The sequence below is a fragment of the Puma concolor genome, chromosome D2 (assembly GCF_028749965.1).
Source record: "Puma concolor isolate L17-30 chromosome D2, mPumCon1.1.hap2, whole genome shotgun sequence".
Taxonomy (NCBI): domain Eukaryota; kingdom Metazoa; phylum Chordata; class Mammalia; order Carnivora; family Felidae; genus Puma; species Puma concolor.
This window is the reverse complement of record NC_141677.1, coordinates 49,293,087-49,351,290: the sequence shown is the minus strand read 5'-3', so window position 1 is coordinate 49,351,290 and position 58,204 is coordinate 49,293,087. Positions and strand designations below refer to the sequence as shown.

The window sequence follows — 58,204 nt, the reverse complement described above, 5'->3', positions numbered from 1 at the left end:
TGAGGTACAATTGACAAAATTATGTATATTTAAGTGTACAAAGTAATGATTTAATATACATATACATTGTCAAATGACTTCCACAGTCAATTAACACATCTATCATCTTTTTAGGAATGTGTCCATTTCACCCAAGTTATCTACTTTGTTGGTGTAATATTGTTCATAATATTACATTATAGTCCCTTTCATTTCTGTAATTTGAGTCTTCTCCTTGTTTTTCTTGGTCCTTCTAACTACAAGACTGTCAATTTTGTTGATTTTTCATTACGGTTTTTATATTCTCTATTTCATGTATTTGTGCTCTAATCTTTCATTTTCTTTCCTCATGCCTACTTTGCATTTGGTTTGCTCTTCTGGTTTCTTCAGGTAGAAGTTAGGTTGTGGATAGGAGATATTTCTTATTTTTCAATGTATGCATTCACAGCTATACATCTGTCTCTGGGCACTGCTCTAGCTGCATCCATCCCATATGATTTAATATGTGGAGTTTTGTTTTGATTCATCTGAAGGTATTTTCTAGCTTCCTTTGACTTCTTTGGCCTGCTTGCCATTTAACAATATGTTATTTAATTTACACATATTCTTTTTTTTTTAATTTTTTTTTATGTTCATTTATTTCTGAGACAGAGCATGAACAGGGGAGGGGCAGAGAGAGAGGGAGACACAGAATCTGAAACAGGCTGCAGGCTCTGAGCTGTCAGCACAGAGACCGATGAGGGGCTCAAACCCACGGACCGCGAGATCATGACCTGAGCCGAAGTCGGTCGCTCAACCGACTGAGCCACCCAGGCGCCCCAGATTTACACATATTCTAATTCAACTCCACCGTGTTTGGAAAACACACTGGGCATGATTTCAATTTTTTTAGTTTTCCTTTGAACGTATTTATAATATCTGCCTTGAAGTCTTTGTTACCAAGTCCTACTTCCAGACCCCCTCAAACACTATGTCTATTGCCTGTGTATCACACGTTCTTTCATTGTATATCTCAAAGATTTGGGTCACAACTGGACATTTTCAATAATATATGATTACCTTGGATACTTGTTCTCCCCCTCCCCAGCCTGTCATCATTTGTCTACTAACTTGGCTGGACCAATTCTGTGAAGCTGATCCGTTTCTCCCACTTGGCCTCTTATGTCCTGCTCAGATGTTTTTCCCGTGTTTAACCTTTTTTTTAAAATTTTTTAACATTTATTTATTATTGAGAGACAGAGAGAGACAGAGCATGAGCAGGGGAGGGGCAGAGAGAGGGAGAGACACAGAATCTGAAGCAGGTTCCAGGCTCTGAGCCAGCAGCCCAGAGCCCAACGCGGGGCTCGAACTCACAAACTGCAAGATCATGATCTGAGCCGAAGTCAGACATTTGACTGAGCCACCCAGGCGCCCCTCCTTGTGTTTTGTATTTTAGCCTGTTTCTCTAGAAGCCTCCCCTGGGTGAGCATAAGCCCTTTATCAGTTGAAAGTTATGATTAAGTGCCTTTGACCAGTTAGATACTTACCCTTCACTGGTGTGTGTGTGTGTGTGTGTGTGTGTGTCTGTGTGTGTGTGTCTGTGTGTGTGTGTGAAACTTGGAGACTTCAATCACAGTTCTAGAAATTTACATTTTTCCCCACATTTAGCCAGGGACCAGTAGCTTGGATGTTGCCTCCTGTGTCACTCCTGAGAGAGTCCAAGTTTGGACACAGAAAGCTGTGTGCCGGGCTGTGTGCCTGATAGGCATATGGGTGACTTTATTTTTGAGCCTGGCTTTCTAGGAATTGCCCCTAGCCTAGTGTTTGGTCATAAACTGTGCTTAATGAAGCCTCTTGTGCCAGTGAGGCATCTACCATTTGCTGATGGAGCTGTGTGTGAATTGGGGAATGATTTCAAGTCTGCCCTGCCTCCAGTTGATGGTGCCTGAGTAGCTACAGCCTAACAGCAGCACACAGCCCTTCTGAGCCCTTCATCCGCACTGTCTGCTTTCTCCCCAGGGTAGAACATCTGTAGCATTGTGCAGGAGCCAGAGATGGGGACAGAAATCTGCTTCCCCTGAGTGACACCCCTGTTCTACAAGCAGGTACTGAGACGGAGACGCCCTCTGTGTTCTCAGCTTGCCTCTCCCAGTGTGGAGCCTCCATCCTGGGAGCGAGTGGGGTGCGGCAGTTGAGGCCCCAGATTCTCTCCCCGCTGCTCCTGGAGCAGAGCGTTTCCTGCAGCAGTGAGGGCTTCCTGGAAGAAGGGGAGCTTCGGTCATCTTGGCATGGGCCTCTTCAGAATAGAACAGAACTTCTGCAACACAGGGCTGTGAGGATGAGAAATATCAGCATTTTGCACCTTTGGAGACAAAACTGTAACCTAGACGGGGAGCTGGAGGGAGAGGGAGCCCCTGTGTCACTGGCCACACCTGCCCAGAGTGGAGCACCAGCTCCACGAGATAGAGGGGATGAGGGAGTGAGTCATGGTTCCAATGCCATAGACCCTCCCCATTCTCACCAAGATTTAGTGGATACTCTTAAATGAATGTTTCTCCAGTTGCCATATGCCTTTAAGACAATCTCCAGAGATTTTAAATAATTGATATTTACAATTTTCTCCAGTTAAATAGCTGTCTTGCTGGAGAGAGTTCCCCTGAGCTCCTTAAACTGCCAGTCCAGAAGTCTATATCTTAATTTTTTTTTTTTTTTTTTGCCATGACCTTGTTGAAATTGATTGCATGGATGAAAACATTGACCATCAAGTGCGTCGGACCTGAGCTTGAGCCTTAGATCTGCTTTTCACCAGCTACGTGGCCAGAGTTCATAAAACCCCCTTGAGCCCCCACTTCCCCATTTGTGAAGAGGGGATAATAATAGAACCTACTTCCAAGACTTGATTGGTAGTTGGCAGAGATTCAGTAAACATCAGCCCCCTGGCCCCCTTTGAATAGTCCTTTCCTGGAACATGGGAGCCTAAAGCTGCTCTGGTATCCTCTGCTCCCTCTGTGGGGCTGTCAGTCCCACCTAATCCTTTTTTTTTTTTTTTTTAAGTTTATTTATTTTTAAGAGAGAGAGAGAGAGAGAGACAGAGCATGAGTGGGAAAGGGGCAGAGAGAGAAGGAGACACAGAATCCAAAGCAGGCTCCAGGCTCTGAGCTGTCAGCACAGAGTCTGACGCAGGGCTCCAACCCGGGAGCCACAAGATCATGACCTGAGCTGAAGTCAGAAGCTTTTACCGACTGAGCCACCCAGGTGCCCTCTTTTTTTTTTTTTTCCCCACCTACTCCTTTCAGCTCAGTCTGGAGCCATCCCTTGCAGTGGTATGTTTATCCTAGGAACAAACTTGAGCCTCTTTTCCTTGGATTCTACGCAGTCCCACTCTTCACTGATCTCTCAGAGGAAACATACTCATTAGTAAGTCCAAATGGGAAAATCCCCTGCCTGCACAAAATGTCAAGCCTTCTCCGTAAACTGCTCAGTCATCGAGCCTGCATCTTCCCCTTCGAAGCTCTGGGCTCAGCCAGGGTCTAGACAGCTGCTGGCCTGCTGGTGAAGAGTCAGTTGTTTGACGACCTGGAGACTGAAGGAAATATAAGGCTCTTGGAAGACACAGAGGGACTGTCCCCTTTGGCTGGAAAGGGGCTGCTTCCACGGGATCTGCCGGGCTGGCTATCTTATCATTGTTCTGAGAAGAAGGAAGGACAGATAAGTCAAGACCTTTGTGCAGAAGAGAAGGAATTTAAAGAAGCCAAGTGTCATTTAAGTGAAACATGATACTTCCGGTTTCACATTATGACCAGGGTGAAAACAGCTTCATAAAAAGAAGCTTCCAGGAGACCAAGAGTATATTCCCATGGGGCTCTGCTGAGATTTGGGGCCTGAGGGAATTAGGTCATCTCCAAAAAGTCCTGCCATCTGCATAAGGGAGAGGTGCACAGCTGTATGCATTAACCGGGAGCATTTGCCCAGACTTCAGAGCAGGCCCAAGGGAAATCCAATTCTGAGTCTAAAGATAGGCTGTGCGATGTTTTGTGCAGCGTGAGTTTCTGGGAAATTTGCATAATCTCTTAGGACAATGATCTGGGACAGAGGGGAGCATTAGAACCGGAGAAGTATACTGGGAATACACTGGGGCAGCTGCAAGAGCCCCTCCAATGGACTGGTTACCACCTAATTGATACTGAAAGCCTTTGTGAGTCTCGAATCAAATTTCCCTTTATTATTTTTTTTTTAATTTTTTTTTCAACGTTTATTTATTTTTGGGACAGAGAGAGACAGAGCATGAACGGGGGAGGGGCAGAGAGAGAGGGAGACACAGAATCGGAAACAGGCTCCAGGCTCTGAGCCATCAGCCCAGAGCCTGACGCGGGGCTCGAACTCCCAGACCGCGAGATCGTGACCTGGCTGAAGTTGGACGCTCAACCGACTGCGCCACCCAGGCGCCCCTCAAATTTCCCTTTAAAGAGACGGTCACAAGTAAAGTGGATGGGCAATGATTGTGGTGATTCATTTGTCCCTAAACAGCCGCTTCTGTCTGAGGCCGTGCAGGGCTCTGATCGGGATGAGGGCGTGATAGCTCACTGTCATTTCATTTTCCAGTTCCCAGGAAACTCGCTGAGATATTCCTAGGCCTCAGGTCTTGGGTTCCTCTTTCCAGAGTGTAACAGGTTCCTTTCTTGGAAACCAACAGCACCAATATAAACTTAGGACATAGGTTACTGGTGATCAAAGTCAATTTAACCCAACAAACATTCATTAAGCACCTACTGGTGAACCATGCAAAGTGCCGGGCTGAAGGGGTGAGTCAGGCATGCTGTCTGATCTCATAGGATGGACCGTGAGCATGGCTGACAAGAGGCAGATATAAACGCTACAATGAAATTGCAAACAATATGCCGTGAGACATGAATTCAAAAGGAAATCTATGAAGGTAGATTTGTGTTGAGCTTCAGAAGTAGGACTAGAATATTATCAGGCACATAATTGTCCATCCTGGGACAAGGGAAGTGTGGCCAAGGCCATCAGAGTCCGAAGACTGCAGATGCATTTTCCATCCGTGACAAAGGAGACTTCTGTGCAGCAGAAAGAGCGTAAGGCAAAGAGCAGTATCACCAACAATGACAGTAACAACTGACAGAATTGAGACCTGTGTGCCAGGCTTCAGTGCTTTGCAGAAGGTGAGGAGGCAAGGGACAGGGAGGGATCAAGAGAGTCAGAGACTGGAGAGAACCGGCTGAGGTGCAACACGGCAGAAGGCCAGCTCCCCACTTTGGTGGTGACTGGGTTTACCTCATTTTTCACCCTTGTGCTCACATGCCCGGGCATGGTTTCTATCCCGAGCACAAAGTGCCCTCACCTCAACAGAGTGAGTCTATTCTGCAGCTGCCTTGATGAACTATTCCCACAGTTAGATTCCCTGCAGGTGGTACCAGCTTCCATTCAGAATCGATTTGCCACCTGCTTGGGTGGAAACCTTGGTGACAGTTACTGTGTCACCCAAGCAAAGTCATGGAGTTTATTTGGTTATTAATGTGATTGTTGGCACATCCTATGCAATATGTCTAAATTGAATTATGGTGTCAGGTACAACTATAGACAGGAACGAAGCGTGTGTATTATCCATGATCATATGCCATTAAAAAATAATATTCTTGAAAAAAAGAAAAGGAAAGAGGGAGGGAAAGGGAAAAGGAAAGGAAAGGGTCAGATGGGCTCTCTACCCTGTCCCCATACCTGATCAGCATTGGCCTACTCACACTGGAGGGGTGGGGGCACCTTTTGGACTTCCCTCATTGGCTGATGGGCCAGAGCAGAGCCTGGGTGCTATGTCCAGCTCTCCTGCATGGCCTGCCTCCAAGCCCATGACAAAAATCCCAGCCTCAGCAGAGTGTCCCCCACCCCATGCAAGAAGGAATAATTAAGTCAATGTCACCTTAACACCCAGGGACACGGTTTAAACACCTGGTCTACCCCTCCAGTTTCTTTCTTGGGGCCCAGATCTCTCGCTGCTCCTCCTTGGTGCACTCCAGTCCCTGGAGGCTCTAAAGGAGGTTAGCAGACAGAGACCAGCCAGTACAGCTGGCTTCCCAAGGCTTCTCACTTCTCGCTCCCTTGAGCCCGGAGTTGGCTGGCAACTGGGTGAGGGAGTGGGGACCTTTCTGGCCTCAGGTCCCCTTGGAACTCTTCATGTCTCCACAGGCATTTTCAGTTCCCATTTTTCTGGCTTGGGTGGCTCCATTTCTCTAGCTAGGGTTCCTTCACAGTTAACCAGAGCCTCCCACCCACCCACCCCTTACATGGTGCTTCACAGAGGAAACTGCTCTCCTGAGCTTCTCTCCAGACTGTTTCCCTTCTTCTCTCCCTTCAAACCCTGCTCACTTGTCACAAGGCAGCAACTTCCCCCACCTCCTCTTCAGCCCCCCTCTTGTGATAGACCTGGGATTAGAGCAGGCATCGCTGGGCTTCTTCCCAGGGGCACTGTTGATCGCTTGCTTGCTGGTAAAGCCTGAATGTTCACGGTCAATCTATCTTCTTCCTCTTGGCCAGCCATGTTTTTTTACCCAGCCAGGCACAGAAGGTCCATCCTGTGTAGCACGCTCACACCCTAATTCTGGCCAATGAGAACTGAGAGAGATGGTCCAGTACCTTCTGGGAAAGGTTTCCTTGCTACGAAAATGAGCTGCACTGGACCATATCTGTTTTCTTCTTCCATCGAATGTAGTCATGTCTGCCAAGAAATGTAAGAACTATTTGCAAATACCAGGTGAAATTAAACCAACCAATATGCTGAAGGTGACAGAGTACAGAGGTAGAAACAACTTTGGTCCTTGAAGATGTCTTTCAGACCTTGACTTAACCTTGGAACCACCCATTCTTGGGCTATTTTACTATATGAGATAATAAAATCCACTTTGTTTGGGTTTTTTATGCCTCACAGCTGAAATCATCTCAACCCAGAGTGTGGTTTTTCTCTCCCCTTTGCCAGGTTTGCTGGGGAGAAAAGGTCTGATATCACCCCAAACTCTATCTTTACCCGTAGACCAAAACCACGCCCTCTGCCTGCTGTTGTAAATAAAGTTTTATTGGGACTCAGCCATACCATTCATTTCAGATTGCCTACGGCTTGATTTGTGGCAGGAGGAATGGTATGGTCAACAAATATGAAAATAGTTACTATCTGGCCCTTTACCGAAAATGCCAACTTCTAATTTAGATCCATTACATAGAGAAGCAAAAGTTCCTCAAAACTTGCCACGGATTATATAGGTACATTAAAACATGAAATCCTTGGGAAAGAAGGCACTGTTAATCCTGAAGAGTCTTGGAATGCCTAGCTTCTGCCACAGATACAAGGCCACAGAGTCTGTCCTGAGAAGGACAAGATGGGGTACAAGGTGTTGGTCAATCTCACAGCGTGTGTTGGTTGATTTTATGCGTCCACTTAGCTAAGCCACGGCACCCTGTTACATGGTCAAATACCAGTCTAAAAGTTGCCGTGAAGTTTTTTGTTTGTTTGTTTTGTTTTGAGTAAAGCAGATTACCTTCCTGGAAAACATGATGGGCCTCACGCAGTCAGTTGGCCTTTCAGAAAAGACTGAGGTTTCCCAAGGAAGAAGAAATTTTGCCTCAAGACTGTAACAGAGAACCCCTGGGTGAGGTTTCGGTGTGCTGGCCTGCAGATATTAGACTCAAGACTGCAATATCAACTCTCATCTGAGTCTCCAGCTTGCTGGCCTTCCCCAAAGATTTTGCACTGATCATTCTAATTCTGTCCCAGCTGTAAGGTCGACATCTTATTTATTTTGTTGAGAGGAAGTTTCCAAAGCGAAAAGTCAGAGATGATTCCCAAATGGACACAAGAGTCAAGATGTTTATTATTATATGGCACAATCCTGCCTCCAACACACAGATCCTGAGTTCACAGTTACAAAGACTGGGAAGAAACCTTGGGTAAGCCGACCCCTGTCATACCAAGAACTAAATAGAGGTGTCTCTGAGGGCAGGTTCAGAGGTGAGGTCAACCCAGCTGAAACATCTTTTTAAACACAACGTTCACAGGTCAAGTCCGGCCAGCTTGCCACTTCTCCGTTGAGGATGTCTTACATTCCTTGGGAAACTGCACGCTTGCAAGAAGAGGTAGAGGGGCTGTACTTCCCTCCAGGACACAGCAGGAGCCACAGTCTCCAGCCGGGGAGTCTCCCCAGAGTGCCCTGAGGATGATCTGCTTTGAAATACAAAGCCCAGGAACTGGACAAATGGCCCTTGTCTGGGCAAATGCTCTGTGCTCTCTCAAGGTTCCTTTCTTTTCCATGTCGAAAGTCTCCACTTCCGTTGGCTGTTTAACATCCTGGCTTGAGGGAAGGTTCTAATCGTTGATTAGCTTGCCCCCTTGAATCTCAGTATCTGTCTATTCATAGGAATTCTGGCTCTCAGGCAACACCAGACTCTTTGTAGAGGGAAATCCTTAAGAAATTATACTTTGAGAAACCGTCCTTCTGTAAATCCTCCTGCCCTTGTAGTGTTTCATGCCATGTCCAGCAAACAGTCTTGCCATTTGTTAAATGAGTCAAAATATTGCACAGCATAAAGTCATTTATTAAAATTCTAGTTCCATTGAAAATGCAACTTATTCAGGCATCTTGCATTGCCATAGTTATTTTCATCTTATTTCTGAGATATTAGCAACTCATGGCCATTACGGAGTCCACTCATAGTAATTGAGTTTCTGGCAGCCCCACATTGTCAGCATCCCCCAGATCCCCCAGGAGCATAGCCCAAGTAGAAGGTGGCAAAGTGTATGAAGTGTGGGTGCATGGGGGGTCACATAGATCTACAGGAGGCTCAAGAAGACAAGGAAAGCCTAAGGAAATGGAAAGCTGTGCCTTCTAAATTTTTTTTTTTTACATTTATTTATTTTTTAGAGACAGAGTACTGGTCAGGGAGGGATAGAGACAGAGGGAGACAGAATCTGAGCCAGGCTCCAGGCTCTGAGCTGTCAGCACAGAGCCCAGCGCAGGGCTCGAACCCACAAACCGTGAGATCATGATCTGAGCTGAAGTCAGATGCTTAACTGACTGAGCCACCCAGGCGCCCCGAAAGATGTGCCTTCTAAAGAAGTACATCTTCTGATCTGTACTGTTGGATGAGCCAAAATCATATATATGTATATATATCCAATGTCAGGAACCTAGGGAGGAGAAGGTGAAGGGAAAGACCTTTGACTCATTACAAACCAGACTTCTTTATGCTCTCTGACTATGGATGTTCATGCCACCCTTGTCTTCACATATGTCTTTTTTTTTTAAGATTTTTTAAAAATTTATTTATTCATTTTGAGAGAGAGAGCGTGTGTGTGTGCAACCAAGGGAGGGGCAGAGAGAGAGAATCCCAAGCATTCTCCACACTGTCAGCACAGAGCCCGATGCAGGGTTGGATCTCACAATTGTGAGATCATGCCCTGAGCCGAGATCAAGAGTTGGACATCTAACGGACAGAGCCACCCAGGTGCCCCCTCTTTGGAGCAGACCTAGGGACGGTGACATCTTTTTCTCAAGACCCAGTAGAGAAAGGTCTTGAGCTAAGCAGATATTTTTCCCCAAAAGGAAGTTTCAGCAGCAATTTTTAGCTATCCCCTTTTTAAATTTTTTTTTAATCTTTATTTATTTTTGAGAGAGAGATAGAGTGCGAGCGGGGGAGGAACAGAGAGAGAGGGAGACACAGAATCTGAAACACGCTCCAGGCTCCGAGGCGTCAGCACAGAGCCCAACGCGAGGCTCAAACTCACAAACCATGAGATCATGACCTGAGCAGAAGTTGGCCGCCCAACCAACTGAGCAACCCAGGCACCCCTAGCTATCACCTTTTAAAGCAAGCTCTCTTCGGGGTTCCTTGGTGGCACAGTCAGTTGAGCGGCTGACTTTGGCCCAAGTCGTGATCTCGCAGTTCACAAGTTGGAGCCTCAAGTCAGGCTCTTTGTTGACGGCTCAGAGCCTGAGGCCTGCTTCGGACTCTATGTCTGTCTCTCTCTGCCCCTCCATGGCTTGTGCTGTGTCTCTCTCTCAAAAATAAAAACACTTTTTAAAAATTTAAAGTAAGCTCTCTCCATCCCAGGAAACCCTGTGCCTAAGCACTTACTAGTTCTGCAACATCGGATACAAAGTTTCTTCAAAGCATAACCGTAACAGACAAACAATAAGTAGTATATAAATTGAACGCATGTGTGTGTACATGTATATGTATGTATGTGTCTGTGTAAGAAGGCAATTATGTGGCACCCATTATGCAAAGTTATGTCCATTTGGAGAATAAATTCTCATTTTCAGTCTGCCTCTAGCATGGGTTAAAGAGTTCCATATATTAACCTGAAGTTGTTATCGGTATGCTAACAAATGGAGTTAATGAAAACCATTTCACATAGGAAGGAAGGGTAGATGGTATGCAGATTGAGAAATCATCTGAAAACTGATGGCAAATCCTTCTGTGTGTTAAGATCATGCAACGGATGACCTCCCTGCTCAAGGGTTCCATCACACCAAGTGGTTCAAGGAGCATTCTGTAAGTGGCCTCTTCCTGCTGGTGGGTTTAATAAAATGGAGCCCGTTAAAGGCAAAGAAAAGTTGCTTGGTTTAAACTGGATCTTACAGATCTCAAACAAGTGCAATCATCCAATTGTTTCCTAAAGAATATACATTCGAAATCGTGAAGACTTTGAAAAAGTGCCTTTAAAAATCACTTGTTCTGAATCTTAGGGAGAGAAAGGGGGGAAAAAGTCCTACGAAGTCATCCCTAAAAGGCCTTAGTTAGTTAACTAGCAATTTTAATGCAAACTCACCTTTACTGTTTTAAGGGAATGGCCTTGAAAGTGATCCTCATTATTAATAGCATTTATGTCCAATTACATAAACCTATATTTCAAGACTCAGAGAAATCTAAATTGCATCTCGACAACATGTGATTATGCCCAGGCATTTTCACAACTTGCCTCTCAAAGCACCAGAGGGAAGAAGGCAATTCCTCACTCTTCCTTGCCTTAGCTGATGCAATAAGTCACATGTGTTTTATCAGACTCGGGCTCCTGTACACTTACCCCCTCGAAAATCAAACACAAATTCGTTCTTTGTGGCTCTTTCTTGACTAAAAATGTTGGATCCATTTGTGTTTGTTTCCGTGTGGCTTTTTACGGATCTTACAAGTTAGTTTGTACTGTTCACAAAATAATGACTTCTCCAAAGACTTTCTGATGCAGGAACACTATAAAACGTGAAACTAAAAAAAAATAAAATAAAATAAAAGAAAAGAAATAAAAAAACGTGAAACTGCCCCAGGTGAACAGGATAATGCCCTGGTCCTTAATGGACTTTCAAAGGCCCCCTTTCCTGGGGCCATGTGCTAGGGTAAGAAGACTTGCAGAAACTTCTGTGTGGCCTCAGCATCCCTGAGGCCCAATCTTCCAACAGAGTAGATGTGGCTTTACCCCCACTCCTTGGTGGCACAAACACAGTGTCCCAGACCCAGATTCTTTATTCACTTTACTCACCATGTCCCCTTGGATGGGCAATTGAGCTTCCTTGAATCTGTTTTCTAATCTGAATCTGGCAGAAAAGGGGAAAAAAATCATATGCCAGATATTGATTAAACACTACCACATTCTAGAGTCAGTATCTTAGAAAACAGAATCAGTCTTCCTCCCTCAAGGAGCTCATGGTAAAGAAATGAAACATACAGCTTGCCAGAGAGTAGTACATGTGAGCCAGTGAGGAGCATTGTGGTTAGGGGACCAGGAAAGACCTCAAAGGGAAGGTGATTTGTGAGTAAAGACCTGAAGGAGGCGAAGGAACAAACCCTGTGGACCTGTGGAGGCAGAGCCTTCCAGGCTGAGGAAACAGCAAGTGCAAAGGCCCTGTGGTGGGAGTACACCTATGCAGGAAAAAGAGTATGACCAGAGCAGAGAGAAGGAGGGGAAGTAGGAGATGAGGTCAGAGAGGCAATAAAGGGGGCAAGATCATCTAAGAAAAGAGGTAGAAAACAACAGCCTAGAGTCACATGACCTGCCACCTGTTTTTGTAAATAGTCTTATTTGAACCACAACCAAGCAGAGTTAAGTAGTTGCAACACAGGCTATTTAGCCCACAAAGCCCAAAATATTTAATATCTGTCCTTTTACAGAAAACACTTGGGAGTCTCCAGTTTAAACAAATAGGTGTATTGTTCTCCATGACAGGTCTAGAGTGGGCAGTGCAGGCAAGGTGCAGAAGCCCCATGATGTTAATAAGGCCCAGACTCTTTTTATCTTTATGGTCCACTAGTCTTAGCCTATGGATGTGTTTCATCATGTTCTCAAAATAGCTGTCAGTGCTCCAGAAATAGCACATTCTATCCACATCTGAGATAGAAAGGCAGGTGAAAGAGGTATCGGTTCCTTCTACTAGGAAGGCAAAAGTTGACTTCACCCCCACCCCCGGAATGCTTTTCCCTGTCTCTTTGCCCAGAAGTAGGTCATATGGCCCTTCTAGCTTCAAAGGAAGTTGGGAAAGCCACGGAAAGGACCGTCAAGATTGACTTAGTCACTTTCAAACTTTTTTGACCATAACCCACAGTGAGAAACATGTCATATCATAGCCTAATGCACGTAACTGAAATACTGCAAACAAAAGTTTCCTAAGAGGCAACTTACATTTACGTTGTGTGCTGTAAACTGATATTTTCTCTTCCAGTGTTTTAAATATGAGTCACATCATCTACTCACTTAATTTCATCACCCACCGTGGGGATGGTGCCAAGTGCCTTATGAAAAATGCAGTGGTCACAATCCGTCGCTAGGGACTGGCACAGCTCTGCTCCAAAAAGTTCCTGGCTCTCCCTCTCTCTCTCAACTTTCTTCCTTTTCCATTCCTTTACTTCCTTCCTCTCTTTTCTCCAAAGAAGAGAATGGATAATGGATTGGCAACTAACAATAGCCACAACACCCACCATAAGTGAGCTGGAGACCAAATACAGTTTCATTGAATACTGAGTGAAAGGAGAAGGTGATCATCCTTCTGAAGGAACTGAGGACCCTGATGACGGACACTTGTCTTCCATGTAAAATCCAGGTGGAAACACCTATTCCTCAGGGGGTGTCGAGGGGATTGTGTGGGGTCCCCGATGTATAGCACTAGCACAGTGCCTGACACACAGTGGGAATGCAAGACACATCAGGTTGCTTCCTCAAATGCAATCATCTCTCCAGACCGGTCCTGGCCCTGGACACAGAATCAACCAGATAAGAGAGAATGATTCATTCTCAAGGGCTGGAAAGTCCCAGGGAAATTGCATGTTACCCTGGTGCTGTGCTTACTTATCCTATTGGGCACAGGATGAATACTCACAGGTTAAGGGCTATGTTGAATTTTGCCCACTGTTTTTGTCTGTTTTGTTACATAATTGTTTTCCAAGTTAGCTATCATACTGTGTGGTCTCGGTTTCAGTAGTAGAACCCAATGATTCATCTGTTACGTATGACACCCAGTGCTCATCCCAAGTGCCCTCCTTAATGCTCATCACCCATTCAGCTCATCCCCCTACGTCCCCACCCCACCCCCATCAGCCCTCAGTTTGTTCTCTGTATGTAAGAGTCTCTTATGGTTTGCTTCCCTCTCTATTTTTATTATATTTTTCCTTCCCTTACCCTATGTGCATCTGTTAAATCTCTCAAATCCCCCATATCAGTGAAATCCTATGGTATCTGTCTTTCTCTGACGGACCTATTTCACTTAGCATAATACCCTCCAGTTCCATCCACGATATTGCAAATAGCAAGATTTTATTCTTTTTCATCGTCAAGTAGTATTCCATTGCGTGGTGGTGTGTGTGTGTGTGTGTGTGTGTGTGTGTGTGTGCCACATCTTCTTAATCCATTCCTCAGTTGATGGACACTTGTTGCTCACTGTTTTTGAAAATTTTGCAGAAGCACCAGTTACTGGCCTTAGCTCTGATGACCAGGACTTTTGGCTATGCAGGAGTGGAAGTCCCTGACCACAGGCCCTAAGCTGGCAGAGGATGGGCCATTCTCCATGAACTCATGCAAGGGCAAAGTGAAGTATTTCTGGTCATCTTTAGCCCCCTCATTTTTGCAAGTGGGGAAATTGAGGCCCTGAGCAGTTGCAACACGGCAAGCTCGTGCAGGAAATAGACAGCAGAGCCAATCTCTTGACCCCAAATCCAGCAGCAATAATTAACACAGCCCCTCTCAAGAGGGGTCCAAAGGGCCCATAAATTCAAATCCCAGGCTGAATATACCCGCATTTTTCTAGAAGGTACGTATCAGGTTCTAAAATGGACATCTGTTTCTACAAAGTTAGGAACCACAGATTGAATGACACTAAAATGATTCGTGTTGAGAGTTCAAGAGAAGAGGTCTGGAGGTCAGGACTAGGGATGGTGATATAAAACAGAAACTGCAAATGTTTCCATCAGCCTCTTCCCCACCCCACCCCCACCCCCACCCCCTCCATACCCCAGAAACAATGAGCTTCTGAGTTCTCTAAAAGGCCTGTGTGCTTTTGTCCCCTCTGCCTCTGTGCAAGCAAATCTCCATCCGGTAGGCAGTGATTGGGAGAGAAGTTTATCTCCTTTTTTTTTTTTTTTTTTAAGTTTATTTTTATTTTGAGAGAGACAGAGAGAGAGACAGAGCACACAGGCACACACCAGCAGGGGAGTGGCAAAAAAAAAAAAGACAGAGAATCCCAAGCACGCTCCCCACCGTCAGCACAGAGCCCAACGCAGGCCTCCATCACAGGAGCCATGAGAACAGGACCTGAGCGGAAATCAAGAGTGGACGATTAATTGGCTGAGCCACCCAGGGGCCCCGAGAAGTTTACCTCCTCTTTACCATCGGATCGCATTTCTTAAACTCAGAATGAGTTCTAAGAGGCCACACCAAACAGTAGGACCACACACAGGTGCCCCTTGAGCAAAAAAGATGACAACGGCCTGGCTTTAACTGATAACATCCTCCCCAGTGCACACTAGAAATTTTGGTACCCACGAAGTGGCCTTTGTTGGAAACCCAAGGGTCCTGATCACCCAAGGGTCCCAGACTCCGCCCACGCACCGGACCCTCCCAGCAGAGTCGGGACTGCTTCCTCCAAGCGTCTCAGGGCGCCCTCGTCGTGACGCGGGGCCACCTCTCCGGCCTGAGTCCCCGAACCTTCTTCGCTGCGTCTCGGGCACCGCCCGAAGCCCACCCTCCCCTGTGTGCCCGGGGCGGGGCGGGACGGACGCGGCGGCGCCATTGGCCTGCGCGAGGCGAGAGGCGGGGAGAGGCGGGGAGAGGCGGGGAGGGGCGGGGCGCAGAGGGACACATGGAGCGGGCCATTGGCCGGCGCCGGGCGAGGGGCGGGCCCTACGCGCTAAGCCCCAGGGAACTGGGGCAGTAAGCGCTGCCTACACAGCTCGAGTGCCGGCGAGGGCACAGCACCGGCAGCGGCTTCTGGACGGCGCGATGAGCGGACGGTGAGTGATGCAGAGGCAGGAGAGTTTGGGGGCATCCACGGAGCACCGTCACCTCCGTCCCCGAGCCCAAGACCGCCCCCAGCCATGGGCTCTGGAGCCTGGGCACCGGTGCCCCTTGGCTGCCGCGTGCAGAGTTCCCTCCCCCTGCCAGCCTGGCGCAGCCCCGGCCATTGCTGAGAGTGGGCACTGCGCCAGGCACCTTCTCCAGAGGGAAGGCACCTCAGGGGCTCAAACCTGAGCACGATGGGTGAGAGCGGCCGCAGGCTACACCTTTGCCCAGTTTGCCTCTCATCTTAGGCACTATCCTAGAAGCATTGATCTTAGTTGTGGGGAGAGGCTCCAAGAGGCTCTGGCACAACTCGGATTTCACAGATGGAAAACCGGCGCCGAGATAATAGCAGAAGGAGGGGCTTGCCTCACCACGCCATTTACCGAGGATTTGCCTTGTTCCCAGACCTGTGCAAAGGTCATTAGCACAATACGGCACCTACTTCTCACAGCCCTGATACTTTCATTTTCCCCATTTTCAGATGAGAAAACTGAGGCATGGAGAGTTATGGAACTGTCCAGTTTCACCCAGATGAGTCAGTGGTTGAGACAGGATTTGAACTCAGACTTTGTTGGGCCAGGTCTCATTCATTTCAGCAGCTGACTTCAGAGCTCACCCTGCCCACCATCCTATTCCAACCCCCACCCCCCACCCCTCGCCGCCCCAGCTCCTGACACTCAATCAGGCACTTCTAATCCCCAAGAGATGCTTCAGTGTTTTTACAATGGGGCACAGCCCTGTGGGAGGGAGAGCCTCCTCCCACACCAGGATCAGTGCAGGGTTAGTGCTGGTCAGTGCTTTCTTAAAACACTGTAAGGAAAGCTTTAGTAAACTCACTTCATAAGCAAATTAAATAAAGTCCCAGCAAGTGGGACTAGGATTCTGGAATTTGAACCCAGGCAGGTTAGACTCCAAAGCCTCACACTTGCACTGGCAGAAGAAACCCTTCCTAGCTTCTCTATAGTTTAACTGCTCAGGGTACAGTCAAGATTTGTTGCCAGTAGCCATGATTTAAAAAAAAGATACCCGCAGTGAATTGGTAGAACTGACAGGTTAATGCAGGTCTGCTTGCCTCCTGCTCTCCAGTATAATCCCTGAGCTGCTACCACCAGGGTGAGAGGTGTGAAAGGGAGGAAGGGAGGAAGGAGAGACTGAGAGAGAGGAGAGAAGGGGGGGGGGGGGAGAAGGGGAAGGGTGAGCAGAAAAGATGAACCGCATTAAACTTAAGTCGAAACATTTCTGGCTGGAAGTTGTAATGGGGTGTGGTTCAGCTCTCTGTCGGTGGTGAAGTGTATTTTCAGCAGTTCTTGTCATCATTCTCTGTGTGGGTAGTGCTGGTGGTTCGACTTGACAGCGAAAATGAGGTTGACGCTACTGATTAAACAGCCCCTGTGAAAGTGGGAAGGGAGGCCATATTTCCACCCTGAGACTCCGGTGGGTGGCCTGGAGGTCGAGAACAGAGTGAAGGTCCAGGGTCCCCCTGGGTCAAGGTCACCTGGACAATGACAGAGAACAAAGGACATGAACAGAACTCAGCATGTCTCAGTTCAGATCCTGTAAGTGCGAAGCCTCACAGGGAGACCCTGACCAGGAGGTCTACCGGAAGGCACTCTGGACTGGGCCTCTGGGGACCTGGGCCCTGGTTTTGAGAGCAAACTCAGCCATATGTCCTTGCTCACAGCCACTCCAGGGAAGGACTGACACCCTCTTTGAGTCCCTTGTCCCCATCTCCAGAGCACACCCCGTTATGCCCTATCATGAGAGCTTCAGTTTATTATGGGTGAGCCTGCTGTGAGGCCCATCTTATAGCGGTCAGTGATTCAACTAATGAGGGACCTGAGGCTGAGAGAGGGAACGGGACTTGGCCTCAGGTCACACAGCTGAAGAATCACAGAGCAGAGCTTGAAACCCGGATCCTTATAAAGGTTGGGTTGTTATCTGGTCACAGAGTACAGTGAAGGAAGTGTTTTGGAATTGTTTTCAAGTAAATTAAAACCAAATAGAAAGCAGCTACACTTCCCAGAGCTTCTGCTCTAGTGAAAGGGGAACTTATAGTTTGCTCAGTTTTCTTTTCTGGCTGTCTGACCTCCTTCCCCAGGAGGCACTGCTGAGGGAGAGATTTGGAACCCCTTCCCCTTGCCCTGCCTGACTTTGGGGGATGGGAGCAGGGAGGCCATGCAGCCCCATAGCTGCAGAGCTGGGAAGAGCCCTGAAGATGCTCTAGATCAGCTGCCGGTACAATCCTGGTTAAACTGAGGCCCAAGGGCTGGCACAACGTGGTGACGTCACATGCCACATGGACGCTGCAGCGAAACCCACACCCAGACTTCTCTCTGGGATGCCCCTTTGCCTCCTCCCTCTTGCTGTGACACGTTTCAGCAGAGTTCTTAACCTGGGCTCTGGGAATCCAGGGGCACATGAATAGGGACTTCCCAAGGCCCCTGCGGTAGTATGCAAATTTGGTGCACACACTTGCACACTCATGCACACATGTGCATTTTTCTGGGGAGTGTGTGTTATTTCAAGAGATTCCAAAGGGCTCAATGGCCCAGAAGATTCTGAGCCCCACTATGTGTCACAAGAAACCACCTCCAGCAACTGCCCTTGGCGCACAGGCCTGGTGCAGTAGATAGCAGGGGTGGGGGAAGCCACAGAGGGCACCCGGTGTGGCCCAACAGCAGCTGGCACTGAACCCTTGGAGGGCTTGCCCCCACCCCCCCCCCCCCCGCACCTCTGGCCCCAGACACTCAGGCTGTTGGTCATTCTGAGCACCTGTCTGGCCCAAAAAGCATGGCTGAGGGGATTCCTGCTTCCATAGACACCCTCTTCCATAGGCAAGGAAGGGTCCCACATGGCCAAGTGTGTGTGAGAGAGCAAGCAGGAGGGTCGGAAATGGCTTTCTTGCCTCGAGCTGCCGTGCCTCGAGAGCAAGAGCAGAAGCCCAAAATCCTGCCACAGGGGGCTGGGTGAGCACTGCCTGTGCGCTTGGGTGAGAAGCCATAAGGAAGGCCAGCCTACGTGTGGACAGAGGGCCAGGCTCTTCAGAGGAAGGGCGATGGTGTCAGGGAGACCCGGGTGCCAGAATGGGCTCAGGGAGACCTGTTGGTGGGAGCCCAGGAGGCGGGAGGATGCAGTAAAGGCGAGTTGGGGTCCGTGAGTCAGCCCAGAAGAAGGCAGTGAGTGGAGTGGCTGCTGTCTCTGCGGCCACCTCTCCTGCCCTCCCTCAGCCACCATCACCACCATCTGGAGTTCACACAGTGTCCTCCTGGGACCTCCTTCCCAGCTACCGTGCTGAGGCAAGGAGGGCTGTGGCTGAGCCAGCGGGCAGATGGCGGCAGAGGGAGGGGGGTGGACAGCCATGGATATGGAGGGGAGGGTAAGGACAGCAGTGTGGAGGGGCGGGGGGCAGCAGCTGCTGAGTCGCTGTCTGCTGTCTGCATCCCAACAACTGGCTTTCTCAGCAAAAATGTGTCGCTGAGGGGCAGCCCGTGTGCGACCAGACGTCCTCTCGGAGGCAGCTGGTACCAGCAAGCACTGCAGCTTCCTCCGTGGCCAAGCTCCACCATTTGCTGGCTGACAGGTGCTGGGGGGTTGGGAGGGGGGCCCTTTAAGGCCCCTTCTTTCCAGTGCCCCCTGCTGCCCCTGGCTGGTCATGGGCTACTGAGCGGAGTACATCGGCTTCCCGGGAATGCGAGGCAGTGTCCCTGCACCTGCCCTCTCTCTCGGAGCCTGCCTCCTTCTGGCAGGAGCATCCTGGGCCCCACACCTCTGTCCTCCTTTCTTTTGCTTCCCGCGTCGCTTTATTTACACATTGGATTGTAGTCATGCCTAAATAAGAGAATAATCATAACTTGAGGAAGCGTTAGAACAGAGGTTACCAAGCCCCCAGATCTCACAGACATCCCCGGAGCATTTTAATTTGGATAGTGACGCATTGACCGTTTTGCCAAGTGAGGACAATGACCATCTATTTTTGCCATCATTTCAGGAAAAGAGAGGGCATTGTAAGAGGGAAAAGTAGGCAGCGCGGAGTCGTGAAAGAAAAGGCTTTCAAATGTACTCAGTTGGCTTCTTGGAAACCCCACTCGCTTAGCCTTTCTTTCCCCTTTGGCCCTGGCCAGTAGGAATCGGGCTGTCATGGTGACCCAAAGGGCCACAAAGCTGCCTTCTTCTGTGATAACCGGCTCCATGACCACAAACAAGGGAGAGATGGGCCAAGCCTAGCAGTTGTAAAGGCTTCAGTGTCCTTTGTCCCAAACCAAAGGCCAGAGACAATAGCAAGGGCAGGCTGTGGTGCCTGCTGTCCTCAGCAGCCCCTCTGCATGGCTGATGGAGCAGCCACTGAAGTGGAAAGCAAAAACAGTTCACTGCTTGTTCACTGGGGACAGGTAGGTAACCATGGCTGGCAGGTCGCCCCGGGGGCCCTTCTCTGGGGGACAAGGAGCCCTGGCTGCTGTATGAGTCTCTGGTTGGGAACAGAGCCTAGACTGGCCTGGGGAAGAAAACCTGGAGACCAGAGCTGTGTGCCCTGGGGCCCTGGGGGAGGGGTGGAGGCCAGGACAAAGAGGGCTGGATCCCAGGGCCAGAGGGTTGGCCTGCCCAGCTGCATCTGTCACTCTGGTTTTTGGACTGCGCCAGGGTGGCAGGCCAGCCCCAGCCCGTCCTCTCCCCCGCTCCAGCTTCAACCAAAGTAACCTTGCTTTTTTTTTTTTTTTTTAAGATTTTTATTTTTAAAATTTTTAAATGTGTATTTATTTTTGAGAGTGAGAACAGGAGAGGGGCAGAGAGAGAAAGGGGGACAGAGGATCCAAAGCAGGCTCTGTGCTCACAGCAGAGAGCCTGATGCAGGGCGTGTACTCATGAACCACGAGATCATGAGCTGAGCCCAAGTTGGATGCTTAACCGACTGAGCCACCTAGGCACCCCACAAAGTAGCTTTGCTATAATCCATTTGTGCGTTGGACTTCTGCCTGTAAATATGAGATTGTGCTTTTCATTAAAGGTTGAAAAGCACTCCACTAAGAGATTCGCTAAGGCCATGTCCAGTGCACGAAGAGAGTGAATATTTAAAAAGGGGCAGTTTCAGGAACATGTTCCAAACAGAGAGGGATCTCTGTTTGCTTTCTTCCTGTTGCTCTCTTCTCTCTCTCCCTCCCTTGCAACTCTCTCATTCGGCACTTATCTCTAGGACACCTCTAAGGTGCATGTACACCTCACTTTAGAGCTCCACAAGACACTGGGCTTATCAAAATGAATGAAAATCATCTCAACATTCAGTCTGGTAAAGAACGCACAAAGGCACAGTGTTCAGATTTGGAGTGGAGATCTTATGAGTGACCGCAAGCTCAGGTCTGGAACTCAGGGAGGTGGAGACATTGTCTCCTCCGGGTGGAAGGGTGGACATGTGAGAATCAGACAGACAGATGATGCATATCAGAAGTCCGTCATTCTCTCAAAGAAGACACTGTTTTTCTAGGGGGCAAGGTTCCCGCCACATAAGGTTCAGACCCAGCCCAGCAAGTTGGAAGAGACCCCCTTTGTTGAAGTGGGCCTTTTATTGCCTACCTGCAGCCTTGCTCACTCATTTCCTGCCCTCCCCTGGGACAGTGTGCAACCCCATTCTCCATTCCTGCCGAGCTAAGGTATTTACTTTATGGGCTGCCTTCCCCCTTCCTTCTTCACTTGACCACCTATAATCCAGGACCCTTCTCCACTTTCCTCCTGACCCCATCCCCCCCGCTGATGCCACCTGACTCCGGCTAGAGCCGCTCAGCCTGTTGGTCATGTCCTTTTAAAAAGCAGATTCTGGAGGGCAAAGTTCTCCTGAAAGCCAGTGCTTGGAAGGTTTCATGTGTTACTTTGTACCGTGCTTTGCAAATAATATTATACAGAGCCCTAGGCAAAGCCCTGGATGGGGGGTCCCGGCCACCCACCTCACTGTCAACCCAAGCAGCCCCTTTTAATCTGATTTGCATAAATATTCCATGTGAACAAAGTTCAGTGGAACCAGGCTTCCATTTCATCTTGGCCTAGAAAGCGTTTGGCGGAGGGGCGCCTGGGTGGCTCAGTTAGTTAAGCGTCCGACTTCATCTCAGGTCATGATCTCGCGGTTTGTGGATTCGAGCCCCGCGTGGGGCTCTGTGCTGACAGCTCGGAGCCTGGAGCCTGCTTCGGATTCTGTATTTCCGTCTCTCTTTGCCCCTCCCCCACTTGTGCTCTCTATCAAAAATAAATAAAATGTAAAAAAAAAAAATCACGGGGGGGGGGCATGGTGGGGTGCAGGACAGCATTTCCTACGTAACCATTTGAATGTTTTTGCCATTTTAAGAATTCAGAACTCTTGTTGGGGAAGCCTGGGAGGTAGGGTACGAAGAGCTTCCGTTTGTCCCGTAGATTACACAGTAGGGGCTGGTTGTGCGGAGGGGTGGCTGCTGACGAGTTTGCAACAACCAGCCCTGGTCTGTGTTGCCTGGGTGCTCACTCAGAGGGGCTGTTGTCCAGGAGCCTGTGGCCCTGGGTCCCTGAGGGTCACGGCTCCTCCCCAGCCAGTCCTCTCTGCCCTTCCCGACCCCATTCCCACCCTTCTGGCCAGAGCCAGGGCCCATTCTTAACCTTGCCCGTTGATCATTTCAAGACACCTCTGTTTCCTGTGCAGCACCCAGGGAGAACATGCTCCACAAGCCCCACTTGTATATTTGGCAGATTAAACTTGACATTATCATAAAAAAAATTAAAATTAAAAAAAAAGTCTTCTATAGTTAAGAAAATGTCTAACCTGCTGGAGATCAATATCCCCATTGTACAGATGGGAAAATGAAGGCTCAGAGAGGAAAAGGCAGGAAGCTAGAGCCATGAGGGTCTTTAGCAGCCCCTGGCCCAGAGCTGTAACTGATCACTGCTTGACTTACAGAGATTTCACTTATAAGTATTCCTCCTAAATAGAGCAAAATCAGCATAGTCCCCACATGCTGTAGGAGAATCAAAGTATTGTAAACTGGGTCCTGTCATGAATCAGAAGTCACACGCCAGAGCCCCGCTAAAGGCATCTGTATTGCAAGTATGTTTTGTCTAGCTACATTTTATTTTTAACTATATAGTTTTAATTGAATAATTTACAGCCTTAGGATAGTGTAGATTATGCTGCAGTAACAGATCCCTGAGACACCAGCAGCTTAGATTTATTTAAATCCCTTTCCCAGTCCATATCCGCCATGGGTTGGCAGAGAGCTCTAGTCCGCAGAGGCGCTCTGGGACCCAGGCTGACCATCTGGAAGCTGCACCAATCGGGACATGTGGCTTTCTGGATCACCACGGCAAAGAATGGGGTCACAGGCTGGCTTGGAGGCACTAGGCTGAGAGTGACACACACAACACCTCTTATGTGTAGCGTGTGACATGTTAGTCACATGGCCACCCGGGGGAGGGGGGGGGGTGGAGGAATGTGAGTGATCACAGGTCATCCCAGGGGCGATGTCTCTGCCACAGTGTCCAACTCCAAACAGTGAAATATAGCCCTTACAGATGCAGATTTCTGGCTTCTCATGAAACGCCAGAAGAGCTGCCCCTCCAGAGAAGGAATGTGTCTCCCTGTTCCCCATGGACTCCACTGACCAGTGTCTCAGCTGAGTCACTTTCCTAGCCCCTGGAGACTTTTACGTGTTTTATTCCAGTTGGGGATGCACAACTCTGGGAAAGTTGACTTTGGAGGACCCCATGAGGCTTCTCAAATCCATCCAATAATTTAGTAGACATCTATGGGCCTCTTGCTGTGTGTCAGGCTCGGGCTCGGGGCTGGAAACAAGAGGTGAGCCAGAAAAGTATCATCCGTGGTGCGGAGGTCTGCGGCTTCAGCCTCCCCTCCCACCTCCCCTACATGTACTCCCCCATCGTCCTGTCAGCCACCCACTCAATGGGTCAGGCCCTGCGGGCCCAGAACATCCAGGAGCCCAGAGCAGGTGCTGGACTAGAGAGGAGCCTTTCCTGATACTAGAGGAGGGGACCACTCTGGCAAGGGTTTCCTGGCAGAGCTAGCTTGCAGAATACAGGGCAAGCAGTGGGCTGTTTTCTGGACAAGAATAGCTCCATCAAGACCCAAAAGGAGAACAAAGCAGAGAGCACAGTAGGCGAGATGAGAGCAGCTCAGGGAAGCTAGAGCTGAGAGCAGGAAGTGAGAAGGGGTGGGAGAGAAGCTGGTTACAGAGGAGGCCAGAGGGAAAACCGCCTGCTGTTGCTTCTGGGTAAATCCAGCTCTTCCCTTCCGGTAATGAGCCTGTGTAAAGCAAGACACAGTTGTGCCAGGGACCCACAGAAACAGCGTTGAGTGAGAAACTCAGATACTTTTTTCTTGGGCTGAAGCCAGCTCTGCATGGAAACGTTTGAAGAACTCCTCAGAGAGGGAGCCTTGCAGAGCAGTTTTTTCCACTGGAGACTGAGCTGCTGAGGACCCGAAACCCGATTTTGAAATCCTATTGCCCAGCAGTGAGGCCCCCCGCTCCAGAACCCCATAGCGCCCTGCCCTGTGCCCTATGGAGGTAGGGTCTGACCTCTGTCTAGACCCTGTTTTGCTTCTCTCTAGACCCAGGGAGAAGGGAGGTATTTTTAGGATGATTCTGAGGTCACTGAGAAGCCCACCTCCCTCAATCCATTCCCCTTCTCCCTGTTTCCCCTGCTTCCAGAATCGAATGCTCATTCGGGCCTGACCCACCAACACAGAAAGCAAGCCTGTGTTGTTTGTGGGTGATATCAAACAAGTGGGAGGAGCGTGTGTTCAGCTAGGGAGTCAGGGCCCAAGGGGATGGAGCACCCTGTCCACTTTGAGGGCATTGACACAGCAGCAGTTGAACCTGACCCCGAACCCCCAGGAACATTTGCACACACACAGGTGGGGAAGACCCGACTGAGCCAGGTTTGTGTGAACAGATGTTGGGGTTTGGGGAAGGAGCCACTCTGTGATATGAAGGACAGGCTGTGCGCCCTGTCTGTGCCACTTCCCAGTGTGACTTAACCCCTCAGAGTCCTAGCTGCATCTTGAGACGAGAGGTACAGACAGGGCCATGACTGGGATAGGGAGAGAGGGAGGTACTGTGGCTCACTGCCTGACACACGGGGGGGCCTCAATAAGAAAGCTCTCAGCCAGGGTAAGTTGGAGAGGGAAAGAAGTAGAAATCTGCGCAGAAGATGCCAACAAGATAGAAAAAAACACTAGTGGATTTCCCCAGGAGGGTTTAAGAAACTCCGTGAAGCCTTCTGGGTTGTGAATACACGGTTTCATGTGTGAATCAACTAGCAATCTTATAATCTTTATAGAGATTACCCCATTGCATCGATAAGAAAAGGAAGTCTGGAGGGTCTAAGTCACTGTGCGAGATGGTTTTAGTGACCAGGATCTAGGATCTAAATGCTTATGTTCAAACAATGACTTTGCCACCGATTCACTGGGAATCTTGGGCAAAGTTCTTAACTTCTGTTCCTGTTTTCTCGCCCATAAAATGGTACGAGGATAGTACTTACCTTATACCGTTGTTGTAAGGAGTAAAAACGATAATTCATAGAAAATGCTCAACACCGTCTCCAGCATGTAGTGACCCCAGTACTGACTAACCCATCACCAGGAGAGCTGGCCCAGGTGTGCTGGTTCCAAAGGGCCACCAGCCTGGGCTCAGTGGGAATGAAGGAGAAAGGCCCAGGGTGCTTTGGGGGGCTGGAGGAGTGATGGAGGCAGTAGCCATCATTTAGGGTGTCCCAGCTGAGGCAAGAGAGCCTGTGGTCTGAAACATTTAGGAGACGGATCCAGATCCCTAGGGATTATGGAGAGGTTCGGGGAGGGCGGCTGTTGGGCTGGTACTGGGTGCCAGCTAGCTCAGCAGTTCTGACCTTGTCTCCCGCCGAGGGAAACGTGGCTGCCCCGTGTGGGGTGTGGGACCCCATTAAGTCCTCTGAGCCTGATCCTTCAGAGCTATGACCACCCTGTGCCCCGGGGTGGGAGGGGGGAGGTGAGGCTGGAGCCACAAGGCCTGCACAACAGGACTCTGGGCACTGCACTGGCCAGCACTTCCTTCTCCGGCTCACCTGTCTGTATGCTCTTCCTCCTCTTCCCTGCAGGTAGCCTCCCTGATGCTACAGACAAGAGGAGAACATGAAGGAAGATTGTCCACCCAGTTCTCATGTTCCCATCAGTGACAGCAAGTCCATCCTGAAGTAAGCCTTTGTGTACAGGGAGGGGGTCTGGTGGTCACTCCCTGCCATGGGCAGCCTTTGGGTAGAGGGATTCTGGGCACTTTTCATAGATAGGACGATGTGCCTGCCCCAGGGACAGTGATGGGGGCACTTCTTTTTGAAGCCTGGCGCCCTGGAGATCAAGGATCTCTTTGGGTTGAGGGTTTGACCCCTGCCCCCTCAGGCCCGCAAAAGCAGGAAAGCATGGCCATGTCCGCTGTGACTCTGCACAGATGGCATTTAATTTATTCAAAAGCTAGAGCAATACGAATACTCTTATTGTGTCAAACAGTTTGGGGAAAAAAAAAAAACCTCAAAATAGGTTTAGAGTTGTTCTTGAAGAAAGCATATTTTATTGACATGATGATTTTTTAGCTTGGCTTATTTTCAATTTTATTTACTCCGTCTTACCATAAAAAAAATGCTTGGAGTATTTATTCAAATGTATTTCTGAACTAACGTTAAGTTTTCATTTTCTCTTGCTTTTTGCGTGCTGGGTCGAAATATTTTCTAGATTTGGGCAGCTCCTATTTGCCTCCTTGAAGAAAAGCCAGCCTCCTAGCTTTCGCTGAGCTGCTTCCTGGGTCCTCCAGTTAGACACCTGAGAAAACAGACAGCATCCCATTCACGGTGCTGCCCATACTCTCACATTCCCGGTTTAAATTTTATAATGAGAATAACATTAGGTACGCCTGGGTGGCTCGGTCGGTTGAGCAGCTCACTCTTGATTTCAACTCAGCTCATGATCCCAGGGTCTCGGAATGGTGGAGCCTGCTTAGGATTCTCTCATTCTCTCTCTCTCTCTGCCTCTCTCCCCTGCTTGCTCGTTCTCTATCTCTGTTTCTCTTTCTCTCTCTCTCAAAACAATATAGTTTTGGGGAAAGTCATAACAATAGCCATAACATGATTAATTTCATGTGTATAATCCTAATAAGTTTATGTTCAGTATTGATACACCTACAAGCACAGCGAACATGCAGCATTGACTCTTGCAATGTTAACGCCATGACATTAACTGAACCACAAGTGAATCACCTCCGTCATCAGTTACCGTCATCCCCACATCAGGCAGCACACCAGAGCACCAACGGCGGGTTTTGCTTATCCACTCCCTGGAGTGCTCCAGTGTCAGTGAAGGCACTGCCCAGAGAGGTTCTAAAGCGGCCCCGGCCAGCAGGGGAGTGACTTCCACGTGTGGCCGCCAAGCACGTGACTTATGGGCGGAGAAGTACAGTTAATATAAAAGACAGGTGGCGAGGACATATTACGAAATACAATAATGAACAAGATCTCGTTAATAACGTTTATGTAAAACGTTCATATATTAATACCAAATACAGGTGGCAAACACTTATTACAAAATAAAATAATGAACAAGGTCTCATTCATCATGTTCATATTGATTACATGTGGACATGAAAATATTTTAGATATATTGTGTCATAAAATAAAATGCATTATGAAAATTAATTTCACCTGTTTTGTTTTCCTTCGTGATGTGACCGCTAGAAGGGTTAAAAGCACACGCGTGCCTTGCATTTCTTATCTGTTCGACTGCACTCCCTGGCAGAGCCCAGCTTGGGCGCAGGGACCGGCTTCTATCCGCTAAGGCTTCCCTTTATTCTGGGGAGAAGGCGTTTGGGCAGAGTGGCCTCCCTCAGACCTTCGGGATCTTATCTCACAGCTGTCACCTTCACCTCTTGGTCAGACCTCCAGAAAGCCAGGATGAGGAAGAGGTAGACACCCCTCATGATGCCCCCAGAGCAGCCACACCAGGCACTCACAGGAAGTAATATTGGTGGGAGGGAGGGGGGGCGAGGGGGAAGCAAGCGTCTTTAAAATGCCAATAATCCAATCCCGGGGATTTATTGAGGAAATGACTCAGAAGTAAAGTACAAGGAGATTTTCGGGAACTCTTATCTGTGATAGTGAAAGCATGCAAACACCATTTGCACAATTCTATGGGCCGTCTGTGAGCTCACTTCCTTCTCTTCCCAGCCCTACACCTTACACAAGGCCTGTCATGTGGAAACCTCTAAAAGACTAAAAGGCATGTGTCTGATGGCAGAGTCTAGTCTCTAAACTGATTATGTGTGGCTGGCGAGACCTGTATCATCACGTCCCAAAGCCCTGCCACGCCCCAAGATTATATGTGTGTTTACCTTTTTAGGTCGGAGCTCTTAAGCTTGCTAAAAACTTACAACTGCTACCACGAGGGCAGAAGCTTTCAGCTGAGACACCGAGAGGTAAGGCCAGTTTCTCTTCTTTATTCATAGGTCACCGTTTATCTTGGATTGTTGAAGACAGTCCTGGTTTATACCTGCTATTCCAGGGTCATTATTAAGACCTTTCCCTTCACTCTGAGAAGTGTCCCAGTTAGGATAATGAAGTATGAGGCCGCCCATCTTCTGAGTTAGAGACCAGGTTACCAGCTCTCTCTCCCGGACGTCCCGTAAGGGGTGCTGAGGGTCAGAGCGTCCCCTCCCTCTCCCTCCCCCAGCAAGAGTTCAGAGCAGACGGAAATAATCACCTGCAGTTCTTCTCCTTCCACGTGAGATTTTTGCCTACGTGAATTGCCAGGACCCTGGAGACTAAAATCTTTAAGACCGCACAGCCAGTCCCTTCTGTGCCCAGCCCACAGCACAAATAAGGAACTCAGCACAGGGCTTGGGTTTGCCCAAGTTCACAGGGCAGTCAAGACGTGGGAGCAGTCTCTGTGGTTGCCAATCAGAATAGACATCAGAGAAGGCTTGAAATGGAGGAGAGCTCCCCAAAAGGTGCTCACGTGGCTGGGCAGGTCAGAACGGGAGAGACAGGGCAGGCGTGGGGAGTGGAGGACTTGAGAGAGCACGTGCTATCTGCAGACACTGTCGCCCTGCGGACCGAACCCATTGCTGCTGTGCAGGAAGATGGGCTCCAGGGAGCCAGAGAAGTTAGACATCTGGAATTTCATGTGCAATTTCCCAAACCTCGAAACACCAAGCGGGCTAAACAAAACACGTCCGTAAGTGAAACGCAGCCCAGGCCAGGCTACTGTCACACAGCTCCGGAGCCTGGAGGGGAGGGAAGCAGCTGGCTCCTGGTCCAGGCAGCACTGGCCTGCCAGTAGTGTGACCTGGAATTGCGCCAACCTCGCACGCCACCTCCCCTGGACCCGCCGCCCAGCACAGGGCCTGGGGCCAGCCCTGACAGCTTGTCTCCCAGCCCCTCTGCACTGTTCCTTCGCTCTCGCTCTTCTTTCTGCAGAGCAGCCTCTCTGATACGCGTCTTATCGGCCACTTACCCTGCTCTGTACTGCTGCTGGAAGGGCTCTGATGCCACCGCCCTGCTATCTCTGCTTTTGCGGTTTCTTTTCTTGCCGCCCGGCTTCGTGTCCCCCGGCCAGGCACGGTGTAGCACCTGCGCACAGATGCTGGGTGACTAACCGGCAAGTGCAGGCCCAGGGCAAGCTGAGATGAGTCCCGAGCTCCAGTGTGCTGGACAGTTTAATCTATGCTAAGCGAGGAGTTGGACCCACATCAGTCCTTGTGCTGGAGGCATGCGATGGGGTCTTCTGGCTGCACCCTGCTTCTTAGCCCTGGGCCATTCAGTGATTGACGTAAGACCCAGCAGCTCTCAACAGGTGGTTTCTGCTCAGCAGCCTCAAAGTCACCTGGGAACTGGCTAGAAATGCAAATTCTTATCACCCTCCTTCCCCCAGGCCTCCTGACTCAGAAACTCTTTATCTTCCCAGCTGTGTTTTAACAAGCCCTCCAGGGGATTGCGATGAAGGCCAAGTTTGAGAACTGCTACTCTTAGACTTTGGTCTTGACTCTTGGGATTCCCCAAGACAGTCCCCTCTGTAGGAGCAGTTGTGTGGGGAGCAGGGCTGGGAAGCCCCAAACTTGTGCCCTGTGTTTGTGTGTGATGGGACAGGCCACATGGAAAAGTGAGAGACCCAAAAAGGGGAAGAGGTATTCTCAACGGGCCCCCGTGGTAAGAAGTTAACGCCCCACAGTTGGGGATTTTCATGTTCCTAACCTAAAAAAGGTATGAGGACCTGACTTGATCTCCCCGGAGCCAGAAACTACCTTGCAGGAAACTTCCACAGCCTTAGCCATCAAGGGGATGCCAGCCTGAGCGAGTATGTGTCTTCGGGAGGTGATCGCCACTATAGAGACGGGCTGTAGGCCTGGGCAGCACCGAGTTGTGATGCTGAAATGCATGACTGGTTCCTGGACACCAAGGGCCTAGTGACCCACCCACCACCCGGCGTTCAGGCCTCCACCGTTTCTCAGTGCAGCCCCGGGACCTCCTGGACCTCGGAGAATTCCCAGTTGCAGGCACTTGCACTGTGGGGCCACCCCAGGCCGGCTTCTCCTCAGGGGTGGGGCAGACAGGCACCAGGCACTTTGCCTCCGACTCGTTTCTCACCATACAAGAGCTTTGTGACATCAGAATGGCCATTTTCCAGACAAAGAGATTGAGGCCTTCAGAGTTGAAGTCTCCAGCAAGGTAAACACTGCAGTAAGTGGAAGGTGCCAGCGTGGCTGCAAGGCGTGGGCGCCGAATTTGTAACACAGCAACAGCCATTACCAGCATTAAGCTTTGAGGGGCCTCGGGGATGCAGGCAGCTGCTTGTCACCTTCAATCAGCAAGCTAAGGGGCCTTCCAGCTACCAAGGGGCTCAGCACAGGCTGCGCCCTCACAGAGCCATGTGGGGCCCAGAAGAGACCTCCCCCCTCCCCCACCCATTGTCACTAGGTTTCCCCCAGAGCAACTGTGGCCTGACTGCCACAGTTTGGGGACACCCCCTCCGCCACCCAATGTCTCCTCGGGGGTCCAGAGCCCTTGGAGAGATGAAGTGTGTCAGGGAACAGGGGCCACACCCTAGGGCAAGTGTTTCCCTGTGAACTCTCCCCCAGCTTCCAAAGGGCAAAGGAATCCCCACTCAGGAGGCCCAGGCACCCGCTTCCTCTATTGTATTATAAACTTTGCTTTTGGATACTTTTGCTTGTATTACAATGAAGAGCTTCAGCAACCTGGAGCCATCTGTGCCTTTTGAAAGATAGCAAAGCATTTTAACCGGGCTGGGTGGCTTCTTGAGAGAAAAATGGACCACCTGGAAATACCAGTGGGTAAATATATCACTGTGATGAAAAGCAGGACCCTTATGTCGTGCAGGGGCGTGTGGCCCCCTCAGGGAGCCCGCCTCTGATTCTCCCCCTGGTGGCCATGAGCACACGCAACACCCAGTCCCCATCCTTGGCGCCAGGCTCCTGGGCAGGGGAAGAAAGGGGAGGAGCATGCCTGGGCTCAGGGTCTCTGTCTCTCCCAGGGTGGGGAAAGTCAGGATCCCCTTCCCTCTTAAAATGACCCCCCCTTCCTCTAAGGCCTGGAGGCAGAAATGACAGGCAGTTGACAGACCACTGGCACCTGGGGTGAGTGCTCGGCCATGGACGCGTTCCCTTGAGAGCTCCAAAGCGCTTGCCAGGCTGCCCCCTGGTCAGGTCATTGTGTCCTTTCCCACTCCAGTGGTGGCTGTGGGGAAGAGACTTCTCCATAGGACCCCCATCACAGGGTCTCTCTCCTAGGCTGTTGTGTCTCATGGGAAGCTTGGAATAATGCCAGAAACCCCTTCCCCCTACCCTTTATTCTTTTTTTGGCGGGGGGGGGGGGGGTGGGGGGACACCTTCTGAAGATACCATTAGCTTCTTTCATCTCAGTACATATTAGCAGAGGAGCCAGAGCCCTGTCTGATGTCCCAAATGCAGCCACGTGGTTTTGAGCTTGGGGAGAATTGGCCAACCTCACTCCTCCTTAGTTGCCTCCCTCTGACCCTGGTTCACACAGCTTCGTAGAAGGGGCTACAGCGAGGCAAGCCCAACCCCTGTGGGCACCAGCCAGCACCCACTCCCAGGTCAGCCCTCCCCGCCGCCTCCTAAGGCTGTTCTGGCTGAAGGCTGCCCCACGCTTATTTGCCAGCGAAGGTCAGGGCCCAGCAGGTTGTGGCAGATGCAGGCATTCGTATATGTTGTTTCTAACTCCATCTCCAAGAGTACGTGCCCCATTTCCCAACCCTGTGGGGTGTGGAGGGCAGGGTTGGTGTCCGCATCTTACAGATAAGGAAACTGAGTAAATTACTTGTCTGAAACTTTTCAATGTATGGTTTACATTCTGCCTCCCCACTCAACACACATAAAAGAGGGCAGATAGGGACACCGGGTGGCTCAGTCGGTTGGGCATCTGACTCTTGGTTTCGGCTCAGGTCATGATCCCCCAGTTTGTGAGATTGAGCCCCATGTTGAGCTCTGTGCTGATGGCAGGGAGCCTACTTGGGATTCTCTCTCTCTCTCTCTCTCTCTCTCCCTCTCTCTCTCTCTCTCTCTCTCCCTCTCTCTCTGCTCCTCCCCTGCTCCTGATTGTTCAGTCGCTCTCCCTGTCTCTCTCGCTCTCAAAATAAATAAACTTTTTTAAATGTTTCAAAAAGAGGGCAGATAAACATTTTTAAAGTGAAAAGCAATTTTAAAACAGAAAAAAAAAAGTAGGAATGGAAGAAGAAAGGAAGAAAATAGTTTGATAGCCCGCAGAAGAGACAGAGGACACTGAAGCAGAATGTGAACTTGAATGTGGCCCCAGCAATGCCCTCCTCCTCTCCCCTCTGTCCCTTGAGCACTGACCAGGGTCAGCCAGTTCTGACCTGGCCCAAGGGAGCAAGGTAATGGGTCCTCAGGCCTGATTCTTTTGAGTTCTCTGATGCCTCACCTGCCTCTCTGAGGAAGGAGACCCTTCCTCTCCCCTATTCCTCCCCCTCACCTCCTTCCTTGCCAGACGCCTCCAGGCTGGAGGACCCAGGGCTGGCCCAGACCTTAGGTCATGTGAAGCGAGGCCCTGGCCCCCAGACCTGCCGAAGAGCAGGGCTCTGGACAACAGCCTGCACTTTGGCCCCACAGCTGAGAAGCCCCCTGGGTGGAGGGAGGGATGGGGACAGTGAGGACAGAGCCACCTGGTCTGCAAGCTGAGCTGGTGCAGGTTCTGTCTCAGCCCTCAGCATGGACAACACACCCCCAATGACACAACAGGACTTGTGAGCTGGAGCCACTGAGATACCCCCAGGTACCCTGGTGATAAGTTCCCCCCAAACCCGAGCGGGCACATTTGGGGAAATGCTGTTTTCTCTTGGGCCATTTGGAGCACAGGCTCTGAGGGTGGGAGCCAGGAGGCTGACTCTGGAGTGCCCAGGGCTTCACTCTGAAATCACTGTGGGGCTGAGACCTTTGCTTCTTACCTGCCACCGACCTCATTTCCCCACCCTGAAGCCACCGCATAGACAGTAGCTACTCCGAGTATGAGCTTACAACACACCCCCCATGACGCATGTGGGTTTTATCCCACTTACTCATCAGCAACAGCCGAGGAAACAGGTCCTTTTAATTACCCCATTTTACCCATGAGAAAACCAATGAACAGAAACATTAAGTCACTTGCCCAAGGTGATCATCCAGCAAGGAACAGTGCGAGCGGGGTCAGTAATACCACATCATGCCAGATAGGCTGTTCTCACTCTTCAGAGGAGGGGGTCTCACTATGAAATGCCAAGGCAGGCAGCCCCTGCAGAAAGGTGTCTCCCTCTCAGAGACCTGCTGGGGACAGCGCCCACCGCAGGGGAAGAGGGCCAGAAGGTGACACAGACCAGCGTGCTCTATATAGAAGCCTTTATTGGGAGGGGTCAGAGTTCATGGATCACCGGGAGGTGCAAATAGAGAGTTCTGAGGCTGCTGCCGTGGCGGGGGGGTGGGGGGGAGGCTGCGGTCCCACAGAGTGGCTTGGAAGGCCAGGAGCCTTGGTGCCGGTCCCTTGAGGGCCTTGCCAGAGAGTGCCCCTGCACCCTGGAGTCACAGAGTCTCCCTCCGGGGGTCCCTCGGGCCTTGCCACCATCCATCTGTCTCTGTGGACCCCAGGGGTCAGCAGAGGAGCCAGTCCGCCTCGGTGGGTCCCTCCTACTTGGCTGCTTTTCCTGGGACTCCCCATACAGCCAGTCCAAGGGGTCAGCAGCACCATCCCTGGGCGGTGCAGGCTGCTGGCCAATGAAGCGGGTAGTGATGTCCCGTAGGGACTCAGTAGGGCAGTTCGTCTCGAAGGCCTGGGCTGGCTGGGGCGGTCTGCCAAGTTGGGCTCTGGCTGTGGCCGCGTCCAGCACTGAAGTGGGCTGTGCCAGCTGACAAATGGACTTCACGTAGTCATCCAGGCTGGGGGAGGCCAGGGGTTCCTGCCCAGGCCCCCCGGGCGGCATCTCTTCCGAGGTCTCCCGAATCGTGGGCAGGTGGGCCACAGGAACCAGTAGCCGGGACCTCATGGCTGCCGGCGATGGGGAGCAGTAACCTGTTGGTGGACAGAGGACCAGCGGTGAGCGTCTGCCATCCTGTCACCCCTCCTGTGTCCCCTCCCTCATCTGAGAGGCTGCCTAGGTGAATCATGGGCCTGAGAGCAGAGTGAAGTCTGCAGACCCAAGCCCAGGCTCGGACCTCCTGGACTCTCCCTTTCCTGCTAACCCTGGACACCGTGTGCTTAAGAATCTGTCATTCCTGTAGTTTAAGAACCTATACAAATAAGAGAACCCGGCCTAACGGACTGGAGTCAGAGGGAACCTGGGAGTAAAGCCAGTCTCTGCCAGTTCCTGACCTGGGGACCTATGGCAGGGTCACCTCTCCAAGTCCACCCTTACCCGTCCAAAAAACAGGGTTATAAATACCCGCTGGAAAGGATGTAAGAAACACATGGAATGACCCTACACGTGAAATCTCTTCTAATGTGACGCCCTCTGCAGCTATTAGCCGCTAACTGCATCCCCTGGTCTCTCGTAGCCAGTGAGGCTGTGTAGGTCCCTGCCCTTGAAGAGAAACAAAACCTTTCCATTTTATCTCAAACCAGAAGGAAGCTGCTCCCTCTTACCTGTAGCTGAGGGAACGTGGGGAGAGCAGGGATGCCGGATGAGCAAGGACAGTCCTTGGGAAGACCCACAGAGCTCAGGGTGGAGGGCTGGAGGCCCAGCCGGCTGAGTCCCGCGTCCCGCGTGGAATGTGGGGACAACTGGCCCCTGTCCGGAGCGCTGGCCTCCGGGAGCCGTCTGGTGAACCTGGAGGTGTGGCCGTTGCTTTTATACTTTTCCACCAGCCATCAATTACTGTCACGAGGGCCAAAAATAGCAGTGCACAGGAAGGCTTTGGGAGGAAAACAGCCGGGTGGGGCGGGGTTTGGCCCAGCAGCCAGCCTGGAGCTACAGGAGGCCCTGGGGGATGTTTACTCTACAGGGCAGGGGAGGGAGGGGCACCATTCCTGTGGAAGAGTGGAGTAGGGGCGAGTGGAATAGGGGTGAGGGAGTGGAAGGCAGAGGGAGGAGTAGGGGGCTCCAGTAAGGAGGAAGGTGTTCGCTAAGACCCAGAACTGAGGGTACACAATGACTTCCTGACTTACGGAAACATGAGGCCTTGGGACAGCACATTCTAGTCCTGTGTCTGTCTGCATGCACTTCCTCACCTGTGCGGCGAGGGCTGCCCAGAAGCCCGGAGGTCCTCCTCTGACCTCGGTTTCCTTCTGATTTGACCAGAGACAGCTGCAGACTGACAGGGCCTCCCCTCCATCCCATAGGGGGCAGGCTGAGGGACAGTGGAGTCGTGGCTGGGGGGACAGCGTGGAGGCTCATACGCGGCCCATGCAGGGACATAGGGCCAGCAGTCCCCAGCACAGCTGACCCCTGACCTAGGAGGCTCTGCTCTGCTTTAGCTCCTTGCTTCCAGCCCCAGGGCAATTCCCCCTGCCTCCTTCCCTGCCAGCTCTCCAGAGCCTTCCAATGGCATATTTGAAGCTTCAGCCTCAGTGTGTCCGGCCCCACTGCCCTGCCCCAGCCGTGCTCTCTTTTCCTCCTGACTCTCATACCCAGCACCTGACTCATTTGATCTCCCTCCACCCGGGTCAGCCAGGCCGGCAGGCACGGGTCTCTGTGAACAGACATGCTGAGGTGTTTTAGGTGGGGCAGCAGCTCAGAGGAACCCCACTTTGGGTTTCCTTACTGCCCCATTTAACTCCAGTGAATCAATCCAGTCTCTCCTTTGTTGGGAGGGTTAGTTACCTATCTGTGACTGTGTAACATCAGTGGTTATCAAAAATCACTCTGGTTTTTTGTTGTTGTTGTTTTCTTTTTTAACAAGTAGTGCAAGGCCATTCCAGAAAGCTGTGTGTACTTTTGATAACCTTGAACAAAGTGGAACTGTTTTCTCTGTGGATGGCGGAGTGTTTTAAGCGATGACTAACTTACTATGAAATCAACACTGCAGGGCACATCCCCCGTAAGGCCTTCCGGGGATATGAAGAAATTTCTACAAGGTCCCTTCTTCTTGCAAGGCTTCCCATGCCTATAAGGAGAAAGAAATGGAATTTGTGAATCTAGAGTGATGTTCAAGATAGCAATGGGAGAATGATGTTCAAAGTTCACTGCCCAAAGGCTAGTATCAAAGCAGATTAGGAGCCTGGAGCTGGGAGGACCACAGCTCTGGGGAAAATGAGGCCGAGAAGAGTTCAGACAGATGCTCTGAAAGCAGGCTGGCCAGGCACACGCATGGGGGCCGTTAGGCTGGGCACAAGGAGCCTGGAGGTGGTCGCGCATACATAGGAGCCTGCACTAGGTCAGAAACAGAATCAAAGACCTGAGGGGTGTGAGTGGCACCCCTGAGACCTGAGGGCACTCGCTGAGGGTGCCTCTGGAGGGTTCTGACAATGAGGACCTCAGAGTCTGGCAGAAGGGCAGTAGGTAGCTGTGCCATCTGCAGACCTTAGGAAATCAAGGCTGATTGGGGGCACAGAATGAGAGCTGTTGTAGATCTTCTGAGTGTTCATGCCAATGGTGAACCATGGGACTGGCTGTGTCCAGGTGGTGAGGAAAGCAAGACTGGCCCTCGGGAAAGAAGGCAGCTTGGAAATATGGGGGTGGGTCGGGCCCACTCGAGTGGTTACTGTGGCAAATGGCGGCAGTGTGGGGAGAAGGGTGAGGCTGAGACCCAGCTCCAAGGACCAGCAGGGAATGGAATCCAGCGCCCTGCACATGTTCGCAGCAGGACCTGGTGACCGTGGGGCCTCCTTCCCAGGTGCAGTGTGGGGGAGGGGTGTGGGAAGGCTCTCTGCTTGGCACTCTTGTCACTGTGGCCATGCTTCTCTGGAACATGTTTCCTTACTCCTGTGTGGACGTGCTTGCTGGATAGCAGCTGGGTTCCTGTGGGACGCCTGACTCAGCCGCTCTGTCCCAGGCCGTGCCCCTGGCCAGACGAGAGCTGAGCAGTGAAAGGGCACGCCCCAGGTTTCCTCTGGTCAGTCACATGGCCTTACGCCTTGGAGCATGTAGAGGCTTGTGTACCTTCCCCCTGGGGAGAACCCCAAGGAGGAGAGGACGTGTTTGGGGCCAAGAGTGTGCAGGGCATCCCATGGATGACAGGCTGGCCCTTACGGGGGCTTGGGGGAGGGTGGGCAGTGACCCCCGAAGAGGGCCGCTCTGGGGACTGAGGCTAACCTGTGTGGGTCCCCACAGGAGGAAGGCGCTTTGATCATTGAGGGACTTCTCAACATTGCCTGGGGACTGAGGCGGCCAATCCGGCTCCAGATCCAGGATGACAGGGAGCGAGTGCATCTCTCGGCAGCCTCCTGGACGCCTGGACAGCCCAGCTGCCACCTGTGAGTGCCGGGATGGCTGAGGCAGGGCCAGGGGGCCTCCCTGACAACTGTTCAACCCCGCTTACTTTTCGAGAGGTTCGGGGGCTGGGGTCCTCAGTCTCAGGGCAGAAGCCCTGCTCCATCATGGGGCACATGAGAGCACAAGCCAGCCTTAATCCTTGTCACCCTGCGACTGCCTGAGCCCATGGCCTCACCTGCCAACAAGTGATCTTTCTAGATGATGACCAAGTCACCTCACTCTTGGAGAATTTTCCAGACTCCCATCACCTCCAGTTGTGTTTTTCATACATTCACGGGAACCACCTTATCTGCAAGGAGGCAAGCTACAGCCAGGGGGCTCCCCCCATCCTGGACAAAGTGAATGTTTTTTGGCATCTGTTCTAGCTCAAAAATTCACACAGATTTCACCTCTCACTGCTCTGCTCTTATTTTAATATCAGAATTTGTTTTATAAATGTACTTGGACTCGATGCCAGATTTATCTTAATATCAGAAATACGTTTGAATCGTGACAAAACAGGTCCCTATTTTATTGCTTAGTGGACATTTGCCTCCTCTTGCCCTGTCACCCCCAATAAAGGGCAGTTGGCTGCTGTGCTTTGCTTGCTCCTGCCTATAATGAATCCTTCTGAGAGGCAGAAATTCAAAACTTCCTCCCCTTCAAAAATTCAAGTACAGGTGCTATCCTGAGGACACTGAACACCCCCCGCCCCCCGCCGCCCCGTTGCACCCCATGCAGACTTAGAGTATAGCATTTGGATGGACTTCTTAGAAAGGCCGCTAGTACGATTCATGCGTCCCACTCCCTGGGGTAAAGCAGCCACGTGAGCAGACAGACAGCAGGACCCTCAGAGGCCCTTCTCCCGCCTGGCACCAGCTACCCTCACTTGGCGTCCACCCTGCCCAGAGGCCCAGAGGTTAGCCCCTCAAGGTTGCCCCTGCCCAACACTCCATCAGGCCTGAGGGAAGCCCAGAAGGCCCGCTCAGCGCTTGGCCACAGACAGCGCCTCCCCAGTCTACGCCTAGGAGTGCATGGGCACCGCCTGTGTCCCTGTGTCTATGCAACAGGGACGAGCTCACTCGGGTCAACGGGCCCGACTCCCTCTCCCTCCAGCAGACACCATGGCAATTCTTGGCTCTTCTTTTAATATTTTGCATTAACTTGGTGTGAAATCCAGCCTTACCTCAGCCTGCCCTGCTTCTCACCTTTGTCCCGTCCACAGAGGCATCCATCCTTGTCTCTCTAACTTGAGCTACTTCTCTCTGTCAGCAGCTCTGTGAGCACCATGATTGTCTTTTCAGAAAGGAGCCGCTTCTTCAGGATGGCAGGGTCACTGCCCAGGAGCCGAACGCTCAGACGGCGCCCAGCACCGAGAGTTCCAGAGACAGCTCAGGTAAGTGGGGCCTCAAGCTACCCGGGACCGTGTCTCACTCAGCCCGGGTAGGAGCGGAGGGGCTTGGCTCAGGACTGTCTCTGAAGGACAGCTTTGTGGAGGGGCACAGAGTGGCTTCAGTTGTCTTCAGGAATGACACTTGGCTGAATCCCTCCTCAGTATGAGGTAGTCTCATCAGCTCCTCATAGCAAAGGAAGCAGAGGCTTGCAGAGGTGACATTATTTGACATAATTTGCCTGAGTCCCCTGGACCGTGCTGCATTGCAGAAAGGAGACGACATCGGGAGCGGGCATGGTGCCCTCCTGTCCCTGCGAACCTCTAGGACATCTTCTTCACACTCTGGGGTCCAGACTGCTCTTCTGTCCCTCTCACACTCAGTCGGGGCTCAGAGGGTTGGGACAGGGCCGCCAAAGACCTGCCCTGAGTGCCCAGAGACAGAGGCCCACACCACGGCCATGTGGTGTGGTGACTAGGTCATCCTGTCTGGGGGGGTCACCTTTCCCGTCTGCAAAGTGGGCATCACCCGAGCTGGACCCCAGCCTCTGTCACAGCAGCAGCATTCACATTACTGTCTGCTGTAGTGTGGTGCCACCACAAAGCCCCCAGGAAGCCAGGTCCCATGCACTGCAGCACAGCAGGTCTCTGGACCTGTGCACCACCCGGGACCAACTTTCTCATTCATTCCTCCCTGCAGAGCCCGTGGAGGAGGATGAGGAGACCCCACAGCTGATGCGGACCAAGAGCGACGCAGCCTGTGTGATCCAGAGGAGGCCCCGGTCCCGCACACCCGGAGAGGCCCAGAGGATCCGGCGACATCGGTTCTCCATCAACGGGCACTTTTACAACCACAAGGTGATGTCCCAGCCCGGCCTCTCCCCTGGGCCCTGAAGCTGAGGCCACGGGGAACCAGCCCCCAGCCTGCACGGGTGCAACTGTTGGGCTTTCGCTAGGCCAGGCCGCACAGAAGTCTTGTCAGAGTTCACCGTCACCCTGGCCCTGTGGACTGGGGTGGTCGTATCTGTGTCCTCATGGGGAGATGGGCTCAGGAGGAGAAAGAACTTGCCCAAAGTCACATCAAAGTAGCATTCAACAAAACAAAACAAAACAAAACAAAGCATTCCACCTGGTGACCCCAAAGCCTGTGTTGTTTTGTTTTGTTTACCACATGCTTACTCACTGTCAATCCATTTTCATAAGTTGCATGGATTTTTGGAAAGTAATGCCATGTTTATGTCTGATGAGGCAGTTTTCTGTGAGGTTTCCACCAGAGCTCAGTTGATGGTTTTGTGGGAACATGACGTGCTACTGGCATTCTTACAGGGCAGATTAGCCCCCTCGGTTGAGGTGCGCCCAGAGGCATGTTCTCCTGTGTCCCAGAGAACCTGCCCTGCTCCTGGTTCCCAGCACTTAGCCTTTTGTCCGAGTGCGCATTGTACTGCCCCTAGGAAGAGATCTCCTTCCCCAGATGACATCAGTCCCTAAACAAACCGAAGTGTAAAAGGAGAAGTTGATTGTTTCTATAAATGGCATGAGTGGCAGTGTGGGTGAGGCCCCGGATGGAGTGTCCCATAACAGGGCCACATCCTGCAGCGCTGGGAAATGGAAGCAGGGGTTTCCAGCTGAGGCAGCTGCCCGTCTTGATAGGCAATGACTCATGGGAGGGGGAGGGGGCCTGGCAAAGGCAGGTCTCAGGGTCAGATCTCAAGAACGGTTACACGGTTGAGGCCTGCCAGGAGCCACTCGAGTGCTCTGGGGGCACCCTGGACTTTGGGGTGAAGAATTCAGCAAGGCAAGCTTGTTGTCAGGACCCGCCTTCCACTCTGTGCTGGGTTGGCGGTGAGTGTTCAGGGGTGACAATAGGTTATCTTTGCTAAGTGCAGGAAAACCCAGGACTATTTGAGAGTCAAGTTTCCTGAAAGGGCACAGGGGAGGTAGGGCTAAGGTTAAGCAGAGATTAAGAATGGTTTGGATTAGCCAGAGGACTCTCAATCTGTCTTGGGTATTCTTTAAATCTGGTTCCAAAGGGGGTTGGTCTGTAAGGCGTTATGTAAGCATATTAGATATTTATATGCTAGTTTAAGGAATTCGTCAAAAATTTTAAAAGAATATTTGCATGGGATTAGGCTCTTTGTATTTCTATGTTCCTAAAAAAGGAACCTTTTGATCCGTGACTCGAGGTACCAAAGAGTGGGGTTTATCTCCAGTATGTTTACCCCCCTCTTCTGAGAGAGTGACTCATCTCTAAGATGTGTGTCTGGCACATTAAGCCTTATTTTAGTCATTACAAATATCCCAGAGACACGGAGATCTGAGCACTCCATATCCTTCAAAATGCACAGCAATGACCAGTGAGAGCTTTTGTGTCGGCCCATTGGAGCTGCTCTGGGGAGAAGGGCTCCTCAGCCAGCCCAACACTGAACCCACTAGCCTGTAATCCAGTCAGGGTGGTTCTTTCTCCCAGTGACAGATTTACCTACAGAAGGTGGGTTCCTTCTTCCAGGCAAACTGACTAAACCCCAGGACGTGAGCTAGTGTCTTTAGGCATGTTGGACAGTGGATTCCCATCTCCTGGCTGAGTAAGGGGCTCCCCCTCTCTCACCTTACTTACGATCCATTCAGAATCCGTGTCCTTAGAAATCAGGTGACACAGTATTTGAGTCACAGGCAGCAATGGAAGAAAAGAAATTCCTAGAATTGACTTCCTGAGGCTGTTAGTCTGGATTTTCTTTCTGAGGACTGCACACTATTACTTCAAGACTCCATCATTTTTCTTTTTTTTAAAAATTTTTTTTTTCAACGTTTTTATTTATTTATGGGACAGACAGAGACAGAGCATGAACGGGGGAGGGGCAGAGAGAGAGGGAGACACAGAATCGGAAACAGGCTCCAGGCTCCGAGCCATCAGCCCAGAGCCCGACGCGGGGCTCGAACTCCCGGACCGCGAGATCGTGACCTGGCTGAAGTCGGACGCTCAACCGACCGCGCCACCCAGGCGCCCCGAAGACTCCATCATTTTTCAAAACTGTTGTGATTCGCAGTGATGTTGACATGATTTCCAGACCGGGTTAAACTTGGTACCTGTCCCAGTGCTTTGCCCTGGGCTGTTGGATTCAAATGTGTTTTACCAGAGAGAAACCCTTGTGGTTAGAGATGGCAAAGATGGGAGCTTCGTTCCTACGTGGAGCTGGTCAGTATCATCGTGAGAAAAGGCACCAGGCAGAAGCACTGACAATGTCTTGTTGACAAGACCTTTCTTCTCCTTGAAATGGCCTGACTCCTCCAGTCCGTATTTCTTGGGGACTGAAAGCCTACTCTGGCGTTCTGTATCTCCCAGAGTCATTCTACGTCTCAACTTTAGAGGAGGCAGGTCTGGATTTGAGTCTGACCCTGGTGCTTGGGGACACTGAGCAGGTCCTTCATACACCCGAGCTCCAGTTACATCCTGGGGACAGCGGGGCTGGGACCACAGAGGAGGAATGTGCAAATTTGAATTTGGTGTTGGCAAGTGAGGAAGAGCTCACCTGGGGGGGGAGTGAGTCTCACAGGGAGGACCCAAAGCAAGGGCTTTCCAATGGCTCTGCCCTTTCTAGATGGGTGACCCTGACGGGCTACTTAACCTCTCCGAGCTTCGGCGTCCTTTCTTAAAAGGAGGACTAGTGATAGGTACTTCGAAAAGCTGTTGTAGGAGCCAATCAAAGATTTGGGATGAAATGCTAAGCAGGTCTATAACCTGGCTAGTGTTCATTGAGGACTATGAAGCCTCAGGCGATGCCCTGGTTGACTGGATATATGGTGTCTCATAGGCAAAGGCAAGGAACATAATGTGAAGAGTCTGTGTGGCTGGACCACAGGGAGACGGGGAGAGAATCATCGTACCACATGTGTAAACAGTGAGAGGAGCTGTGGATGGTGCCGTTTGGGCCATGGGAAGCCTTCAGAGACTTTTAACAAGAACTGTGCTAAAAGACAGTGCTTCTCAAGTTGTCCTGTATGGAAAGCATCACCTGGCGGTTTCCTCAAAATGCGGGTTCTGATTCAGGAGGCTGGGGTTGGGAGACAAGACTCTGTGCTAACGCAGCTGGTCCAGAACACACAGAGCTGCAAGGTGCTTGAAAGGTTGTTCCTTTGGGCAGCAGGGTGGAGAATGGATGGAAAGTGCTGAGATTGGACAGGAGAAAGGTGGGACACTTAGGCAGTGTAGACGGACAGCCTCTTCTCGGGCACCGCTGGGAGAATGGGGAGGAGCGGACGGATTCGAAAACTTTCCGTCTTAGAATCAACAGACACTTGGCAATTTGACTCAGAGACAGAGTGAGAAGGAGACTGGTCCCCCCCCCCCCCACCCCCTGTGAAGTACTTCCATGGGACTGGCTCCTAGGATCAGAGAGCTGGCCCTGACAGCTTTGGAGGCATCTTTCTTTCAGTCCTCTGTTGCTACAGTTTCCCCAAGTGCACCCAGATGTGGGCACAGCTGTGTGTAGACCTGTGACCGGACAAGCACAGGTGTTCCCACAGCCCAGGTTCACCTGTCTCTCTGGACCACTTGGCTGACAGTGTGCCCAGACCCTGCCTGATGTCACTTCCATGTCCCTCTGGCCCTGCCCTGAACTCTCCGCCTCCCTCCACAGACCTCAGTGTTTACTCCTGCCTATGGGTCTGTGACCAACGTGAGGGTCAACAGCACCATGACAACCCTGCACGTGCTGACCCTGCTGCTGAACAAGTTCCGAGTAAGTCTGGCCATGAGCGGCCTTGCCCCGGGAGGCTGGTGGTTTGCTGTTTTGTTGGAGGAGGGGGCTGGCAAAGGCTGGGGAAGGTGCCCGTGGTTCTTGGGTAGAAGGTCTAGCAAGGTTTCCTGGACTGAAGCAGCATCTCTGGGATTTAGAGCAGAGAGAGGGGAGGATCCTTGGGGACTTGTGTGTGTGGCACTGGGGGTGTGGTTACTGCCAGGGATCCCTTTCTGTCCGTCTTGTCCCAGAAAGCCGTGGTCTGACTGCCTATCACTGCCTGTACAGGTGGAAAATGGCCCCAGTGAATTTGCACTCTACATTGTTCACGAGTCTGGGGGTAAGTGTCTGCCTGTGCTTCCAGATCATGAAAACAAAAGTCGCTGTCCATTTGGCAGGCTCAGTGGCCGTGCTGCTTGGGCAGGGGGCCACGACGAACGCCTCTGCCAGGCCGAAACCCAGCCACCCTCGCTATGCCTCTCAGAATCCCAAGGGAAGTCACCATCTCCAGCGTCGCTCAGTTGGGAGGGGTTGGGGGATGTGTGTCGGGGTCCGGGAGTTGGAGCTGAAGGTTCCCCCCCCAAGTACGTTTGCCAAACCCGCATGGCCCTCTGCACAGCACTGGCCTCCCCATGGCCACTCTGCCCTCTCTGCTTCTCCCTCGGCTCCTGTTCCTCTCTGACCTGGGCCTTTGCTTTGTGCCATAATCACACGTCATTCCGGGCACCCTTCTCTTCCAAGCCTGGAGAAGATTCCTGGGCCCCCCGGACATCCATTTTCTACCACATTCCCAGCCTGGAACAATGAGGGGCAGTACTAATGCCCCATGAATTTTGTAAATTGCCTTCTTTTTCAGAGCGAACAAAATTAAAAGACTGTGAGTACCCGCTGATTTCCAGGATCCTGCACGGGCCGTGTGAGAAGATCGCCAGGATGTTCCTGATGGAAGCCGACCTGGGCGAGGAAGTCCCCCACGACGTGAGTTGGGGCTGAGGCTCTGGGAAGCCTGCTCTTGAAGGAAGAGCCGGATGACAGCATGGGGGCCCCAAGGGCTCTGAAGGGCACCTTGGCCAGGCCCTGTCTCCAGGGGCCACACAGCTGTCCTTAAGGGCCCCAAGCCTGGCAGAGTGAGGGCTCCAGCCCTCCCTCCTCCTGTCAGTGACCACCAGCTCTAACAGCAGGCCTAGGGGAAAAAAGAGGTTGGGTCCTAGAAAACCATAGCCTGTGCTTTTCCCCTCGGCAGGTAGAAACTTATCCTTTGTTAGAGTGTGTTTAGTTATTACCTTAAAGACCTACACAAGGGCTCCTTAACTAGGACCTACCCAGGGCCTGTGGAAGGGAGCCAGCTGGCTAAGTCTTACCACAGCCTGAGTCCTGGGCTAGGAGTGAGCACATTGCCAAACTCCCCTACACAGGAAAGGCCCATAGGGTTTGAACCCAAGGCAAAGGCCGGTGACCCTGTATCCCTCAGACCATTCGCAGACTAGTGCAGATTCGTTCCACTGATAGAAACAGTGGTGTTCCCAGCCCCCCTCACCCCCACCCCAGAGAATACCCAGTGTGGTCCTGCTCTCTCTTGAATAATTTTCCTCACATCCAGCTTAACCTTTCGTCCCAGGGATGATAGTGGCCTGTGAGGTAAAAAGGAGCCGATCCGTCCTCCATCCCAGAGCAGACAGAGTGCTGGGGTTGGCTGGGGAGGAGGGCAGCCACTTCCTTGGCTATAAGACATTGCCGGATTCGGCTGCCGTGGAAGCCACGAGGAAAAGAAAACACATGTCTGGCTTCTAATTGAAAGCACACTCAAATGTTCTTGGATTTTCTAGGTCGCTCAGTACATTAAATTTGAAATGCCGGTGCTGGACAGTTTTGTTGAAAAATTAAAAGAAGAGGAGGAAAGAGAAATAATCAAACTGACCATGAAGTAAGCAGCACAGAAGGAGCCAGTCGTGGGTCCTGAACACCAGGGCAAGCGTGCAGGGCAGAGCACCCAGGCTGGGGCCGGGACAGCTCTCCCCTCGCCTCCCAGCCCTGGCTCCCCAGCACCTCCCTCTGGCCCCCTGCTCAGTATTGACACCAAGATGGGGTGACAGTCTGCCCGAATGGCAGGCTGCGGTGCAAGCTGCCCATCTGGCCCCAGCACCTCACCAGCACGGGAAGGGCACAGCTGTTGAAACTGAGTGGGAGAGTCAGGCAGGAGTGTGGCTGGGTGCTGGGCCAGGGTAACGAGTTCTTCTGGTGACACAGCTCTGTAGGGGCAAGCGAGGAGAGGGCCTGCTCAGGGCGGTTTCAGCCTGGTCTGCACCTTTTGTGCTAGTGGGGTCTCTGAGCCTGCCCCAAAGCGGTGGCTGTTGGAGCTTTCTGTAACAGCCGATGTTTTCGGGCACAGGGGACCCGGCCAATGGAAAGGTGAGCCGGCTCCTGGGGAAGATACATCAAGGCCCGGCTGGGCGAGGTTAGCCAAGATGCACAGCCCAGTGACTGGTCTGTCCCCCGGCAGGGTGGAGGGTGGGGCAGGGAGAGCACCTGGGGCATCAGCCAGGGCCAGGGCTGGAGTCCCCCTCCTTAGGAAGGGAAGGAGGGAGTCTGCTCACGGCCAGGGCCTGCGGTGGGGAGACTGCTTTGGATTCCGGTTTCTGGCTGAGTGATTTTTGGAAAGCCGCGGCCCTCCCCACGCCCCGCGGGCTTCCGTCCATGCGGCGAGGCCTCTTCCGGCAGTCAGCAGAGACCCCCAGTCAGAGAGGACGGTCCACCGTGCAGTCTGCAGTGTCACTGTAGGGTTTTGGAGCTGGAAGGGGACCTGGGGGCCACCTGGTCAGTCTATTCAGCGCACGGAGAGGAAGCCGAGGCCTGAGGTGAGGAAGGTCGCAGCACAGGTCACTGACGAGCCTGGGCTTGAGCGCAGGCTTCCTGATCCCTGCCCTGCCACCTGTTCACTCCAGCACGCCCCTTTCCGTACTGGAGAATCTTCGGAAAGGAACAGCGCGCTCTGCTTTTGAAGCCCAGCAGGGTGTGAGGCCCCGTCTGTCCGCTCCTCTAAGCCAGCCGTCTTGCAGGGTGTGGGCCTGGCTCCTCCCTCCCCTTGGTGGAGGAGAGATGATGGCTGCCAGCCGCAGGTCTACTGGCCCAGGCACCTGTGTGCTCCTTCGTTCTTCTCCCCTCTCCCTGTGTCCTCCCGTGTCAGCGAGTCCCCTTGACTGTGTCTCCCTCCAGGTTCCAAGCCCTGCGTCTGACGATGCTGCAGCGCCTGGAGCAGCTGGTGGAGGCCGAGTAGCCAGCCGGCACCAGCCTCTTCCGAAGCCCCCCACGGCCGGTGCACACCGAGCGCCGGTGGCCAGGCCCTGATCGGTCACATTGACCGAGAGCCACCGGCTGAGGAGTCTAGCACACGTGCTTCTACATGTCTACCTGCCCGAGCACCATAAGTCCCGTGCCCCTGGCTCCTGGCTCACTCACAGGGCCCAGAGCCAGGCCTGAGGAGCCAGAAATTTGCTGGGTGGGGTGTCTGTGTGAGGCGTGCCTGTGCGGCAAGTAGCCCCGAAGCTGTGGCACTGGCCAGAGTATGGGGCTGGATGTCGCGGCCGGTCCTGTTCACGCCGTACCTCTCTGGCTCAGGAGAGCAGTACCTGATCGAGCCCGTGAGGTGTGCGCTCTGTCTGCTCTCCCAGGGCCTGGCCCAGAGTTTCTGCACAGCCACAAGCCCCCCACCTCCTCATCCACGTGACCCACAAGATCCCCGTCTGCCCTCACCTCATGCAGCAGCTCCGGACTCTGCTGGGAAAAGCAGGGGCTGCTAGCAGACACGGGATGTGCCCTGTGTCCAGCCATCACTTCTCCACGGCATCCCTGGCCGCCCACCCCACGAGCCCCATGCAGCCTAGCACCCTGGCAGCAGAGGTCAGACCAGGAGTAAGACCAGGAGCGTACCATCTTCCCTCTGCAGCACTCACTCTTAACATCCTCAGTGAGACCTGAAGGAATTCTTATAAGGAGCTTGCTGCAGGAAACATGGCACTTTGATCACACGGAGGAGGTGGCCCACGTGGCGTGGGAAGGGTGCCAGCCTGTGTGGAACAGAGTCCAGGGGGCTCTGCGGGGGGCAGCCATGTGGTGGGCCCGGGAAGGCAATGGTCCGTCCCCGTCGCGCTGTCCCATGGATACCTGTGTGCCTCTTGCCCTTTCTGGTCTCTTTCTTCCACTCTCTATGCTTCCCGTCAAAGGGGCACAATGAGAAGAAATGTGTATTTGAGGAGAAAGCGCTTTGAACCCCCTGGGGCCAGAACAATTTGGGTTTGTCAGCTGTCAGAGAATTTCTGGAATGAACAAGAAGGCCTTTGCACAACTGTGCAACAGTTTACGTTGGTCATGTGAAGTGTTTGTCCAAACCAGAGCAAATTAAAGACCAAATTCTTTTCCCACTGGGGCCTGTGGATAGTGGATTTAAAGAGAAGAACTAGAGAGTCTTCCAGATATAAGAGAGATCCCAACTCTGCTCTGTGCAGTGGCTCCTTACTGGCCCCCACAAAGAGCAGAGCTTGGGAGCAGCCGTGTCCTGTGGATCCACTGTTCAGGGTGAACTTCGTGCTGGGGGTGCCCTGACCTAGCTCTGCCGTCACAGAGACATGCAGAGATGCCCCAGGGAGATCCCCTGCAGTTTCTGTCATCTCTGTTCTCCTTTGGCAACATAATTTCACAGGTGCTCAATAAAGGTGTGCTGAAGTGAAGGAGTTAGGACCGAGCCTTCTTTTTGTTGTGTGTGTCCACCCTAACTCCCTGCTCGAACCTCTCAAATTTTATCCTACGATACGTGTGGCCAAAGTTGGCAAAAGAGCCAACGCTGGGGGCAGCCCGCTGCTCTAGGCCCCAACGTGACTCCTTCATTTCAGTGCATATCCTTGGGACCGGTGTGGGGCCTGAGGACAGAGGCAGCCAAAGGGCACAGAGGAAGAATCACTGATGGGGGTCTGTGGGCAGCCTGAATGATAAGCAATAGGGCCACCGTGATTTACAAAATCTTGGCATCAGGACCATAGGAATCTTCCAGGCAGGAGCTCAGATGGGATGGCAGCATCTCTACCTAAGAGAGGGTAGAAAACAAATCAAACAGGCTCCCCCCGGTCGTTCTACTCCCCAACCCGTTACTGACAAGCTCAGGTCTAGGACAACCGCCAATCCATCGTTCAGCGGTAACTATGCCAGGCTTGTGCTCAGCCCTGGAGCGACAAAGACAGAGCCACGGTTCACCTCACCGGGAGGTGTTCAGGGGTACCCTCAATTGGAGAAGCAAGCTGGATACCCAGGAGGGTCAGGGGACCAGCAGAGCTGGACCAGAGAGGATAGAGCTGATCTAAGTCCCTGGAAGGAGGCCTGAGGCTGAGCCCGGGTTGGAGTATGTGGCACTCCAGCCTGAGAAACACGTGCCAGCTTGGGAGAAAGACAAAGCCCAGGGGAAAGCCATTGGATCAGGAGACCTTCTGAAAGCACTCACTGGTTTCATTTTATAGTTTTTTTGGTGTTCGGGATTTTTTTTTTCTTTTTTTGCAGTTGCTACAATAGTATTGTTCAAGACATCTCTAGATAAGGATCACTTTTGAAATAGACATTATCAAAATTAACCTGTGACGATCATAGCAAAGAAAAATCACTAGCAAGTTGTATAGGAAAGGGGGAAAGGTACACTTCTACAGTCATCTAAGGGGTTAGCAAATCTTTTCATCAACAGCATATTTGCTTTTCAGAGGCAATTTGAAAAGCTGCTAATTCAGCTCACAGTGACACCACACTTGCAGACTTTCTTTGCTGGGCTCTGTGGTTTCCTGCTGGTTTGTGTGGGAGCTCTATTTTCCTCTTTCCATAGAGTTTACGGTGTTTCTCACGTGCTCCCTCAGTAACTAGTATCTCAGGTAATAAAAGTATCCAAAAACAAAGTACAGACTCCTGTGAGTGCGTGTCCTCTCCTAGAACAAGCCTGCCTTCCCAGGCCAGGTCTCAACCAGAGAAAATAATAAACACAGGATGAAATCAACATGATTGCAAAAGAAGGCCTGGACTCAGGAAAAACAGGGTGATTTGCCCAGAACAAATTATCAGAAGGAACCAAAAAACAGCTTGTTTTTCTCATGTGATAACCATATGCCACCTGCTTGGAATGTTTACCAGAAAACCGATTAAAGACCTTCCTACTTTCACAATAAAGCTCTGTGTTCACCCAGGATACATCTGGGCCTTTAGTCGCAGGGAAACAAAGCACAAGGCTTATTCAGTCTGACCAGGTGATCTGTGGAGGAGCCAGGAGTGCGCAATGTGCCCCAAGGTGGGCAGGACGCAGGCACCCTGCAGCTGTGGAGAAGGAGCGGGACATCCTTCTTAGGTGCCCAGGTGGGCAGCGGCCCCTCTGCCTCAGTTCCTCAGCCGTGATCAGGCAGGAAGTGCAGTCATAGCCAAGCCATTCTAAGCGTAAAAACATCATATGTACACGTGCTGTATTTAGGCCCCACAAGCTGAGATTGTCTGAAAGAAAGTCAGCTGTTGACCTGCCCCTGGACTCAGAACATGCAGGGTGGGGCTCTGCTTATCCTGCCCCCCCCCACCCCCGCCAGGATTTTAATAGAATGTTTTCTGCAAACCCAGGAATGGGAATTCCCACAGTTTCCTTTCCCAGAGAACCCAAAGGAAACAGAAAGCAAAGTTTCAGGCTTGGTAGACAGAACTATTGTCCAGGGGTCCCTGTGTGTGGACCACTCCTGTTACTGTGCTTGGGTCACACGTGTGACCAGGCTCCCTTACATTGTTGCCAAATGCAGCGGCTTCCTGCTGAGACGGGGCTTCTGTGTCACGTGTGTAGGTGCTTCTTCCTAGAATGAGCTTGTCAAATACTACCAGGCTCAAGGGCACACTGGTCCCTGCTGGGTGGTTTCCCAGAAAAGCCCCAGCCTTCAAGGAGATGACAGCAGCTTGGGGCAGGTTATAGTCGTGAAGGTGTTGAAAGTGGCTCGATTCTGGGTAGATTTTGAAGTCAGAGACACCAGAATTGAGGATTGGATTGGGTTTGGGTTTAGGGTGGATAAAGAGACAACAATGACATCAAGATTTTTGACCTGAGCAACTAGGAAGATGGAGTTGCCATCAATTGCTGGGACAAAGACCACTGAAGGAACAGGTTGGGTGAATGTCATTGTTATGCCCAGAATTCGTGATCCCCAAAGACCACTAGGGAGCCGAGTCCGATGCAAAAGCAAAGAGCCTTTATTCGAGCTAGCTCGAGCTCAATCCCCTACCTGCACCGACGCAGCAGTGAGATACCAGGGAAAGAGAGCGAGTTTCAAAAGGACAAAGGTTTTATTGGGGCCTAGGGGCCGTTGGTGAGGTAACGGCTATGGCCTCAGCCGATTGGCTGGGGAAGGGTCCTGGGGAAGGGTCCGAGTCCTGTTAGGCAGGTGAGGGCGGGTTACTCAAGGGGAGGAGGTGTGGTCAAGGTGAAGGACACAGAACAAGATGGAGTCGGCCGGCGTAGGCCCGCCCTTTCAGTCATAAGTTCCTTTGTGGTGTATGTTAGGTTTGGGGTGTCCATCACGCATGCAAATGGCAGCCGAGTAATCAATTGCAGATACAGGCCTGGAGTTCAATAATATTTGCGTCTGAGGATCAGGCTGGAGTTACCAAGTCAGCAGTCTCCAGCTTTAACAGATGGTATTTGAAGCCATCAGACTGGAGTAGCTCAACAGGGGAATGAGGGCACAGAGAGGAAGAAAGGTCAGATGACCCAGCACCTGCCAGGCTGGAGAAGGAGGAGGAGCTTGTAAGAGAGAAGAATCAGGAGAGATCATTATTAAAGCGAAACAGGGGACTATGCTGAAAATCAGGAGACTGTTGCTGAAAAGGCCACTCCCAATCCTTGGTCTTCCACTTCACACACTGTGTAAACTTGAGCAAACTTCTCTAGGTCTTGGTTTCCTTAACTAGAGAGTATGATCATTTCCACTTTGCAAAGGCTTTTTGGTGATAATTAAGGAGTTAAAGAAGCCCAAAATGGGGTCATTTGTGCCGCTCCACCACAACAGGAACTCAAGACTTATTTAGTTTCAATCTGTCCCAGGACTGTGGCCTTTTAACACCTGAAATTTCCTGATGGGCACTAGTGAGGTCATCTGCATGACAAAAACCCTGCTTTTCCTTCCCTCCCCCCAAAATGTAACAACACTTTTTTTCTTTTGCTGATAATTTATTGTCCCTCCTTCCTATAAAAATCTTCCCTTTTGTTAGTACTCCTTGGAGCATCTCTACTTCCCAAATGGGATGCTGCCCATTCATGAATTGCTTAACAAAGCCAAATCAAGATCTTAAAATTTACCTGAAACTAATATAAGACAGTAAATTACACTGGAATTAAAAAAAAAAATCTTGACATTTACTTGGTAAAAAAAAAAAAAAAAATTTAACACAGGTGACTCGTGAAAACTATCGGTAACAGTTTCGGCTCTCCAGAAGTACCTCTTATAATTCGTAAGTGCTCAATACTTGTAGGAAGAATGAGGTCTAGGGGGTCGGGCAGGCCGGCGCTGCCTTAAGAAAGCCCTGACTGATCGGGCTTCGGTTTGCTGGCCCCGTAGGCCGCTGGGCGCCCACAAAGGGGCCCCGCCACAGGTCTTGCTGTCCCGGCGGCCTCCGGATGCCATCAGAGGGGCGAGAGCGGGAAACAAACAAGGAGAAGCATAGGGTTCCTTCTTTCCGGTGGGCCCAGCACCATAGAGGGTCGCCCCCACCGCGTTCCTAGAGCGGCAGCTCTGCGCCGACTGACGGCGCGGCCCTCACTTCCGGCGGCGCGAGGGGCGCCCAGCGAGTGAGCGAGCCAGGGTGGCGGCCGGCGGCCCGCGGCGCGGTGAGTGGGCCGGGGGCGCGAGGCCCGGTGCTCGGTGCTCGGAGGCCGCTCTGGCGCCAGCTGGCCGCCGCGGGGCGGCGCGGACCCCGGCCCCCGCTCCCGGAGCCACGGGGCGGGGGCGGGGGCGGGGGCGGAGGGAGCTGGGCGGGCCGGGCCTGCGAGGAGCGGCCGGCGGAGGCCTCGGGAGGGCGGAGGCCTGCACGGGAGTCCCTGCGAGTCGGGCCGCATCCCCTACGCCGGCCATCGCCGTTTCAGGACTAAATAGTTTGAACAAACGCTTGGGTAGCACAGGGCTGTTAGAGGCGACCCGCAGAGACTGACTCATTTACACCTCTAACACCCTGATGATGTAGCAGCCTTATTGTCTTCCCAGTTCTATGGGAGAGAAAGCAAGGCCCGCTCCGGTACGCGTGTTCGCACGACTACAGTTCCCATCGCTCGGGTTTACCTTAATACCTCCACCCGCCGAGGAATTATGCTGAGCACCGGGCGGAGCGTTGGACTTGGTGTTAGAAGTTGTGGCTGCACTCGGGTCTTCCACTGAAGAGCATGAGCTCTGGGGCCTGGCTGCTAGGGGTTGGGAGCCTGGCCGACGTATGCCTGCCTTTCCTTAGCTGTAAAATAGAGATCGTCGCGTGAAGCTGCTACGAGAATGAAATATCATAGCACAGTCTCTGCCTCTCAGCATGATTTTCTCATCTGTAGTGTTCTGGGTGGATTGCACAGTCTAAAAGTTTCCTACCAGATCTGACTTCTAGAGTATGAAAAATGATTTCTTTTTCAGTGTGTAAGTCCCATTATAGCTGTTGTTTGAACACAAGACCATGTGCCTAACAAATGTTTCCTTGTAATAGATATTCTGTAAGTAGATACATATTCTGTAATAGATACTCCGTAAATATTCACTAAAGGAATGAGTGGTGCCCTCTCAGTAATTGATAGTGTGTGCAGTTTGCTCTTTCTGATACTTACCGTAATTACAACAGAGCTAATTATTAAATATCCCAAATGAAGTCCTCAGCACTTCCAGGCCTAGAGTCTCAATTATACAATATGAGATGAAGGAAAAGCAAGAACAGTGATGTAATTTGTATTTTCAGTTATTTGCTCTATGAGCTTGTATGCAGAGACCCAGAGTAATTATTCTGATTTTAAAGTCTACTTTCTGACACAAGATGTGGAAAATAGTTCCAATAATTTTATTACTTTTGTAGCCCATCTTATCCCACATTGTCACCTGTTTGGAGTTAGTGACTTACTTGTTTATGGCCATTATTTCAATAAAAAGCTAAGTAGATGAAATTCATTTATTTGAATTTTCCTAGCATTTGGGTATTTACAAAATCCTGTCCTATTTTTGCATGTAAACTTGCCGCCCTTCCTTTTCGTGTGCCCTGCTCACCCTGCTTTTTTCCTACTCCGTTTTATTCCACTGTCCACTAAAAGTTCTTCTGAAATTTTTTTTCCTCTCTCCAAAAACAATTCCCTTGTTTCAAATTTTCAAAGAATTGTCCTCTTTCTTGGATCATTCGAATCTGGAAAAAATACTAAAGCGTCTCTTCATTTATATTTTTCTCATCCAGTATTATTGAATTGATTCACAAACTTGCCACTCCCTAGAGAGGAGCTCCTACTGTCAAAGCAATTTATGCTACAAAGTTAAAGCCAAGTAGTATTCACGCTGTGAAAGTAGAATGGCTAACCAAGTAAGGATAAACAAAAATATTTAATAAAGTAGTATGATTTGTCATTTCATTTTAATTTGGATGCCTTATGTAGTCACCAGTAAGAAAGTAGAATTTTTACATGGGAGTAAATACTAAAATGTAATGATAGTCTATTACCCAAATTTTGATTGTCTTTTGGAGTTATTTCTTTTGTTCCCATGAAGATATTATTTTGTCTCAGCCTTTTAATCCTTCAGAATTCTATATCCATTTGATAATGCCTAATAAAAACATATATTTCACATTATCACTTTTATTTTGTCATGACTCAACAGACAAAAACTCCATGGGTAAATTTGGTCAAAATTTGGGGATATTTATTAAGTTGAAACCCTGGGAATTATTAGAATTATTTTTCAAGTATTTTTCCCCCAGAATTGTCTTTCATATGTATTGGATACATTAAAAAAAAAAAAAAAAACTTTTTTTAATGTTTATTTATGAGAGAGAGAGAGAGAGACAGAGTGTGAGGGGGTGAGGGGCAGAGAAGGGAGACACAGAGTCCAAAACTGGTTCCAGGCTCTGAGCTGTCCCGACATGGGGCTCGAACTCACGAACAGCCAGATCATGACCTGAGCCGAAGTCCAACGCTTAACCAACTGAGCCACCCAGGCACCCCTGTACTGGATACATTGTTAATTTAAGCATGGATACAATTTTAGTGGGTTGAAGAGGTATTAAAGTTGAATAAACAAATGATCTAAGTTGGCTTTTATTTTTTTCTTCTACGCAGCAAATTCTGAGCTGAGGAGCTCTAGGAGGTGAAACTTCAGAAGAAGAGAGCAGACTTTTAAGAGTACATCTGGCTCATCACCATGAGGTTAGGAAAACCTAAGGGAGGTATTTCTCGGAGCTCAAGCCAAGGAAAAGCTTATGAGAACCCACGCAAAACAGGCCGGCAGCGGCAAAAATGGGGAATGACTGTTCGATTTGACTCAAGCTTGAGTAGACTGAGAAGAAGGTTGGATGAGAAGCCCTATAAATGTACTGAATGTGAAAAGAGTTTCAGTCAGAGCTCAACTCTTTTTCAACACCAGAAGATTCACACCGGAAAGAAATCCCATAAATGTGCCGATTGCGGGAAAAGTTTCTTTCAGAGCTCTAACCTCATTCAGCATCGGCGGATCCATACTGGGGAAAAGCCCTATAAATGTGATGAGTGTGGAGAAAGGTTTAAACAGAGTTCAAATCTCATTCAACACCAGAGAATTCATACTGGAGAAAAACCCTATCAGTGTGATGAGTGCGGCCGATGTTTCAGCCAGAGTTCCCACCTTATTCAACATCAGAGAACCCACACAGGGGAGAAGCCCTACCAGTGCAGTGAATGTGGCAAATGCTTCAGCCAGAGCTCTCATCTTAGGCAGCACATGAAGGTGCACAAAGAAGAGAAACCTCGTAAAACCCGGGGCAAAAATATTAGGGCAAAAACTCACTTAGTGTCATCTTGGAAAGCCGGTACAGGTAGGAAGTCAGTGGCTGGTCTCCGCTAAGTAAAGGGCACTGCTTCAGCCTTCTTTTAAATACAAAAATAAAAGCTGTCCCTTTTAGAACTGGAGATATTTTGTAATAGAGCACTTAAATACTGTATCCTTTCCTAGCATGGAGACATTGGGAGTTTAATGACCTTGGGCTGAGAAAAACTACAAGTCCAGCTGGTCTCATTTCTTTTTATGTAACTTGGAAGACAAAAACCCGAAACTCTGTTTTGAGAGAATATAAGATCCTTGACCTCATATGATAATTGCTTCCTGCATCATTTTGACAAAAATAACTATGTTTTAATGGCACGTGTGAAAGTGCAGGTATTCTAGTGACTCCTCAGTTTTAGGACTTCTGTGGAAGTAATTAAAAGGGAGAAGAAATTAATTCTGTTAGTGTGGAAGTTCTGCAGCTGATGAGGAGATTTTATGTTTGTAAAGTTTTGTAGTATATTAACCATTTGGTATGTAAGTATGACTCAAGACTCAACATATTAAAATGTATTCCTGTTCACTTAGCTTTTGTTTTTCCGTCCTGCTTATGGACACTTATTAATAAAAGGAATTGAATTTCCCTCTCTTTCACCCAATGCTTAATAAGAGATCCTCTAGAAGCCAAAGTGAGAACTGAAGTAGACCACAAGTCTCCTATTCCCACTAGCACAGTTCTTTGAGATGGTGTTACACTGTGCCACTTGTTTCTGAGAAGTTGGGGTGGCTTCATGTTCGCCCGTCCCCATGCCTTTGTCTTTCGGCATTCGCTTACCCTCTGACAAACTGAGCCAGCCTGTTAGATCTACATGAATAAATAATTAAACCATATCCTACCAGCACACTCAACTTGTTAATTAGAAATCTACAATTTACACGCTTCCCTGCTTTCCCCCTTTGAGAGTTTTAGGTAACACTGGTTATCTTAAACAAATGCTTGTCGACAGTGAAAGTCATTTGACTCCAGTGTCCGTGCATCTGTAGCTCAATGTGTAGATTTTGAAATGTAAGTTAACTTCCTCTGAGTCGATACGAATTATTTATGAAGTTGAGCAAACCTGTTACTTAACTTTCGTCAGGACAATGCCAAGTGTCAGACATTCTGATCAGCGTTCAGCTCAGGTTTTAATTTCTATTGAAAGCTAACATTCTTCTGATTTTTTTGTATCTTTTGTAATCATACCAGTTCCTGCTGTATTAATGACATCCATAAAAATAAAGAAAATGAAATATTTTACATACGACCGCCTTCTGTTTATTTTGCTCCTGGGAAATTGTTTCAATGATTTAGGCAACATGTAGAAATCCGAGCTTTTGGAAGAATCCCTGTTCTGCCTGTTTTTTATTTCCTCAAGCTTGAACTTGGCCTCCCTCCTGGCCTTGCATTTGAGTGCAAGTCATAGAAGATGCCTTATTGACAACAGTTTCATTCAACAGAACATCCACAGAGTGTTTGGTGAGTACCAGGTGATTGTAGTTATCTTTTACAAAAGACTCGATCCCTGATCATTTACTTAGCAAGTGTCCCCTGAATCACAGCCAAGTCACTTTGTAGTAGGGGCATGGCTCTGGGGCCATTCTGAGGCTCTGCCATGAGTGTTATTTATAGCAGTTTTGTGTCTGGAGTAACTTGTGTCTGGGACCAACACCACTTTCTTTAATGAATTTGCCAATTTTGACAGCAACCTGCAATAGAAAGACCTCTGTATATTGTTAGATTTCATAGTTTATATTTTTACCCTGAATAGACTTCCATATTCTGTAGAAAAGTAAAGCAAATCCTCTTCAGACTTTTGTGTATTCCCAGTTTGTGGTATGCATGTCTTCTCAGAGCCCTAAAAATGGAAGCAAATAGGTCAATAGCATGGTGGCCTTTCGTAGGACCTGACGTACAGGCGGCAGCCTTCATCTGCTTTTGTGACGTCTTACCAGAGAAGTATCACAGCTGCTTTAAATTGATTAAAGGATATGTTCCCCTGCTAGAAATTGAGTTATGGGAGAATGTAAATCTGACAGGCACTGCCTCTTTAAACACCGTCTCATGTGAAAATATGCTGCCCCTCAATATTCTGCTGAATCTCTACCTTCACTCACGTTTACTAAACCGAATCCTTTTATCCTTCTGGCAGGTTCTTTTCTTATACAGACTCTGGATGTTGTATTGGAGAAGAGGGGAAAAAAAGCTCCAAGGTGTTTTTTTAAAGTATTGTTGAAATTTCATTCGCCCTACACTAGTGAGTAAGCGGTGTTGTTCAATGTCTTTGCCTTCCACATTCATTTATTCAGTCATTTCATAACTGTGGTAGAAATAAAGCCGGTCGAGACACCCTTAGTTTAAAGGAACTTTGGTTAAACGAGTAGTTGGGTAGAGGAACTGGGAAACTAAACTAGGAGCACAAGCACAGGGTGCTGTTTGAGCATCAGGGCAGTTCCTCTGGCCCAGTGGTTCTCAGTTTCAAGGTGCATCAGAGTCACTTGGAGGGCTTGTTAAAACATTCCTCAGTCTGTTCCCAGAATTGCTTATCCAGTAGGTCTGGGTTGTAGCCAGATAATTTACATTTCTAACAGACTACCAGGTGATGCTGATAT

General features: G+C 50.6%; 3 protein-coding genes and 1 long non-coding RNA gene across 7 annotated transcripts; 2 read left to right on the top strand and 2 right to left on the bottom strand.

The window, feature by feature from the left end:
• The first annotated feature begins 15,335 nt into the window (after positions 1–15,335).
• Positions 15,336–48,265, top strand: RASSF4 (Ras association domain family member 4). Of its 2 annotated transcripts, XM_025918121.2 has the most exons (11): positions 15,336–15,453; positions 25,604–25,699; positions 27,888–27,963; positions 37,275–37,417; positions 38,720–38,811; positions 39,506–39,663; positions 43,440–43,541; positions 43,827–43,878; positions 44,395–44,516; positions 45,365–45,462; positions 46,752–48,265. In XM_025918121.2, the coding sequence occupies exons 2-11, from the start codon at positions 25,638–25,640 to the stop codon at positions 46,810–46,812; spliced, it is 966 nt and encodes a 321-aa protein (XP_025773906.1). In that variant the 5' UTR covers positions 15,336–15,453; positions 25,604–25,637; the 3' UTR covers positions 46,813–48,265. The 2 variants fall into 2 exon arrangements, with proteins under 2 accessions (XP_025773906.1, XP_086536426.1); XM_086680300.1 differs by lacking the exon at positions 45,365–45,462.
• Positions 26,048–29,772, bottom strand: LOC147576049 (uncharacterized). The gene is made up of 2 exons (XR_015241700.1): positions 29,001–29,772; positions 26,048–26,318 (listed from the first exon to the last, which is right to left on the bottom strand). It is a non-coding gene; the product is annotated as an uncharacterized LOC147576049 (long non-coding RNA).
• On the bottom strand, positions 33,397–34,842 carry DEPP1 (DEPP autophagy regulator 1). Its single transcript, XM_025918126.2, has 2 exons — positions 34,649–34,842; positions 33,397–34,078 (listed from the first exon to the last, which is right to left on the bottom strand). Exon 2 carries the CDS (start codon positions 34,050–34,052, stop codon positions 33,426–33,428), a length of 627 nt encoding a protein of 208 aa, XP_025773911.1. The 5' UTR covers positions 34,053–34,078; positions 34,649–34,842; the 3' UTR covers positions 33,397–33,425.
• Positions 48,266–52,269: 4,004 nt separating the features above from the next.
• ZNF22 (zinc finger protein 22) lies at positions 52,270–56,859 on the top strand. Of its 3 annotated transcripts, none has more exons than XM_086680333.1 (2): positions 52,270–52,416; positions 54,877–56,859. In XM_086680333.1, exon 2 carries the CDS (start codon positions 54,959–54,961, stop codon positions 55,634–55,636), a length of 678 nt encoding a protein of 225 aa, XP_086536459.1. In that variant the 5' UTR covers positions 52,270–52,416; positions 54,877–54,958; the 3' UTR covers positions 55,637–56,859. The 3 variants fall into 3 exon arrangements, with proteins under 3 accessions (XP_086536459.1, XP_086536461.1, XP_086536460.1); XM_086680335.1 differs by lacking the exon at positions 52,270–52,416 and adding an exon at positions 52,534–52,820; XM_086680334.1 differs by lacking the exon at positions 52,270–52,416 and adding an exon at positions 53,072–53,203.
• Positions 56,860–58,204: the final 1,345 nt, after the last annotated feature.

Bases quoted from the DNA above. Each gene is read 5' to 3' on its own strand.
- RASSF4 (XM_025918121.2), top strand. From the start codon at position 25,638: ATGAAGGAAGATTGTCCACCCAGTTCTCATGTTCCCATCAGTGACAGC. The intron at 43,542-43,826 runs GTAAGTCTGGCC...CTGCCTGTACAG, and splicing joins TGCTGCTGAACAAGTTCCGA to GTGGAAAATGGCCCCAGTGA. The intron at 44,517-45,364 runs GTGAGTTGGGGC...TGGATTTTCTAG, and splicing joins GCGAGGAAGTCCCCCACGAC to GTCGCTCAGTACATTAAATT.
- DEPP1 (XM_025918126.2), bottom strand. From the start codon at position 34,052: ATGAGGTCCCGGCTACTGGTTCCTGTGGCCCACCTGCCCACGATTCGG.
- ZNF22 (XM_086680333.1), top strand. From the start codon at position 54,959: ATGAGGTTAGGAAAACCTAAGGGAGGTATTTCTCGGAGCTCAAGCCAA.